This window comes from Elgaria multicarinata, chromosome 14, assembly GCF_023053635.1.
Source record: "Elgaria multicarinata webbii isolate HBS135686 ecotype San Diego chromosome 14, rElgMul1.1.pri, whole genome shotgun sequence".
NCBI classification, from domain to species: Eukaryota; Metazoa; Chordata; class Lepidosauria; order Squamata; family Anguidae; genus Elgaria; species Elgaria multicarinata.
Window position 1 is genome coordinate 28,792,590 of NC_086184.1, and position 66,501 is coordinate 28,859,090.

At 44.6% G+C, this 66,501-nt stretch overlaps 2 protein-coding genes across 3 annotated transcripts; both read left to right on the forward strand.

Moving 5' to 3' along the window:
- Positions 1 to 456: 456 nt before the first annotated feature.
- Positions 457 to 15,328, forward strand: HERPUD1 (homocysteine inducible ER protein with ubiquitin like domain 1). Of its 2 annotated transcripts, none has more exons than XM_063141021.1 (8): positions 457 to 669; positions 5,591 to 5,668; positions 5,771 to 5,845; positions 8,555 to 8,682; positions 9,754 to 9,873; positions 10,258 to 10,602; positions 12,275 to 12,380; positions 13,472 to 15,328. In XM_063141021.1, the coding sequence occupies exons 1-8, from the start codon at positions 508 to 510 to the stop codon at positions 13,628 to 13,630; spliced, it is 1,173 nt and encodes a 390-aa protein (XP_062997091.1). In that variant the 5' UTR covers positions 457 to 507; the 3' UTR covers positions 13,631 to 15,328. The 2 variants fall into 2 exon arrangements, with proteins under 2 accessions (XP_062997091.1, XP_062997092.1); XM_063141022.1 differs by having other exon boundaries at positions 13,475 to 15,328.
- A 3,253-nt stretch (positions 15,329 to 18,581) lies between these two features.
- Positions 18,582 to 56,845, forward strand: CETP (cholesteryl ester transfer protein). The gene is given in 19 exon segments (XM_063141470.1): positions 18,582 to 18,595; positions 19,279 to 19,363; positions 20,122 to 20,232; positions 20,235 to 20,412; positions 22,857 to 22,971; positions 27,092 to 27,226; positions 29,560 to 29,630; positions 32,469 to 32,556; positions 33,443 to 33,512; positions 38,477 to 38,537; positions 40,683 to 40,774; positions 43,643 to 43,822; positions 45,477 to 45,527; positions 47,786 to 47,953; positions 51,639 to 51,706; positions 51,822 to 51,864; positions 54,406 to 54,475; positions 55,294 to 55,379; positions 56,721 to 56,845. Coding segments are annotated over 19 exon segments (1,788 nt in total). The 3' UTR covers positions 56,823 to 56,845.
- Positions 56,846 to 66,501: the final 9,656 nt, after the last annotated feature.

Consider the following 66,501-nt stretch of genomic DNA (forward strand, 5'->3'; position numbering starts at 1 on the left):
ACAACTGGAGAGCACCCATTTCTCTACCTCTGGTGCCTAAGAGTTGGCCAATGGCCATGCCTGCTGGGGATGATGGGACTTGTACTCCAATAAATCTGGAGACACCAGGCTGGGCAAGGCGGCAGGACTGAGTGAGGTGGACCAATAGTTTGACTGGGGATGAAGTAGCTTCTTACGTTCTGTCGCCGCCCCGCCTTCAGATTGACAGCTCCCTTTTGGCCCCGCCCTCCCGTCATCTCGCCACGCCCAAAGAGTGGGCCCCTCCTCCTCTCTCTCCTCTCTCTCTCGCCTTCCCACCCCTACCCGCAGCTCCTGATAGGCCCACGTCTCGACCCGTCCTCCAATCCGCGGAGGCCACAGCGACGTCGCGAGGGCGGCCGCGGGCGGGGCTGAGGCGCTGGCGAGGCTATATAAGGAGGCCGTCGACGGGCGCTGAGGCGGTGTCGTAGTCAAAAACATACATTTATATCGTTCGAGGCCTCCGTGAGGGGAAAAAGAGCCGGAGTGATGGCGGACGCCCGAAAAGCCGTGGCGGCTGAGGCGGGCGGGGTCAGCCTCGTCGTTAAGAGCCCCGCGCAGCGGCACCCGGACCTGTTGCTGGCGGCCCAGCGCTCGTGGAGCGTCCGACGCCTCAAGGCCGAGCTCCGACGCCTCCACCCGGACGCGCCGGTGAGCCCCGGGCGGGACCCTTCTCCCCCCCCTCCTGCTCGGCGTACTCCCCTCCCTCACGCAAGCGCCGCGCGGGACTTCATGGACCCTCCCGCGTCAGGAGCAGTCTACCTGAGGGCGGCTAAACGGTGGAAGGCGAGAAAACGGGGTGGGTGGGGTGAACGTGGGTGGGTGGGTTATGTGGCGTTGCCCTGCCTTGGAATCGGGAGACGGGGGTTTGGAGCGGGCTGGCGGGCTGCCTCCTGAGGGCCCGTGTGGGGTGGGTGGGGGACGGTGGGTGGGAGCGACCCACCGCCGGGGAAGGTGTGTGACAAAGCCTGAAGGAGTTGGGGGGGGGCAGAACTAATATAAACAGCTGCCCCCTGAGGGCCGGTGGGGGACGGAGTGAACTGAACCCCCCTCCGGGGACGATGTGCAAAGGGGTCTTGAGAGGGGGCAGGGCCAATACCAAAACTCCCTTCAGGTTAAGCAAGGGACTTGCCTCTTAATCTCTTCCCCTCTTTTAGAAATTTAAAACTGCCCCCCCCCCCCAACCTGCTACCCTTTAGACGCGTAGGAATACAACTCCCCTCATCCCCAGCTAGCATGGCCAAGGATGTTGGGAGTCATAGTGCGACGGGTCTGGTGGGTGCTGAGCTGGGGAGGATGGATGTCTTAGGCCTTCTCCGTGCAGTTGAGAAAAGAGGCTGAAATGAAGAGCTCTGTTGGGTCAGACCTGGATTTTTCTAATCTGCTGTCCTTCTAATGATGATGATGATAATAATTTTATTTGTTACCCACCTCTCCCTCTGGATTGAAGCGGGGTACAACACAATTGCAAACACCATAAGATACATATAACTAATTAAAACATTTAAAACGAATACATTATTAAAAGCAGCAAGTTATTAAAAAGGCATCTTCTACCCGCAGCCAGCAACCAGACGCCTTTTGGAAGCCCAGAAATGGGGCATGAAGGCAGTAGTTTTCCTGCCCTGCCCCCTTCCTCCCCTGCTGCTTCTCCTCCCCAAATAATAGGCTGAGTCTGCAACGTGGAGCTCCCCTTGGCTGTTGCAAGCAGATTGCAATAGACTTTCCAGACCTTTGAGACCTGACAAGCTTAGACGTGGAGCCTCCGAATACCAGTTGCAGGAAGGCACAACATATTCATGTAAGATGGGGGTCAATGGCTACTAGTTGTAATGGCTGTATAGTGTATCTCCAGGATCCGAGGGATTATGTCTCTGAGCAACAGTGGGAAAGCGTGCTATTGTCCTCATGTTTTGCTTGGGGGCTTCCCATGGCCCTCTGGGAAACAGGATGTTGTACTACATAGGGCTTTGGTCTGATCCAGCTGGACTATTGTTACAGCGGTGCCCAACAAAGTTTTCTTACATGTGTGTTTGATTTACTCGTCATCCTCTCCTCCCCTGAGAGAAATGACCACAAAATAGTGCTATGTGATAGAGCCTTTGACAACGACCTGAGTGCATTTTCTGGTTATCCTTTCTTTATTACTTGTCCCACCACAACCACACAATTTAGAGTTAGGGAGGAGAGGTTCTTTCCAGCGCAGATTGGCAAGGCTCCCATACTGTCCTATAGCCCTTGCAGCACCACTCCTTCTGGGGGAAGGAAAAGAAAAAAGCACTCCTGCACTACTTCTCTCTGCACCATTTAGCAAACATCCTTTTTTAAAAAAAGATTGTATGACTTAAGGAACATGACTTCATTTTCACCACAGCCTTTCCTTCAATCCTTGAGCCTTCCTTTCCATTCCCGCCAATCAAGATTTTAAAAAAAGTTTTCTCCCTTCCCACCTCTTTCCTCTGCCACTCTTGACATCACTTGCTTTGTCATTGTATACTCTCAAGATCATTTTTTCTTTATGGATCCATTATATATCTTCCCCAGGACATGGGTCACATTCATGGACTTAACATACTTCCTTTTACCTGGAAGTTAGGCTTGGCTGTGGGGTGGTGCCTGTTTCAAAGTCACTTGTAGTCCCAATCTGCTCAGCCCTGTGCAAGCTTTTTTTTTTTTTTTTCCAAAAAAAACAAAAACTATTCAGGGCTGAACTAATTTGGCCTCCAGTTTCTTCTCAGGCATCTTGATGTGTTCCTCCTTCTCACTCATCCTATTTTCTGAACAGGCCTTGTTTATATTGCAGCAATTGGATTCTTAAGATTTCTCCCCAAGGGCAAGGAAGCTGCTAAAAGCACTTTGAGTTCTAATACAATTCATACATTGGGATTTCAATGCAATGCATTAAATTTTATTAAAGTCATCATTGTGTTCTCTGTTAATCTTGGCCTTTCCCTCTCTTGCTTTTTCTTTACTTAGTAGCAAGTGATGTATTACTTATGTCTACTCTGATGTTTCTAGCACCCATATCCTGTGGAAGCCACAGGGTAAAAAGCCCTTTTCACATCAGCAAACTGTGTTATGTAACCAGACAGAATCTGGGCACCCTCCCTTGCAGCTGGGCATTCTGTTCTGAGAGGTTAAGCTTCTCTGAGCAGGGTGTTCTCTGAGCCGGGTGTTCTGCTCTTATGAAGTAATAGCAGATGAAGTAATAGCATTTTGTCCTCGTTTATTTGGTTTATTGCTGTTGACAGTCAAATATTTAGATATTCTGTTTTGTTTAAACCATGCTAGAGTAAATAACATTTTGCAATTTATTGTTAGTGGTCAAAATGCCTGTTTGACGAATCCATAAATATAATGCTTGAAGCAAAAGTTCCATTGTCAACATTAGGCTTTACTTTTTGTATCATAGTTTCCCTCTTCAAAAACAAAGTTAAGGTGGTGCTAAAGATATGAAAGTCCAGAAAAAAGGACAGTTCCCCCCCCCCAGGACAATTTTTGGTTCCCCCCCAAAAGTTGAACTGCTTTGGATTATGAAATATTTTCTTCTAGAATTTAAGATAAGGTGTTCATATATTGTTACCCAATCTTTACACCCTGCTCTCCCCCAGATTTTTATAACTATGTAATAATAACTTTATATAAATACTAGAGATGAAAAAGGTCTGGAAGTAAAGAAGCCTTACTCTCTCCCCCCCCCCCCCTAATTTTCTCTGTAAGATACCCAGGATAGTTATTTCTTCCACTTCTTATTAACATTATTGATCTAAATTATCTTTTATTGATAGACATTTATGCTCAGTTTCACAAAATTCTTGAAATTTGAGTTTTGATCTATAGATTTCTGTGTTTCTGGCCTTGTTTTGGATAGGAGTCAATTAATATACTTCTAATCTAAAACCCACACAGGGGAAAAAACACTGTACCAGATGTAACAGGGTAGCATGTGGGTTATATTTTGTCATCGCTTGCTTTGCAATGCAAATGATATAGCTGGTGGAAAGGCTAGTTTCTTTTTATTTGTTTACAGTGGTCTTGAAACCAAAAAAAGGGTTTCTGTTGCTTTGTTGTTTTGCAGTCCTGCCTCTGTGTAGTTTAGCTAGTAGCAAATGTTGTGTTTGAATTCATAACATATTGTTACAGCTGTGTCTAGGCTACTTGCAAATTCATAACTCTCTATGCAAAGTATTCTGAAACTTTGCTGAAGGCTTCCTTTCTGGTCTGATACTCACAACTTTGCAATACTTAGTTCTTTAGCAACAAGGAAATATGAGTATCATTTATAAGTCCAATTTAGTGTGCTCTTTATTCTGTTGATTGGAACAATATGCCTATTGTATTTGGCACACAACAGAAATCTGTACTTAAAAAAACAAAATAACACTGATTTGCAGCACTGATTCCAGGACTACATATACTAGGCCAAATTAGTGTGCTCTGAGAATTGCTAACGTACCTCAAATTAAATTAAAAGCTTCTGTGGATTCTCCTAATACTAAACCATGCTTTAGCATTGCATATGACTACTGGCTTCAACCTAAACTACAGGGCAGTGCTCTGATAGCTAATGTAGAATTTATTGCAGCTGGCTTATGTTTGTATTCAATCAAGCAGGGTAAACCTATGAGTAGCAAGTATGTCAGAGGAGGGAATTCATGGAAGGATCAATAAATTGTCCCATGAAAATAAGGGATAGGGGTGGCTTAAATTTGGAACTTTATTCAACCCTTTAGCATGAGCAGTTATCCCAAAATATTTCTGTCAGGCCACTTTGAAATTTCCAGTGCTCTTCTTAGATTTCAAAATATGTCAGTTACAATAAAACAAAGGTGGAGAATGACTTCTTTCCAGTGCCTTACATTTCAAAGCATTGTGGCACAGTTAATTTCCCCATATATAAGTACTTCCATTTAAAGAGAAAAACATGGGTTTATTAATCAGGTTAAAATAGTCACGCAGAAATCTTGTTGCTGTCGGCTGAAATGGTTGCTAAGTTGTGTCAATGGTTAACATAGACTTCTATTCCCCGAAGAGGAATGTCTTGATTCATCTTAGGGCTTGCCCTTAGTGTTGCATAAATGCAAGTACTTTCCACTGCAGTTCAGTCACTAGGTTGGTGAAACAGCTGTAAAAGTACGGTGACATCTTAAACCACATCTTTCAGTGGGCAATGTCTTGTTTTTTGAGAAGTGGCTTAAAAGGTCATCACTCTGCTGCCTGATGTGTCAGTAGACATCTGCCATTCTGCCTAGGAATCCAGATAGTACAATTGCCATGCATAACTACCTAACCATTAAGGTCCTCAGAACAGCTGCAGTGCTTGCCTAGGCAACAGGTGTTCCAACTCTCCTGAAAAACGTTATGTGTAGATAAGCTGGTTGGAGGAAAGATAAATGCCTCATGATAGGTAGTTAATTGTGTTGTTGGTGATGGTGCATTTTATGTGAAGGTACTTCAATTCAGATGAAGTTTCACAAAATGGCACATGTTAAATTTACTATAACCTAAAACATGGATCTTCTGCATAATTCAACAGAATAGATCTTGACCACAACGTTCTTTTCCTTTGTAGCCTGAAGACTCGCAAAGGTTGATTTATTCTGGGAAGTTGTTGCATGACCATCTTTACTTACAAGAAGTGCTTTCCAAGGTATTTAATATGGGCAAACAATGCTTTTGAGAACCATTTTGTGACATCAAGTAAATGTAATCAGTGGAATCCTTTGAAATGTTAATTTGATTTATCTTTCAGGAAGAGATGGTGCATGCTCTCCACCTGGTTTGCAACTCAAAGAATTTGCCAGCTGTTCAAGACACTGATGTGAAGGTATTAAAAAACAGATAAGTTAGATTTGTACCCAATCCTTATCTTTAAGATATCAACTTCGAGATATTAGAGGAACTTGAATGTCTGCAACATTGTCTAGTTCTAGTTGTTTGGGCAAGTGTTGATAAATCTTGCATGAGAATTGTTTTGTTATGTAGACTAAAGTTTATCTAGAGTAGCTAATAGTGTTCTGGGAAATGTGGTATTTGACTTTAAGGAAGTAACCACCCCATCTCCCGTTATGTTCCCTGTGTATTGAATAATCCAAGCTATATTGCCTTTGAATATAGCAGCTTCATTTTTAGCTGTCGTAGCTAATAGCCATTGACACTCTTCATTTTAAAAAAACATTCAAACTTGTGGTCATCATTTAATCTTCTGGCAAGCAGTTTTAAAAGTTAACTGTAATATTGGGTGATAGAAGCACTGATTTTGATGTCCTGAATCTACAGAGTTGCCTCCAAAAAGAATTTCAGGACTACTTTCGGACAATTGTGGGAAATAATCGCTAAACATTTGATGTGCTATGACAGTTAGCTCAATGACTTCTAGTCTTTCTGTGTGGAAATGGTTGCATTTGTCATAATGTTGGAAGTAAGCTTGTGGTTGAAGACCAGAGGGAACATCTAGCTCTCCAGATGTTTGACTCCAATTCCCATTAGCCTAGCTGGTCAGGGTGACAGGAATTGTAGTCCAACAATATCTGGAGGGCCATAGATGCCCCATTCCTGCCCTAGCACTAGAGCTCAATTCCCCCCAGTCAGTCATGATGCAGAAGGGCTTGTTTCATTAATACACACAGACATTTCTCTAACAATCATGAGAACATTTGAACGTTAGGTGGAATAAATTGAAGACCTGACCTATGTTTCAACATGTCCTCACACCCATAGTTTCCCACCCCTATGCTTGTGGGACCATTTCCAAACTGCAGGCACAGGTCTGCCAGCCTGCTGTCAGTCTATTAGGGCTGGTCCAGAAACTGGCATGTTTACCAAGATACACAGGAGGACATTGTGCGACACTTGAGAAATTTTAGTCTAGGTAGTGGACTGTCCTTGTGACCTACTTGGGAGCAACAGAAATTAGGCCAGATTTTCCAGAAAATAAGCTTTAAAACATTGTGAAGTAAATTGTTGAAAGCTTGTCTCCCAAGGGACTGGAATGGGGGGTGGGTTTGATTTGGTAGTGATCCAAAAGCAACTGTGCATTGGCATACTTATAAAAATGTAAAGGCAGTAGCTTATAGTTCCCTTACATTGGGCTCAGTGTAATTTCATTATGTCGTTCGCAACCAGGACATCTCCCGTGGAATCCTTCAGAAATCCCAGAATAAAAAGAACCACTTTTAAAGTGGTACTAGCCGAGAAACAACAGGATCTTCTGTCACTAGATGGCACTGTCTCAATAGAACTCAATGGAGGGGAAGTATTCAATTCAACCCCTTGTTGCCCCTCTCCTCCTGTGTAATGCAGCTCATAACGATTGTGCCAAAAAACCAGGGAGCAGACAAGCCCCGGTTAAACAATGTGATTTCCCTTAATGTAGAGACTATTGTTTAAATTTAAGAATTTTTTTAGCAACCCGGAGAACTGTACATGATACACCAACAACCACTAATTTATTTCAACAGAATTCAACACTCTTTCACTAAGGTTGTTGGGCACATTTAGTGTCACTTTAACTACTTATATTCATTTCACTCTTGAGACCTATGTCTTTCAATGACATGTGCATATTCCACAATTACTGAGAATAATCACCTGAAAAATATTATTTACGATGTTGAAACTGCCAAGCCTCCCTAATATTGTATTTGCAATTGGTATACATTCATTTTTACTGATAAACTTATGAAATGTGTTTTTTTTCCCCCGTGGAAAAATAAAGAACTGAAAATGTTCTAACTCATATCACTGGGGGTGGGTGGGAGGGAATTGTGGTAAGATCATAAGAAGAGCCATGCTGGATCAGACCAAGGGTCCATGTAGACCAGCACTTTTGTTCACTCAGTAGCCAGCCAGCTATCAACTGGAAACACACAAGCAGGATACGGGTTCAACAGCACCTTCCCTACCATGTTCCCCAGCAACTGCTGTATATAGCCTTAATGCCTCTGATACTGGAAGGTCAAGCAAGAACTTGGGCTCTCAGCAGGAAACTGATTAAGTGATGCCTTGACAGAATAAATTGGGGGAGAATAGGCTTTAGCAACTCTAAGAGTTCCCAAGCTACAGTATAGGGCCAGGGCAATCCCTTTTCCATTTTATTAGAGGGTGTCACCAAGAACTGCAAATGTATTTTGTCCTAACTTGTAGTTTGACCTTGTCACCTAGAGTTTTCAGACAAAATGGAACCTTTTGAGTCATGATAGTGACTAAAATAGAGGTGGACTGGAACTCTCTGGCAACAGTTTAGACAAGCAATTGACAAATCATCTCCCTCCCAATGCTCCAGCTTGCTGTTGCATTCTTTGCCTGCCTGAAGTTGTTGTGGGGAAACAGGTTGGTCCTAAGGGTTACAGAGTGAATGCTGGTGGCATAACCTGCATTTAAGTGGTGGAACAGAAGGCCTGTTAAACCCCACTTTGGATTGCAGCTGCTTGTACGGGAAGTGTGTTTTCCCACACTTGCTATTTGTTTAAAAGATGGGACATTCCCATGCAGACACACACTAAATTTCTAGTTGTTGTTGTTGTTGTTTATTTAGATGGCAGAACCTGAGCACCAGCCAGCCGCTTTTAGCCAAGATCCACCTGTGCGTTCTTCAGTTCATGCTTGGAGTCAAAGGGAAAATGCCCACAGTCAACCTCTTGCAGCGGAGGCTGTTGATAATAGGTAATTGATAATGTTTGATGCACATGAAAATATGTCAGTTCGTAAGGGCCCCAGATCTGTGTGTGGGAGAGACCTTAAATACCTGCACGTGATTCTGTGCACTGTTGCTGTGGAACCGCAGCCCTGGGGCCAAATCTGTGGTTCCCCAGATGCCCATGCCCAATTCCCCACATCACCAAGTAATTCCCTCTCCCCCCACCCCACCTCCCAGTTAGTGTCTTCTCAGCTTTTTCACCCCCCCACCCCCCATTCTAAAAGGATGAAATACCTCTCCTAAGGCTTGAGTTACTGGCAGTAAGAAGTTTAAACTAAAGTATGCTGGTATATTTTGTATTCTGGCCTCACCCCTTTTGCCTTTGGCCTTGCCCATCACTGCAACAACCCCCCCCCCCCCAAGCTTCTCTGAAATGGAATTTGGCCTTTGGCTGAAAGAACATCTGCACTCCTGATTATGCAATTGTAATATTTAACAGGCATCTGCAAATCCTTGCAAGCAGCAAGTGCCTCAGGCCTAGCAGAGTGCATGCCCTCCTTTGCGGCCTTCATTTAGCCTTGGTTTGGAAAAAGCAAGGAACAGCAGCGCAACTGAGAGAAATCCCTGCATTTCCCTTAAATCCTTGACACTTGTCAGATGGCCGGGGGAGGGGGGGACGCAGGTATTATCTCCTTAGGATGAGCTAAAAACAGCTGGAGAGAGACTTCCTGCTTATTTTCTCCATGACCCATCACAAATAACTTTCTGCCTCTCGCCCAGGCATGCTGGGCAAGTCTGAGGCCAGGGAAGGGAATTGGTGGAGAGCATAAATAGAGGCTGGCTAGCAAGCCAAGCTAAATATTTGTGAACCCCTCATACTTCAAGCAGTTTTCTCCCAATTCAAAATTGACTGCAGCTTAGTGTCATACCAGCTTCTGGTATTTCAGTATATGAAATACTGGGTAACGGGGCTATACCACATATCCCTGCCCTGGAGAAAAATCCTGGGAACATTCCTTAAATTAATTGCAAGAGAAGGGGAAATAGCAGCAGCATACCTGTTTTGATGAAGCATCTTGTGTGTGTTTCTGAATTAGATCTCACCCAGCACAGCATCCCTTTCAAGGCATGAACCCTGGCTATTCATCGTATACGACATACCGCATGCTACAGTTCTGGTTCCATCAGATTTATGCAAGACAATACTACATGCAATAGTAAGTCATCTTTCGCCTTCTCTTTTGTTTTACAAGGAATTAGATGTCAAGGAATTAGATGTCAAGCTTTTCCTGGCAACTGCCACATTTTCATGTGCCTGAAAACCATTAACCATTCTGTAGTAAATGTTAGCAGTATCGAGCTCCTTGCATGAGCTACAGTAGTATTTAGTTACTCACTTAATCAAATTCAGTCTTGAAGGATATACGCAGCACCTGTTTTAAGGCAATAAAGCCTATTGAAATACCATTTTAACAGACTAACCTTGCCCTGCTTTTTTGATGTGGTCATCATATGATTTTCACATGCACCAAGGCTTGGCAAGTTTTCACATGCTTTCAAAATAGGTTCATTCCTATTCTTATTCTTGTTTTTGTAACCAGCATGGCTGCCAATGCTGCTTCAGGCAACCCATCCTCTACACGAAGTACGCAGGAGATGCCACTGGCCCCAGTTGCTGCTCCAGCTCCTCTTCCTGGTCCATTTCCTGCCGAAAACCAGCCTGGAAATCAAAACGCTCCTCCTCAGGTGAACCCAGGCGTCAATCAGAACCTACGAATGAATGCCCAGGGAGGTCCTTTAATGGAAGAAGATGAAGAAGCCAATCGTGATTGGCTTGACTGGCTCTACTCGGCAACCCTGTTCTACGTGTTCATTAACATTGTCTACTTCTACTCCAGCATGAGCAGGCTTCTCATGGTGCTGGTGGGCACACTTCTGATGTACTTGTAAGTGTGTTAAGAGTAGCCTTGCTTTTTGTTGTGTGTTCCTTTTTGGGGGGAATAGCAAGGAAGGTTGTCTCACTAGTGACAGCTCTATCTTACCCTTTTCACTTCATATCACAAATATAGGTTTACAGAATTCTCAAATAGATAGATAAGAGGCTAGCCATTGGCCTGGTTGGCATATAATGTTAGGCTATTGTTTAGTGTTACAGGCATAGGTCTGTCCATGCCTTATTATTGTTATTATTATTATTTATTTATATAGCACCATCAGTGTACATGGTGCTGTACAGAGTAAAACAGTAAATAGCAAGACCCTGCCGCATAGGCTTACAATCTCATGTGCTCCTCCCTTCCCTCCTGTGCAGCCGTGAGAAGAAAGTGACTTAACTTTCTTTTTTTAATATGCAAACTGGTGGTCGTGGGAAGATACTACTTATTTTAAACTGGTTTGCTAACAAGCCAGGATCATAAGAGTTTTATCCTGGCCTCTTTCAACAAATCAGAGCTTTCTGACCCCCGTTCAGACACAGTGACAATTTAAAACCAGCATAATTTAAGACAAGCAACGAAGGATTCCAGTCTTGTGGCCATCCCATAGGGCGGTGGGGTGGGGAGTGTGAAAGTCCAAGACTTGAGTGAAGTCATGCATTCAAAGATAAACTATATTTTAGTATTCGGTTTGAATTGGGCTGCTGACTGTCCTGGCATTATGAAGCAAATCTTTTGAGTTGATAAAAGGATTGTATACGTTGCTCATTTTGTTCTGCTAAAGTACTATTATTATTATTTATTTATTTATTTATTTATTTATTTATTTATATAGCACCATCAGTGTACATGGTGCTGTACTTTTGGTTGTCTGAGAGGAAACATTGATATCTGACCTGGCTTATTAAGCTATTTTCCTCCTTGTTTACCACTATGAGCTGTGGAACAGCTTATGTAGGTAGCTTTTTAACTGTATTGAATAAAGCTTTTAACACATAAACATAAAACAAAGTTCTTCAACTTTTGCACTGATTTAGTAAATTTGGCTAGGCAGCCATTCAGTTTATATTGGCAGCTTTTAAATGGACACAGAATATAGAGCATCTCTTCTGGAATGCCAGAGCAGTCCACTGTCTTGAAGTGTGATCTAATTTCGGGCACGTGATACCTTTTCATGTGAAGGTCGCATCATGGGTGCCAGGCAAGTGCACAGTGCTCCTGCCCACTTTCTATGAAATAATTGGCAGAGCTTGTGCAGCAGGTGTCAAAGCACTTGAACCTTTCCAGTTCTTGAATGCTGGATAGAGGCTCTTCTCTGTGGCAGACAAGATCTTTCGGGGTTTTTGCAGGCTCCCTCTTGACATTCTGTCTTATATGAATGAATGAAATCTTTATTGTTAAAAGTGATAAGCCATCACAGTTTGACGTCGTTAGAAAAATAAAATACAAATAAAAATATGAACTAAAGTAAATGGAATAAAAACAGTTTAAAATAAAACAAAAATAGTCAACAAAAATATAAAAATGCAAAGTCACATTAGCATAAATTAAGAGCATCCCAGTGGGGTACTAGATCAGCACATATAAAAGCTAACTTTCTGTGCACTTTAATCGTGTACTCGACTAGAATTCATTTTTAACGCCTCAAGTGTAGCTAACAAATAGTAATGACTTATTTTTTCAGGCACCAGGTTGGGTGGTTCCCTTTCAGGAGGAGGCCAGTTCAGCCTGCTGAGAACAATATTCCTCTTCAAGCAGCTGTTAACCAGGACCAAAACAATAACTTACAAGTGAGTTCCATCATAGGGTGCACTTCAACATAAGGGTCATTTTCCAAATTTTTATACTGAAGGTCTTTATATAAACTTTTCAGTGCAAACCTAACTTGTTTGCTATAAATTAGTTCACTCATTCAAAGGGACACAAACCTAACTTGGTTTATAAATTAGGTCACCCATTCAAAGGGATTTAATTCCTGGGTAATTAAGCATGCTTAATTTCATCCTTTGTCTCAATATTCTTTCTAGAAGAATTTTGTACATATCTAAAGTAGCATGGCATTTGTATAGTATACATTGTTCTGCAGGACAAAATAATTCAGGATGACCCAGAGAGCTTCGGCTATTGGGCGGTATAAAAATGTAATAAATAAATAAATAAATAAATTGTTCTGTCATGCAGAGCAGTTGTATAGTGCACGTTCTGCATTGCCTACTACTTGATACACTTGACATACTGAAATACATTACACCAATATTCTTCCCTTGAGACAATTCAAGATGTTAAGTCATTTGCTCCAGCAATCTGGTTTGGTGGCAGTGGTACTGCTATGCCATCTAATGAGGCACTGTACCAGGCAACCAGGCCAGGTAGCACCAGATGTTCGGGTCCCTAGAGAGTGGGAGCGCTTCACCCAGGAAGCTGATCACTCTGCGGCCCCTGGCTCTTGACTGAAGGATTGTGGGGTTTGTGATGGAAAATGTCCACTGCCCAGGGCCTAGATATTGCTGCTGTGGCTGTTCAGACACCAGATGAGTGGCAGTCTATCTGATTGTAGCTGACTGTTACCATAGTAGTCGTCTTGATCTTTGGGGCCAGAAGGCACTAAGGGTTTTAATGCTTACAAAGCAGCCACATTGCTCCCAGTTTCTGATAAGACCGTTGTGTGAAGGACTTTTCTTTCATACAGACTGCATAACTGCATGTATCAAACCCACGTCAAATGTGCCGAAGTAAACTTCAGTGGGTAATTTTTACAACGGTCTAATTCATCCAAGAAAAAGAAAAATTGCACATCTTTAACTGAGTGGGAGAATGCAGTAGTTCATACTGGCAGGGAAGCACATTAGCATAATTAAACCTTGCTCTTTCCTTGGGTTAGCAGGAGGAAAATGTGGCAGAACAGGATGAAATGGAGGCACCTGACCCTGCATCAGAAAACCAGCCAGCAGCACCTTCGTTTGTGAGCACAGCCTGGCTCTTCTTCAAGGCTTTCTTTGCATCTCTTCTGCCAGAGGGACCTCCAGCTGTGGCAAACTAGCTAGATCCCCAAAAGCCAAGTTACTGCAACTCTCTGCTGGGACAGGACAGGACACCAACTTGAATGTTGAAGTGGCCAAGAATAATTGGATAACAGGGAATGACACTGCATTCAGAAGCTAAAGATGGATGCTACAGTCATTAGACTAAAATGTGATGGTCCAGAGCTTCAATGAATCGTGTGGTAGACATTGAAATAGAGAGTCTGCAGCAATGTGTATTTCTGTACTTAATGTAAGTAAAACTGTTGGTGGGCCAAGGGATAGAGAAGCAGATTGCTTCTGCCAGTGTGACTTGATTCCTGTTGGAATGTACCTCATGCTCTTAATTACACTGAGTGTAGTATCTTATGCAAGCAGTGAATTGCGTATTATAAGAATTTTACAGGGATCATTTATGCCAAAAACAAAGAGAAGCTGTGTTTACCCTAAACAATTTCAAAGATGTTTGTGTGAATAGCTTCCTATAGAAGATACCATTGGACCTATTATACTTAGCAGTATAGCAAGAGCTTTTCCATGCGTTCCGAACAAGAACTATTTTCCTTCTTTGCCAGTTGAGTAAACACACGTTCCAAGTGCTCTTCTTGGGTAGATCAACTACGAACATCCTGGCCTCTTCCATGCTGTTTTCAGTGAGGGCTTTTACATTCATTGCATCTAGTCAAAAGTATTGCCAGATACTTTTGCAGTCACATTACAATCTCAAGAGCCTTCTGTGAACTGGAGTTTAGTGAAACGAAACTTGTGAGAGATCGTCTCTTGATTTCCATGCTGAGTTTCAGCTTTAGGAGAGTTCTCTGCATGCTGGTTTTGTGCCCTGAGCACTTCATTCATACTTCGTTAAATAGAAATCGTTCGGGACAACTCTCGAATACTTCGGACTAGATCCAGGGTTGTGCAGAGCAGAACTCTGTGAACTAGATGCTCTGAACGGACAGAAGGAGGGGATTGAGTTTTGTTGCTGCCCCCTATGCCTTGCAAAATTTACTCCAGAGAGTCAAGAGCCATACAGCAAGGGAGGTGCCACTAGGCTGCCTTGGAGAGGAGGAAGCAGTGAAAAGTGCTGTCTTGCTCTCTTCGTCCAGCAGGGAATTTCCATCAGGTCCCAGTTCACTGCCAATAGAAGGAGCCCTTCTGTTCGTGGAGGGGGTGGTCAGAATTCAACACATTGAGACCTAGCGGGTTACATTTAAAACTGCATGCAACTCCATAAGCAAACATAATTTGGGGAGTAGATTATGTTGTTAAATGTCATATGCACATTTTAACCTTGTGCTTAAGTACATGTTTCTTAAGAGCAGTATTTTTAGTGCCTTTGGGGTTTCATTCCTTAGTTCCTTGATCTTTTGGAGGCATTCAAACTATTTCCCATTTCTGTTGCCCCTTGGCCTGCGCCTCCTTCCAGAACTCCATGAGTTTGCAATGTGAATCTTTTCAGCTCAGGGATAATTTTCTTAGGTTGTCCACATACAGGTACATTTTCCTATATATACATTCTAATTTTCAAATTATGCTGATACTTACATTTCTATTGCAGGTTGTAAATTATAAGCTTCCAATTCATATCTACTGTATATTATAAACTTCAGCTGTACAGTGGTCTACATTATAGCTCAATTCTTTTCTCCTGTATATTATCTATTAAACAAAGTCTAATATATGATGGCATAATATTATTAAAGTTACTGCTGTCCCCAGTTGTTCATTCGTTAATCACTACATCGATAAGCTGGTTGGGAGTTATGGAAGTTGTAGTCCAACACATCTGGAGGTTGGAGAAGGCTGCCCTGAAGGAAACACAGTCCGGTCTGATAGAGAACCTGTTCAGATGACACAGTAAGCCATGCTGGATAAGCATTTTGAGCTAAATATTACAGCTTAGCGTGTCATGTGACTCATTCCTAACCATGGCTTAGCGGGTTTTCTGAATAGGCCCATTATAGAAGTTGTAGGCAAACTTAACTTTAAACTAGAATTGTTTAAAGATAGAGGACACCTTCAAATAGATGGTGCCTTCAACTAGAGGAATGTTTTCTGTATATAAAAAAGTCAAATACTGAGTCAAAACTTCAACAATTCAAGGGGCAGGCGCTTAGGCAACAATTGTTTGTATTAGAACTGGGCTTTTACAGGTGTGTTGGCCTTACCTGTGTGATGTTAGAGTGGTTAAATGTCTCATCATTAGTTCTTATTGCTAAAACTTGGCGTATTTGCACGGTCAGCCCTACAGCCAGCTGATTTTGAATGCCTTGAAGCGGCAGTAAGTTACTCATAGATGATTGTACTCCTGGTGCCTGTGGAATTTTATCTCTCAAGTGTCAAAATAAGTACGCCAGCCTTGGGCACTACGTATATCAACTTGGGGGCAGGGGATATTGCTAAATGCACCAAAAAATCTTGGCCTAGACAGTATGCCTAACAAAAGAATTTGGCCAGCAACTGTGTATAGCTCAATTCAGTGCACAGCCATTAAATTACTAGCCACAAGGTGGCAGGTTTAGGAAAAACACAAGTAGCATTGTTGAGCTTAGGGATGTATGAATATTTCATTTCAGTTTGCAAATCATCCAGATTTGCTGCATTTGCAACTCTCAATACCAGAAGAGCACAATTTTCTGGAAAATGTTTGACCATTCCTGCGTTTGTTGCATTTTAAAAATGTGTGCTTTGAAATGCATTTTTAAAAAAATGCATTTCCATCTATGTCTCACTTTGTATCCTGCCCTTCCCCCAAGGAGTTTAGAGTGGTGAGTGGATATTTCTGTCAAAATAGAGATATGAGCTAGATCAAGATCTCAGTGAGCTGCAGGCACTGGAAGCCATCTGGGTCTCCCTATTCCATCTCCAGAAATATAGCCACTAGACTAGCCTTCCCCAACCTGGTGTCATCCAGGTGTGTTAGACTACATGTCCTGTTACCCTGAGATGGGACAAAGGGAGTTGTAGTCCAAAACATCTAGAGGGTGCTAGTTTGGAGATAGGCGCACTATGCCTTACTATAGCTTTCTCCAAAATAATGCCCTCTAGAAGTGTTGGACTATAACTCCCTGCTGGCTGGGAGATGCTGGGAGTTGTAGTCCAACATATCTGCAGGGCTCTAGGTTTGGTAAGGCTGCCTTACTAGCTCGCCCCATGGGGAGAAAGTCAGGGAACTGTTACACACATGAGCACATTCTATGTGTAATGAGCCTTTAAGAGCCTCTTTTAACCCCAGGGCTGAAATCCATTTTGAAGAAACTCTTGGTGGCTATAATCTTCTGGTGGGCAGGGGTGGGGTCAAAAATCCCAGCACATTGGCTTAAAGCTGTTTCTGGCAGTAACTCAGCTTTAGGAGAGGCATTTCAATCTTTTTGAACAAAAACGAGGAAACCTAAACAATTGGTGGTCAGAAGCTTGGCGGCTTGGTCATTTGGGTAACCTTGGAGGACCAGCTTTGGCCTGTTTTAAACTAAAGCCAGTGGTGGTGGTGGTGGTGGTGGTGATTTAGTGTAGAGAAGTTGTATGGGAAGGAGGGAGCACATAGGTATTTGAAATATCTCATATGAGAAGCCACTCTGTGTGTGTGGAGGGGGGTAGAGATGGGAACACGGATGCCGGTTCCGTGAGAGAAAGGACTGAGTGCCCCCATCTCCTGCTGCTTCACTCAAGGAATGTCTGTTGCTTGGAAATTCATACCCTTTTTGCACTCAATGGAATTCTGTTGCCTCATCCTGCTGTCTTGGCTTGCATTTGAAAACCAAGTCATGGGTTTTCCTGAAATGCTAGGGACTTTTTGCACGTGCGCGTCTCTGTGTATGCGTTTGTATATGTGTGTGTGTGTGTGTGTGTGTATATATATATATATATATATACTTCGTGGTCTCTGTGCATCACACATAAGGGCTCTGCACCTGCGCAGGGCCAGCTTCGGAAACTTCTCTAGCTGAAAGTCTTTTAGGCGGGAACCTCTCCCCCACCGTCCACTGAGCATGCTCAGGGGTTCCCGCCTAATCCCGTCAGCTCTCGTCAACCGCCTGTGGGTCAACAGCGTTTGGAGACTTCTCTGTGGTACTGTGATTACCTTAGCTGAAAAATCTATTATTTTTCCTTCTTCTCTTGTTCTCCAGTTTTCTAACTTTTTCTATCCTAGTTATATATATATATATATATTTTAAAAATTGTTTGTTTGTTAGTTAAGTGTTGGTGCCTACGGCACAACAAGGCCTGTTCAAGAAGTGCTCGAATTGCGGGCAGAAGATTTCCCAGACAGACGGCCACTCGTTGTGTTTGCTTTGTTTGGGGGAGACGCATGTCGTTGAGTCCTGTTGCTTTTGCCTAAAATTCTCGAGGCAAGCAAGGAAGAACCGCTCAGACCGCCTTCGGGCGATACTCTGGGAAAAGGCGTTGGAGGCAGTGGAGAAACTGAGACCATCTCGACGCCCCAAATCCAACCTGTCTTTGTTGGCCCTCAATTTGTACAAGTAGAGATTTGCACACCTTGTTACCAAGGTCAGGTTACCGAGGAGTGAAGAGCACAAGTGGGGCTGTAATGTGAAATAAGGGCTGAAAGAGAAGAGGGGACTAGTTCATGACAGGCTTTAAAACTCAAAAGAAGATGCTTATACTCAATCCTAAATATAGGGAGCAGTGAAGAGATTTCAGATCGAAGCGATGAGCCAAGAAAACGACTTTAGTGGCAGAATGTTGACTAGAAATCTAAGAACTAATACAAGATAAAGGAAGACCAGTCAGAAGAAGCTTGAAATAATCAAGATGAGAAACGACCAAATTATGAACAAGAGTCTTCGCAGAAGAAACGGATAAGGACAGTCACATCCTGACGATGTTAACGGAGGAAACCACTGCATGTGGATTGTGGGGTTGCGTCCTGGGAATGTCTTGCTTCTGTTTAGTGAATGTCTTGCTTCTGTACCCCCACAGCTAGTGCTACTATATAAGAGCAAAGTTGTGATGGTTGGGCTCAGGTGAGCAGGGCAAGTTTATCTGTGGAGGTGTGGAATTTTCCTGCATGTAGACGTCCCACCACTACGGTCAAACCAGCCCACCCTAGTTCCATTCTACTGGACCCTTGTTACCAAAATGTGTGCAAATTTGTGTAATGTTTCACAAATTGCAGCTGTACGTTGCTCAGTTCGCGCAAATTTCGGCTGTAATTTGCACAAATTGAAAAACTGCTAACTGGCTTACTGCAGACTGAGTCAGGCCAGTTACTGGAGGTGTTGAGCTCTCTCCCCATCCCACAAATGCACATACAACAGATTGCTCCAACAGCCCTCTTCCCTACAGTCACGTGCCCACAGGTGCTGGGGGGCATGTTTTCGCTTAGATGGGGCAGGCACAAGGTGTCTAGCTCCAACAACTGCATAAGTGTGCTTGAAAGTGTCGCCATTTCAAATTAAGGGCTATTCCAATTGGTGCAAAGCTGAATCTGTTCAATACTTGAACAAAGTGGTGTGAGAGCCAAGATGTGTACCTAGAAACTAGATTGTGCGACATTTGTCGAGAATGATATCCAGCCAGTATTCTCGGAGGGGTGGGGTGGGGTTGATGCTGGAATGTTCCTTTGGGGTCAAACAACTGCCCAGTCATTCAGGGTGGCAAAGTGTCTTGGAGCCTGGCTCTGGTTTCTGTGTTCCCCCCCTTGTAGCCAACACAAGAAACGAGCTGTGGAGAATGTGTTGTGCAGGACCTGGGAAGACTATCTCAGGAAACAGATTCACAGTAACAATGAGGTATTGGCGCTCACCAGCAGTGATCTAGGTTAATGGTCCCACAGAGAATAGCTTTTGTGAGGGAAACATGCCTGGAACTTGACCGGAAAAACAAATCCAGTGAATAAAAAACGCAAAGTCCCAGCTAAGGAGAACACGCGTCCCCCATGTCCCACCAGTCTCATAGAGCGGGCAAGTTCTATCCATTACAAAATGCCAAAGGCCTGGTCCAGCTAAAGTCAAAGGGCTTTAAAGTTCCATCACTTTCAAAAGGAGAGATTTAACTCCGTGTTTAAGGCTGCACTTGCATTTCCACTGACCTGGAAGGAAACCCCATTGAATCCAATGGTACTGACTAATGAGTAGACATGCAAAAGATTGCAGTGTCTCCCACTGAAATAAGTTGACTTATGTCAGGGAGCAGAGTGCAAGATGGCAGTCTTACTCGCCAACTGTTTATTCTGGAATAAGATGAACAACAAATCAAAAGTTGAAAAATCAACATGGGATTTACAGGATTGAAAAACGATTTGCCCTAGAAGTTATTTTATTTAGCAAACGAACGAGGGCTGTATGCAGTTTTACAGCTTTGAAAACTCTGCTCTAATTTCCAGACTTGCTTCCTGCTTCAGGAAAGCCGACAGCTGGCAGTAACCCACTACGGTAAGGGGGTTATCTGAGGCCGTTCACTTTTTCAACTCAGGATGTCTGCTTGCAAGAACAAAACAAAATGAGAGTGCTGCGAAGTGTACCTTTAAAAAGCTGCACGCTTTGGGTAGTATCCAGTGTTAGTCAAGGAAGCAGGTCACGTCCTGCCCAAGAAGAACAGAGCCACGGGGGTGTACAGATGGCCCGTGCCCTTTTCAGTGAGGACAGGAAGAGGCTGGGAGTCACTCCTTGGATTCGCAGCTCCAGTGAATCCAGCTCTGGGAATTCGTAGGGGATGATGGACAGGATGATGGTGATTTTAGCGGCTCTGCTCAGCAGATCTTTTGCTTGCAACTTTGAGCCATCCTCCTTCAACGACACAGGGATCGTGGTCAGAATCACCAAGTCAGCTGCGCTCGTGTGTAAGTCTTCGCTGCTCTCTCTTGCTTCCCTTTATTCTTGCTTAAAGAGCAGGGAAGGGCATCTGGCTGAAAGGGGAAATGCTTCACATTCATCCTCTCCCACTGCTGTGTTTCTCGTTTTCCTGCTGAGCCCAGGGCCAGATCTACACCAAGCAGCACAGAACACGTTGGCATCGGTTTGAAAACGGTCTGTGGAGCGTGTGTCCTGGGCCCTAACAGTTGTCAGTAGTGCTATAAACCATTATAAAGCAGTAGTGTAGATCCTGTGTGCCGTGAGTTTGTGGCAGTGCAGAGAAAGTGGAGGGATGTGTGGTATAGGGTTCTGAATGTCGCTTCCGAAGGATCTCGGCAAGTTTCTACCCCTAATGGCTGGGAAGATAATATATTTAGAAGCTTGCTTTTCTCTCTCCACCCTGCCATCTCCTGCTTTTTGTACCATCTAGTCTGATAAAGAACTCGGAAGGACTCGGAAGCTTGCACAGTTTGGTGGAATGGCGCAATTGTGGATTTATGGAAGCATGTGGTTACTGTTATTACCGCTGGATAACATCTCTAGTGGTTGGGAGAAGGGCAGTGGTAGTTTGCATAGCTGGTCTCTCCCCATAGTCAGCAAAACCCAGAATGAACTGCAAGGTAGCAAAAAGGAGGCCAAAATGTTTGCAAAATAAGTCAGTTTAAGCACATTTACTCAATTTGAATAATGTATACAGGCCGCAGAATCCAGCTTTTCTTGGTGCAAAATTTTGATGGCATAAGTGCAGAACTGCATTTTTAATGGGGCAGGGGGCGGGGGAAGCAGAATGCATGTCCTTATGTGATAAAGGAGCTATTTCCTGACCTGTGGTTTTTCTGTTTTTTCTCTAACAACTTAAGAGTTAATAATTAATTAACTATCAATAACCCTGCGCAACCCAATCCTTTACTTAAGAGTAGATCCAATTGTGTTCAGTGGGACATCTTCCTAAGCAAGTGTGCATCAGATTTCAGATTAGGGTGACCATATGAAAAGGAGGACGGGGCTTTAACTGTAGTGATGAAGAGGGAATTTCACCAGGAGCTGCAGGCATACAAATGACACTGGCTGAAATTCCCCTTTCTATACAACTGTTAAAGAAACAGTAGCTCTGTCTTCCTTTTCCTTTTTCAAGTTGACATTGCAATCCTGTATCAGTCTGCTCAGAAGAAAGACCCATTGAGTTCAATTAGACTTACTTCCAATAGGACCTTGGGGCTGAACCTTTCCACCATCTTTCAGGACTGCTCTGCAAGATGCAAAGAGTTGAGTATTGTAACTCTCATATCCTTGGGTTGCTTTTAATACCCAGATTTGACAGATCGGGAAACTGAGGCGGAAGGGTGATGACTTGCCCAAGGCTGAATGTACAGCAGAGAATGCGCTCCAGCCCTTACATCCGAACTGGATCCGAGGCGGTTTGGGTGAAGGCTGAGGCGGCCCGAAGCTGAAGCCAATTGGCTCCGAAGCTTCGGGCTGCCTCGGCGCTTCGGAGCCGCCACACACCTTATCTGCTGCCTCCATTGTTGCTGCCATCTTTCTTCTGGCGGCTTCCAGTGCCACTGACGCCGGAAATGGAGTACACGGCCTACTCCCTTTCATTTCCGCTGGTGGCACTGGAAGCCGCCAGAAGAAAGATGGTGGCAGTGACGGAGGCAGCAGGTAAGCCCCCCTTCCCCTTCCCCACTTACCTGCGTCCACTGCCTCCACTGGCTTGCACCCAGCGGCTTCCACTCTGACGACACTGAAGCCCAGAAGTAGGCCGCGCCATCTATGGCGGCAGACGGCAGAGGCACCAGGTAAGTGGGGAGAGTTTTCTGGGTGCCGGCAGTGCAGTCGGCCCCCAGAAAGCTCAGAGGGCCCAAATTTCGCCTCAGCTTCCGTGCCAAGGCAGGTCGGGAACCCCCAAGGCAGCCCCTAGGTGGATCAGGACTGCTTTGGGGGCTATGGATTGGGCTCCAAGGCAGATTGGGGGGGGTCCCTGCACAGGCCTAGTATAGACATGTTGTAATTAAACACATAGAACTAAATAACGTTCTGTGCCAAGGGTTTCCAACTTCTGCAAATTGTATAAATCAAGCCAATGAATTCCTACATTGAGCAGGGGGTTGGACTCGATGGCCTTATAGGCCCCTTCCAAACCTACTATTCTATGATTCATGTCTGTGTAATTTATTCTGCTGGCCAGCAGGAGAGAAAATAAACTATGCAGGGCATTGAATCTGTGGTATCTTTCTTCTGGCTTCAGAGTTTTCAACTACACATGGAGCCTATTGCTATCTTCACAGTCTTTAGGGCTAGAAACTTAATTTTCCACAAATGAAAACAGAAAAGATTTCCAGGGTGTTGTATACTGTAGCCTGAGAGTTCTTGCTTTAGCACGCCTGTTGCACAATCATGGAGGCACGTGTCTTTGTTCTCTTGCTGGCAGTGAACGAGCAAACGGCTCACGTAATTCAAGCAGCCTTTCGACATGCAGACTACACAGATATTAAAGGGGAGAAGTCCATGAGGTTTCTTGGCAAAATTGCCTATGAATTAACAAAGTAAGTGTGCCTTCTAATCTCCCTTGTTTACATCCTGCCTTTCTGTCCTAAAATAGGGGCTCTTGAGGCGGCTAAAGATAATTATTTAAGTAATAATCAATAAAACAGCAAAACTTTTAAAGCAAAACCCTCATCAGTAGCTGGAAGTCATCTTTCCCAATATAACACCCTCCAGATATTTTGGACTAACAACATAAGAATGGCCCTGTTGGATCAGACCAAATGTCCATCAAGTCCAGCATTCTGTTCACACAGAGGCCAGTCAGCTGTCGACCAGGGAACCCACAAGCAGGACTACAACTCCCACCACCCCCAGCCAGTACAGCCGGTGGTCAGGGATAATGGGACTTGCAGTCCAAAATATCTGGAGGACCTACTCCTCTAAAAACGCGAGTATGCAGGTTCACCCAGGTAAGCTTCATATGGGTAGAGGTGACCCTTTAGATCAGGGTTGCAGATCTCAGACCTGGGGGGCAAATCCAGTCTGGCTGGGGTCCCTAATCCACCCTCCCTGCCTTTAATGATTTGGGAGCTGGATACCTAAAGCAGGGGTGTTGAACCACTTTCAACCTGAGAGCCAACCTCCAGAAAAGTTCTCCGGGGCCGCAGGTGGAAGGCAAAAGTGGAGGGCCCCAGCCACCAGCACACTTTAGGTTAAGGCTCTCACTTCCCATCAGAGATTGAAGAAGAGCTTTAAGCTTTAGGAAGGACATTTCGTCTTTTAAAATGGGGGGGGGGGGGAAGACTGCACAAAATCTGGGAAACCAAATGGTTAGGGGACAGGTGTTAGGGAAAGGGGGCATAGCCAACTGGGACCCCCCAAAGGGCTGGGTTGGGACTCCAAGCAGGTGGGATTGAGTTCCCAGGCCTAAGGCCCTATTCCAGCTGTGTTTCTCCAGGATCTCGCCAGCAAGAGATCTCTCCTGACCCTTCTAACTGGAGATGTCAGGAATTGAACCTGGCACCGTCTGCTACAAAGCATGTTTTACCACTCACTTATGATCTCTCCCCTTCTGGCGCCTGCATTCGTGTTGCCTGGCTGGCAGATACCAGCTTGAGAAGATGTCGTTCCCATGTAGGGCTAAGGCAAAGGCCATGAAGAGATCTGTATTACTTATTAGGGGTGTGCACGGACCCCCCGCTCTGCTTCACTTGCAGATCCGCCATTTTCCGGATCGGGCCGCTCCGCCCCGCCCCCGCTCCGCCCACTTCCGCTCCGCTCCGCCCGGAGCTCCGGATCCAGATCCGGAGCTCCGTTTCCCCCCCCATAGGCTTGCATTGAAAGCTAAAAAATCATACAACTTTTTTTCTGTTCAAGTTAGAAACCTCATGTTTGGCACCATGACACCTCATGGGGATATACACATGCACGCCGAGTTTCAAAGCAATCCCATCATCCCCTGATTTTTGGCGAATTTTTGAAAATCGGGCACCCCACACACAACATCCCTGCGAGGTGGACAGGGGAGGAGGGAGGGAAGGCAGGCAGGCATGCAGCTGGCATTTCTGGGGGCATAAGGAAGTGAGCCAAGGATAAGCCAGTAATGCATATAAAATGGAATAAATCAATAAATAAACAAAGGAGGGGTGGAATTAAAAGCAGCAGTGTTGCTCAATAAACAGCAAGAAGAATTTTTTTAAAAAGGCTATATCTGTCTTTTACCAGCAATAGGGGGACATGCCCGGGGGAGGGGGAAGTAGCTGCCAGTTCAAGACACTGACAGCCACCAACAGCTCTGAGAAGAAGTAAAACGCTCACTTCGACTCATAACAGGCATTGCTCCACCACTGAAAAGTGACCATTCACTTCAACTCATGATAGGCATTGCTCCACCGTTTTACTCTCTTTGGAAGGCTCTAATGGCCTTCCAGTGCAGGAGAGAGTGGGGGCACGTCCACGATGAGATGCCCTAGGGGAGCTCATCCCCTTGCACCACATCTATTCAGTTGTTCACCAAGGTTAGGGTGGGGAGCAGTGCTGTGTTTCTATCTCTTATTCTTGGCTTAGTATATGATTTCAGGTTGTGTTTGTGCATTTGGTGGGGCTACTGTGTTAAAAAACACGGGGAAAAGCCCGTTCAGATGAAGAAAGAGAAGTTTCCCAGAATCCCAAGTTACCTGTTTTGCCTATGCCCTCCTCCAATTTTTGGGATCATCATGACCGGGAGCTGACTCTGCCCCTCAGCCCTTTGAAAAAGGTATTTTTCCCGCCGATTTTTTAAAAACTTCTAGCCCGCGACCCGTACGATGCAGAAAGTTGAGAGTGGTCTCAAAATGACCCCCATCCACGACTCTCTGTGCACAAGAATTTTCAGAATGATAGCTTAAAACCCCCCCCAGTTATCCCCGATTCTTTCCCTCAATGCAATCCTATGGGCGAAAAGCCTAAAACGCCGTTTGAGCCGCGCGGTTGACCCGATTTTCACAAAAATATAGCACGCGACCCGTACGATGCAGAAAGTTGAGAGTGGTCTCAAAATGACCCCCATCCACGACTCTCTGTGCACAAGAATTTTCAGAATGATAGCTTAAACCCCCCCCCAGTTATCCCCGATTCTTTCCCTCAATGCAATCCTATGGGCGAAAAGCCGAAAACGCCGTTTGAGCCGCGCGGTTGACCCGATTTTCACAAAAACATAGCACGCGACCCAGACAACGCAGAGAGGTGAGAGTGGTCTCAAAATGACCCCCATCCACGACTCTCTGTGCACAAGAATTTTCAGAATGATAGCTTCAAAAACAACGTAGTTATGCGCGATTATTTGCCGCAATGCAATCCTATGGCGAAATGTTTTCAAGATGGCGACCGGAGCGCTCCGCCTGAACTAGGAGCTCCGAAAAATGGGCGCTTCTCTTCGCCTTGCTTCTAGGGGGTCCGCGGTCCGCTCCTACTCCGCCTCTGGGTAAGGCGGAGCAGGCCAATCCGCTACTGCTTCTATGCTCCTAATCGGAGCGGAGCACATCCCTATTACTTATTTCTTTATATAGCGCCATCCATACATGTGTCACTGTACAGAATAAAACAATAAATCCCTGCCACAAAGGCTTACAGTCTAATAAAATCACAAAATAAAACCGGAAGGAAGGGAACGCAGCAAAAGGGCAGGAAACATTACAAAAATAAATAATCAACATTACCAACAATGGCCCTGTTCAGACAACACGCTAAACCGTGATGGTTAAGTGTTTTGAGCTAAACGTTATGGCTTAGTGTGTCATGTGAACCATTCCTAACCACGGTTTAAACATGTTCAGTAACCATTTGCTGCAAAAGGGTTAGCAGCTAACCATGGCTTAGCGTGTTGTCTGAACAGGCCCAATAAATAAAATCTAAAGTAAGGTCCCTGAAATTTGAGAGGGCGGGGGGGGGGGGAAGAAAAGCTTTAAATAGCTTGAAGCAGCTATCTGGAAGAGAATTCCAGGAATAGGGAACAGCAATAAAGAATGGATGGAGCCAGGCCAGGAAAACAGAAACCCTTGGGAGAGTAAGAAACATAGCATTCGAGGAGTGAAGAGCACAAGTGGGGCTGTAATGTGAAAAAAGGGCTGAAAGAGAAGGGGGGACTAGTCCATGACAGGCTTTAAAACTCAAAAGAAGATGCTTATACTGAATCCTAAATATAGGGAGCAGTGAAGAGATTTCAGATCAAAGCGATGAGCCAAGAAAACGACTTTAGTGGCAGAATGTTGACTAGAAATCTAAGAACTAATACAAGATAAAGGAAGACCAGTCAGAAGAAGCTTGAAATAAGCAAGATGAGAAACGACCAAATTATGAACAAGAGTCTTAGCAGAAGAAACGGATAAGGACAGTCACATCCTGACGATGTTAACGGAGGAAACCACTGCATGTGGATTGTGGGGTTGCGTCCTGGGAATGTCTTGCTTCTGTTTAGTGAATGTCTTGCTTCTGTTTAGTGAAAGTCTTGCTTCTGTACCCCCACAGCTAGTGCTACTATATAAGAGCAAAGTTGTGATGGTTGGGCTCAGGTGAGCAGGGCAAGTTTATCTGTGGAGGTGTGGAATTTTCCTGCATGTAGACGTCCCACCACTGCGGTCAAACCAGCCCACCCTAGTTCCATTCTACTGAACCACCTTATTCCTCCTTTCCTTTCCAAAGCATCCATATTAATGACCTGTCCATAGAAAACACTGAGGTCAACTTCAAAGAGGATGATGCCATTGACATTGCAATCTGGAACGTCTCAGCCTCGTTCAATGGAACCCTAAGCTATGGATACGTGGGTGCATGGCTGTGAGTATTCCCAGAGACACCATTAGCCTGGTTTGCATGACACACGGGACTTTCTGAGGGTTGTTTACCCCCCAATGAGTTTTGTCATGTGCCAGGCAGGCACCATATGCAGTCCCTGACTGGGGTGAGTGGGTTGCCGTGTCATCCAAACCTGGCCACCATAGGTTAATTGAGCATTAAACAATCCTCACATTACCCTACTACAAATCAGAGGTTATGCGAGGGTTATTTAACCCTTAAATAATCCACAGTAGCTGAGTTCAGATGACATGGTAGCACCCTGGCCATCCTGATCTGGCGTTGCATTTCCAAAATGGCACCCAGCATGCTCCACGACTCATCAGGGGTTAAACAACCCAATGTGAGCCCAGCATGTCATGTGAGCCAGGTCCTAGCATGTCAGTTACTTAGCAGCGGTGTAGTGCCAGAGCGCTGGGGGAGGTGATGTCATTGCATGTCACTTCCTCTGGCAAGTGAGCAAGGTAGTAACAAGGTTTCCAAGTGTTTAAATGGGAACTATTTGTTGCAAGATTTGTTGCAATTATTTGCTGAACATCTTTTGTTACAACATAAATGCATTTTACAAGTCAGATGTTAGAACCACTGAGTTCAATGGAGCTTACTCCCAGGTACGGATGTCCATCATTTCCAAATCTGGTCCTTTTTGGGCCCAATGAATCCCCACTGCCCATATGGTTCAGCTTGCATTTGCAAGCCAAACTGAGGGTTTTCCCCGAAATCCAGGAACTTTTTCAGGTGTTTTTCTTTTTTCCTTAAATAGAGATTTGTGCAAATTGCTGTTGCAATTTGCGTGATTTGCACAAATTGCAGAAATTTTTGCAAATGTCTAAGAAACACAAAACAAACCCACCCACCCACCGAAAATTCATGCGCTGATCTGCGTTGAGTCAGCCCGGCTTGCAGGTAATTGAGCCGAAGCTAATGGAAGCTTGGTGAACTTCAATCCTCTGAAGGATTCTTCCGACGTTGCCATTCCCAGGTAACTATGCCTAAGATTTCAATCATGCCCGGTAAACCTACGCGTGTTATTTTATTAGCGCTTTGTATTGTTTTGCATGCCTCTGTTTTATGGCGGAGTGTTTAACCAGAGTCTTAGGCCTAAGCTAGACCTAAGGTTTATCCTGGGATTGTCCCGGGGTCATCCCTGTTCATGTAAATGACACACAGGATATCCCGGGAGCAGGCAGGGACAACCCCGGGATGATCCCGGGATAAACCTTAGGTTTAGCTAAGGCCATAGCTCCTTTGAACTAGCACTGAAAGTGTGTTTAGCTCCCTTGAGTATAAATACTAGAATAGGATACATGCATCCAGTTCTGGGCTCCACAATTCAAGAAGGACGCAGACAAGCTGGAGCATGTTCAAAAGAGGGCAACCAGGATGATCAGGGGTCTGGAAACAAAGTCCTATGAAGACTGACTGAAAGAACTGGACATGTTTAGCCTGGAGAAGAGAAGATTGAGGGGAGACATGATAGCACTCTTCAAATACTTGAAAGGTTGTCACACAGCGGAGGGCCAGGATCTCTTCTCTATCCTCCCAGAGTGCAGGACACGAAATAATGGGCTCAAGTTAAAGGAAGCCAGATTCCAGCTGGACATCAGGAAAAACTTCCTGACTGTTAGAGTAGTACGACAATGGAACCAGTTACTTAGGGAGGTACCTTGAAGGCCTCTCCCACACTAGAGGCCTTCAAGAGGCAGCTGGAGAACCATCTGTCAGGGATGCTTTAGGGTGGATTCCTGCATTGAGCAGGGGGTTGGACTCGATGGCCTTGTAGGCCACTTCCAATTCTGCTATTCTATGATTCTATGATTCTATATATCTGCGCTGGAAGTTTGGCTATAGGCGTTGTCATGAAGAGCTAGTGCATTTCCAAATTTACCACTATGCTATTGGGTCCTTAGGAGAAAATGGTAGGAAGATGATTCAGCAGTCTCTTTTTCAGTGTAAACCTTTTATTTATTTTTACCCAAGTTCTTTTAACTGGAAATGAAAGGTAGAGAACCCTCGAGCATCTTTCCCCAACCTGGTGCCCACCAGATGTATTGGCCTGCAGCTTTCGTTGTTCCCAGCTACGATGGCCAATGGCTGACCTAGGGCCTTAGGCATGCAACTGACAAGGACCGCAGAACGTTACGCTGAGCTAGAGCATCCAGAGCGTGTGCTCTACCATTCAGACCTTAGCCTTCCTTGTTATCGCTAGCTATTCTCCATCTTCCTGAACCATCTCAGTGGCATCTTAACTGAGAGCACATCTGTTGCGGATGATTGAGGATTTCCACTCCTACTCCTCTTAAATGTTATTACAGGGTGGAATATATCCATGAAATTGACTTTGAAATCGAAGCCTCCATCGATCTCCAGATAAACATGAAAATGAGTAAGTAGTTGCAGAACACCACAACACTGTATCATTGGCTTTATTTAATTTAATAGGTTTATGTACTCGTGACCATATTTTAAAATATCTCTAAGCAGGAATGGTGAACCTCAGGCCTAAAAAGGCCAGCAGGAGGTCCCCATCTGGACCACCAGCTTCACCAATTGGTGATAACACGGATTCAGTACTTGCTTTAATGTAGGGTGACCATGTGAAAAGGAGGACCGGGCTCCTGTATCTTTAACAGTTGCATAGAAAAGGGAATTTCAGCAGGTGTCATTTGTATGCATGTCGCACCTGGTGAAATTTCCTCTTCATCTCAACAGTTAAAGCTGCAGGAGCTATACTGCAGCTATACTGTGACCAGATTTAAAAGAGGGCAGGGCACCTGCAGCTTTAACTGTTGTGATGAAGAGGGAATTTCACCAGGTTCTCCATATATACAAATGACACCTGCTGAAATTCCCTTTAGAATACAACTGTTAAAGATACAGGAGCCCTGTCCTCCTTTTCATTTGGTCACCCTAATTAATACTGTTTAAAAGCCTCCATTGATCCTAATTGAGGTTTTTTTTTTCATGCCTAATTGGAGTACAGGGGCATTTAGGTGGAGAGCATCCAGCTGCTGGAGAGGGAAGGGTTAACTCTCTGCTCCCCAATACTGCATCCCCCCTCAAAGGAATTTACCCCTTCCTGATGGCTATCAAGCTTTTAAAAAGCCTCCATTGGTACCAATGGAGGCTTTTAAAAAGTCTGATTGCCACGGAGAAGGAGCAGTGTATCATTGTGTGTGTGTGTGTGCGTGTGTGTGCATGGGTGTGGGCAATCACCTTGTGGATTCACATGCCAGCAGTAGAGTGCCCCCTCCACACTTTGGGATATGGCCCCACCCACTGCAGGCATGTGACCCCTGACATACTTGCCCAGAACCAATCCGCCCCCTATTTTGGGAAACTTTTCCTCTCCCTGCAAAACAGGCTTTGTTTTTTCTGCCTCTTTCACGAGGCGGGGGGTGGGGTTGAGAGGGGAGAATTTTCTCCTTGGGGAGGTGGACATGGTTCCCACATACCTTTTGGGAGGTGACTGAAGGATCTTTCTATTTTATTTTATTTACTTGAAGAATGCCCCTAGCAGGAGGCTCTGTGTTTACAAAGCATCTTCTCTAGCTCAGCAGCACTTCTTGAACTCCCATGAGAACACGTGACTTTGCCCTTTCCTATAGGCATTCAGGAAGAATTCCCGGGCTGCAGAAGCTTTGCAAAGAGTCCCAGTCTGTTGCAAAGCAAGAACAAATGAGACTTTTGGACTTTTAGAAAGAAAAACATTTTACCTTGCTTGCTCTATGTTGCTGCAAGGAGGAAGAGAATGTTTCTAAAGCTTTAAATCCTGTTTTTGCTTGATTTCTAAAGCTTCTGCAACCTGGGAGCCCTTTCTAAATGCCTAGAGGACAGGATGTGGTCGTGTGGTCTCCTGGGCATTCAGAAAGAACTTCCAGGCTGGAGAAGAATCCTGGGCTCCAAAAACAAAAATAGAAAGAAGATCCATAGCAATCAACCTACACCTTAAAAACTAAGGTGAAATCCTGTCCTCTTCCCCATGAAGACTTCCTGACTGTTAGAGTAGTATGACAATGGAACCAGTTACCTAGGGAGGTTGTGGGCTCTCCCACACTAGAGGCCTTCAAGAGGCAGCTGGACAGCCCTCTGTCAGGGATGCTTTAGGGTGGATTCCTGCATTGAGCAGGGGGCTGGACTCGATGGCCTTATAGGCAGCTTCCAACTCTACTATTCTATGATTCTATGAGAACGTTATTCGAAATTCTCACCTCCCCAGCTTCTTTCACCAGAGTTTTCATTTTGCCCCCACCACCTATGAAATGCTGAAAATGGAAGAAGTGAATTTTTTGGCTCAGCAATATTAATCATATATGCCAGTGAATGGCCCCTTGGGACAGAGGGAGATTAAAGAAAGCTCGCTTCTCCCTTTGTATATAGAAAACTCTGGTTTCTTATGTCCAAAATCGATGGAGCCGTACTGGACATGGCATTTGCAAAATGCTTCTCAAACTTTGCTGCCATATTCTGCTGAACAGCTGGCCAGCAGAAGAAGCATGTTGGGTGGCAGCCATGCTGGGAGGGGTGAGACTTTGAGATCAGTTTTTGTTTAGCCCCCTTTCTTCCTCGAAGGAACCCTTTCTCCTTGTCTGCCGAAGGGTTCTAGAATCAAGGGCAGCTCCAGATTTGAGGGATGCAATGTGTCTTTAGGTGGGCACAGAGGAGACCGGTGGCTCCAATTTTTGGTGTGGCCATGAATCCATGATGGGTTTTACACAAAACCAACCAGAATTCTAAAGGAGCTATCCAAGGTGCTGAACCCTATCCCTCAAATGGGTGCACCACCTTGGATAGCTCCAGTAGAGCTCTGGGTGGTTCTGTCTGAAACCCAGAATGGATTTACAGCTCCATCAAAACCAGAGCCACCAGCCGTCACTGGGTGGACTCCCTCCTCTGTGGGCCCTGGAGGGGTTACTTAGCAGCAGAGAGAGCCCTCCAAGCAGTGCTGGGTGGCTGGGACTAGCCATCCCTTTAATTTCCTTCAATGCTCCTGAGCAATGCTAGGTTGGGGGCATTCTGGGAAATTAAAAGGGAGGCTACATCCTCCTGCTCTGAGCACTGGGAAGGAAACAAAATTGGGGGAGCGGGAATTGGCAGCGGGCCCTGTCAGGGTGTTAGGTCCCTGGCTGCTGCCCACAGATACCAGGTGCTGGCATCGACCCGGCCTGTATCCAACTGGCCCCGGTTTCGTATAACTTGAGGCCTGTATTTCTCTGTTGAACAGCGTGTGAAAAGGAGCGCTTGGCAGTGGACACCTCAGACTGCTACCTGACTTTCCACAAGCTGACCCTGCATCTGCAAAGAGACAAAGAGTACGCTCCGGGATCTGATTTGCATGCCAGGCTCTTTCAGAAGGTCCCTTGGATCCATCTGCCTGTGTTTGGTGTAGGGGTGCAGCAAAAGGAGTGGGTTGGAGAACTGAGCCACTGGTGTGGGATCTTCTGCTCAAGTCATGCCAGCAATGCTTTCCCACAGGCACATCGTAGTGTTTGATCTGCTGACATACCTGCTACATAAAGACCTGTGCAGCAGGTTGGTTGAAAACATAACCAGTCTGGTTATAAAAGCATAACCTGACACAGACTGGCAGGAGCCAGTCTGTGTCAGGTTCAGGCCAGGTCTCCTTGGCGTGTATCATAAAACAGGCTCAGAGCTTGAAGAAGAAGTAGACCAGCCAAGACAGGAAGCAGGGGAGGAAATTCTCCAAGTCTCTCCAGGAGTCAAGGAGGGATCTTTCCAGGAGCTTATCAAACAGGAAGCCCAGGCTCAGAGATCATCTTCCTGCTCCTCCCCATCCCTGGGAACTTAGTCTTTGTCAGAGGGGGAGTGAGAACTGGAATTGACAGATCCCAGAGTCCGCTGCAGGGTCAAGTGGGTGGAGTTGTGAGGAGGTGGGAGGTGGTCTGCGAAGCCCCACCCTCCCCTTTCATCATCAAGGCTCCATTAGCAGATGCCCCCAACAAAGGAAAAAAACAAGAGGGGAAAATAATCCAGACTTTCCATGCACTAAACTAAAACATAACAAGAGGGGGGAAGGGGTGAGATGAGTGCAGGACAGGGATGACGTCATGTGACTACCGTCCGTGCTGCAAATCCACATACCAAGAATGCTGAGTGTGCGATAAATCGCTGGTGTGATGGCGCTCGTTGTCTTTTAAAATGGACTTTTGAACTCACCTCCCGTCTTTCTCTATACAGTCCAGGATGGCTAAAACAGCTTTTTACAAATTTCATCTCGTTTACCTTGAAGCTAGTTCTCAAAAACCAGGTAAGAAACATGGATGGGTCAATGATACAAAAGCAGTAAGAACTGAACAATTAATTAATTGGACTCCAGCATGTCAAAAAACAGATGAGCGAGGAGGCTTAATTTGCAAGGTATTGGGCCCGTTCAGACAACACGCTAAGCCGTGGTTAGTCCGCTAACCCTTTTGCAACAAGTGGTTAGTGAGCTACCGTGGTTAGGAATGGTTCACATGATGCACTGAGCCATAATGTTTAGCTCAAAATGCTTAACCACCGTGGCTTAGCGTGCTGTCTGAGCAGGGCCACTAATAGAATTACAGCTTTGCCTTGAAAGATGGCTAAGGGCTCGAGCCTTGCCTGAGAAACTTGGTAAACTGGAAGAGGATTTTCCCCAGACGGTTAGGTGCTTCCAGATGGAGGGCTTGTAGCCTTACCAATTAAGAAGCATTCTGCAGCTATTAGTGTAAGTAGGACTGTGCTCCGCTTCTCTACAGTTAGGAGAAGCAGGAGCGAGGCGGCCTGATTCGCCTCCGGAAAAGGCAGAGGCGAAGAGAGTCGGGGGGGGGGCTGCAGATCGAGGCGAAGAGGATTGCCTCAATCCAGAGCTCGGGATGCAGGTAAGTGGGGGGGAGGGGGACTCATCTGGCGCTGCCGCAGTCCCTGCGGCAATGGTGATGGAGCCAGGTAAGGGGGTAGGGAGGAGGGAGGCTTACCTGCGTCCATCACAGGCTTCAATTGAGGCCCCGGTTGAAGCCAGAAGTGAAGGCCAAGGCCTCTTCCGGCTTCAAGCTGGGGCCTCAATTGAAGCCCGCGATGACGGACACAGGTAAGGGGGTGGGGAGTGGAGCAGGGGGACCGGCGGAGCGGTGCAAAGCGGATCAGGCCCAAAGCGGATTGGGGGGTCCGTGCACAGCCCTAGTGTAAAGCCCATGTTGTTGTCGGTACTAATAGGCCTATTCCTTTCCCATTTTTTTTTTGCTCCTCAGTCCCCTCCCACACAGGGACTCATGAATAATGCAAACATGGCTCATGCATACTGAATCCCTGCTCTGAAATTTGCCTATGGCACAGCCCCACTCCTCGCCTCACGCGCCCTGATTGGTTGCCTCTGTCCCCTTCCGCCTCCCTCTAACCATGTGACTGTGCCTGGGCCCCGCCTTCACACCACACTGATTGCTCCAGTAGGGCTGTCCGTCAGCCCACTGGTAGAGGGGCTGCCCAGCTTGTTTGGCACGGAGGAAATTAATTGCTGTTAAAGCTTCAGGTTTGAACTTTCTAAACTTTCTGCGTGTCTGCACTGCTCAAGCTTCAGTTTAAAACAAAAACGAGCAAAATTGGTCTGGTAGATCTCTAGCAATAACCCTTATACTACCGTATTCTTATATAAGATGCTGCCTCTATCTCCTTAATGGATTATATTAACAAAGGAGGTAGAAAAGTGGTACAGTGGCATCACCAGTGTCGGACCACGGCAGTGGGGGTCTGGGGTGCAGCAGTCTGGGAGGGCCCACAAATTGCCCCCCTGACAAGTGGTGGTCACCAGTGGAGTGAGGTGGCTTCAAGGAACGCCTCCTCCCATATGTACCTGCCCAGACCCTAAGGTCATCCTCAGGGGTCCTTCTCCATGAGCCCCTGCCAAAGGAAGTGAGGCAGGTGGCTACCAGGAGCAGGGCCTTCTCTGCTGTGGCACCCCGGCTGTGGAATGAGCTCCCTAAGGAGGTTCGCTTGGCACCTACATTATATGCCTTTAGACACCAGGTGAAGACTTTATTCTCCCAGCATTTTAACAGTCTATAAATAAATTTTAACTTAGTGTTTTAAATTCGTAATTTTGCATTGCTGCTGTTTTTATCTGGTTGAGCTTTTATATTGTATTTTATATTATGGTTTTATACTGTTGTGTTATACTTTGAATGTTTTTAATTTTTGTGAACCGCCCAGAGAGCTCCAGCTATTGGGCGGTATAGAAATGTAATAAATAAATAAATAAATAAAATTTTGGTGGGGCTGTGAATCCATTCTGTGCTGAATAAGTACAGCACTTCAGATAGCTCTTTTAGAGTTCTATCTGTTCAGACTGAAATCCAGAATGGATTCACAGCCCCACCACAATCAGAGCCACCAGCCCCCATTGGTGGCTGCTTTTCCAGCCAACCTGTCGTAAATCACTGACATTAGCAAGATAAGCAGGCTGGAAACATAAATAAATAGTCCAAGGTCAAAAGCATCCATCAGAAACCAGGTCAAACAATACTGGGTTCCAGAATGCACCAAAGAGTAGTCAGAGTCCAGTCCAAGATCAGGTTATGTTCAGGAGCTGGTATACAAGGGCAGAAGTACAACAATTGCTCCTAGCACTGCTCAGGGTCTCTGGCATGTCTTATATTGGGATGGTGGTGATTAGGAATTGCTGTCAGCTGCGTTGGCCTGCAGCTGGCTTCTGCCTGTTCCTCTGAACGGCCACTCCCCAAACACTCCCAGGCTCAGCTGTTCCTCCTTCCTGCTCTATCCCAAGCTGAGGCACAACACAGCCCACTGCTAAAAGGAAGTGTCACTAAGCCAAGTCAAACTGAGCAACCACCCCATGGTAAAAAAAAAAAAAAAAGAGAGAGAGAGGCTGGCCAGGGGGAAACTCTTAAGGATGCACTGCTGTGTTGGTTGAGAGGAACAAAACTTTAAAATCAGTTCATGGTTTAAAGGTTTTACTGTTAAACTGCATATATTAGGTCTATATATGGATTTTCTACATACAGGAGATTATCCTGTGGCAAAATCTATAGTAGAACAACAAATTAAGGATATAGGTTTTCAATATTCTATGACAAATGCACATAGATTCTGCTCTCCAATACACTCTGGTCTAATTTTTGAATTTCCCAGATAAGCCAGATATCTGGATTACTTGACCATCCCCAAGTACCGACATGCTTTTGCAAGGGCTAGATTTAACTGCCTTCCTTCTGCAATCTTGGAAGGGCATCCCATATGAGGCTTGCTTGTGTCCCTGTGGTGACGAAGCAGTCGAAACGTTAGAGCATTTCCCCGCCCCCCGCCCAAATATAGCCTCCACAGGGAGGAGGAAAATAGATTTCTTGGCCCTCTTATGAGAAAATGCCCTGGAAGGACATCCAAACAGTATTTGGAATATTTTTTGGCAGGTACAAACAAGTTAACTACAGAGTCAGTGGATAAGTTTCTCTTCTCCGTACAAAGGTCTCGTAGATCGACTCCATCCTAATTGTAACTTCTATCCCATGCTGCTGTTGTTTATCTTTTGTACCAGGTGTTCTAACTATGCTTACATATTTTAAATATGTGTATGTCTTAATAACTCTTTTAACCTGTTCATATAATGAATTAATGGCTGTGATTTTATGGTTTTAAATTAATATTGCGAATTTATGGTTTTAAATTAATGATTGTGATTTTATGGTTATTGTTTCTATTGGGTCTGTGACTGCATAATAAAATGATGAATTTAACTAAGGAATATGTTACCCACATTTTCTATTATGCTTCTAATAATTCTAATTGCATTGCATCTAGTTATGTCTTCTGCTTGTTTCATTATTGCCAAGTTTTGCTATTCTCTAATATTGTTTGACTAGTCCATTGAGGAATTATTTCGGTAAGCTTGATATTAATGCAATTAAAGCTTCCAAATTCTCCAATATTTATCCTTTCATAAAATTAAAGCATAGAGAAGAAAAATACCTAATTGAAATTACAAATCCAGTCTTGTGTAAAGCTCTTACAAGCCTGGGAATGCATACCATGCAGACCAATTTTAGAGAAGGAAGATTTAATAATATACCCAGAGATCAAAGAATTTGCTGTTGTGGAGAACAAGAGGTGGAGGACTCTGTTCACTATATATTATACTGCAGATTATACAATAGCCCTAGGAATAAATATTTAGCTAGGTATTTGGCCCCTATGGTGCATTTAACAGACCAAGCGAAATTAGGCTACCTACTAATGGCAGAGAAATCGACCCTACTGAATTTGGCCTATTTTGCGGTAAGAGCTGCAAAAATTAGGAAGGAACATGTTCAGGTGGATGATTGTAAACAATAGATATACCATAGATATACAGAGTACAATGAGAAATTAGGATATGTTTACTGTGGAAGATGTGTGCTGATGGGAGTAATTGCTGTACAGAGTTCGGCTAATTTTAATGTTTTATGTAATAATGTGTGATAATATGTGTTCGGCTAAAACCCATTCAGGGTAGCCATGAATAAAATTTGTACATTTGTAATATCGTTTGAATAGTTGATATAACTTTTGTGGTGCCACTTTGTTCTGTGTGGCTTGAGGGCTGTTTCAGGGACCCCAACCCTTACCAATGAAAGCCCAGAAGACTCCATCGAGGTTTACATGTCTGTCATTGAGTGGGGTCTGTAGTTTGGAGAGCTCCTTTAGAGTTCTGTCTGGTTCTGACTGAAATCCAGAGCCGGGTTCAGTGCTCCGTTGACCTTGGAGCCACCAACTGTAATGTTACATCTAACGATAGCTTTAGTTCCTTTATCTTAAACACACATTCTATGCACCTTGTCTTTCTTGGACTCAGTCAGAGCTCTTACTCATTACCTCAGAAGGCTTTCTTCATCACAAAGCCAGGCTTATAGCACACTTCTCAAACACTCTTGAGAAGTCCCAGCTCCTTCTGAGGTAATGAGCTTTTTTACTTCCCAAAATTAACCAATCCACCTGCGGCAAGCTTTTTTGGTTTTTGGCCTCAATTCCAAGGACACATTTTTGCATGTAGAGCTACCTTATAGCCCACTTAGCTATCACTCTATGCTTGCAGTTAGCGTACACAGATTATTATGAATAGCACTCCTATGGAAAACAATGAATTCTTATCAACGATCAATACACATTACGTTCATTCTTCCTGCTGGGGCGGCTTCATTTGTTTCAAAATGTCTCCAGGAGAAACACATGCATATGCATTGATCTGTACTTCCTCCTTTACAGGTGTGTAAAGAAATCAACTTCCTTGCTCAGCTGCTGGCTGATTTTTTTCAAGACTCAGCAGGTAAATACAGACTTCTTCAGTATTGTACACATTGTATTAAAAGTTCCCCCCTCTCTCAATGCCACAGAGCCCATTTGCAGCCTCGTGTGGTACAGTCTGCTCTTCTTCATGCTTGATTCTGCTGCGCATGTAGATCTGGAATCTATGCTTTTCGTGCATGAAGTACCCAGCTTAATTTCAGATGTACCTAGTTAGAGATTGAAAATAGCAGGGCTTGTTGGGACAGATCTTTTCCTGAGACTCCGGAGGTTTAGTTTTACAGGTCATATAAGGTAAGGCGACCATATGACAGGACAGGGCTCCTGTATCTTTAACAGTAGAATTGAAAAGGGAATTTCTGCAGGTGACATTTGTATATAAGGAGAACCTGGTGAAATTTCCTCTTCATCACACCATTAAAGCTGCAGGTGCCCTGCCCTCTTTTAAATCTGGTCACTCTAGTATAGCTCCTGCAGCTTTAACTTTTGTGATGAAGAGGAAATTTCACCAGGTTCTCCATATATACAAATGACACCTGCTGAAATTCCCTTTTCTATGCAACTGTTAAAGATACAGGAGCCCTGTCCTCCTTTTCATATGGTCGCCCTATATAAGGAAGGATTTTAGGGCTACAGAGACTTGTGGGAATATCCCATAGAGCAGTGGTTCTCAACCTTTTTTGCTCCATTCCCCCCTTTCACCATTGTTCAGAATATAATTCCCCCCCTTCCCAAGATAGTCTAACTCAAAAGGTGCATTCCAAATAATATGCATATAATATTGAAAATCTTTTATTTTTTTTCTATATTAGTCCCATTTAAAGGAGCAATGCAAAGCATGGCCCCTTTTACATTCTCAGCTCCCATGCTTTGCTTTGCCCCTTTAAATGGGAGCTTGAAACTTCTAGGATTGCGAGGGAGGGAGGGAAAAGAGAGTAAAGGCCTGGCTTTTGCAGATGACATGACACTTTTCTGGGACATTTTTAATAACGTGTAGGAAGACATAATCTACAGGACTTCATACTTTGCTGAATAGTGGTCCCAATTCCCCCCCTGGAACCCTAAAATTCCCCCCTTGTTGAGAGCCCCTGCATAGAGGATCAAATGCGCTGGAGGCAGGGATGTGCAAATCAACAAAATCCAAGCTCATGATGGCTGATTGAATTCCACCTCCCAGCTCATTGAAACTCATATCCATATCAGAGTGCTTGATTATTTTTTCTTCGTTCCATGAAAATTCATCCACTGTCTTTGTGCATAATCTCCAAATATAGCACCAATTGTGCGCCTTTTTGAAACGTATGCCTTCCCCCCCATTTATCAATACATGTTTGTGTGCAATTGTCAATTTTTCCATGTATATTTTTGAAATGTTTGCATTTTTCAAATGTGCATTGCAAGTTTGGAAATGTGCAGGCATCTACTACATATGGCATTAGCATATGGAGGTGCAAACTGGATAAATTCGGGCCAAGAATAAAGTGAAACAAATTTCTCATACATCCCAAATATGGCATGCTTTGCATGCTCATGTGGAAATTCCATCACACAGCCCCAGGTTATGCTGTTCTCTGGGCATAGGGTTCACAGAAGGGAGAGGAGTTGGGGGGAAAAACTCTTCTAGGCAAAGCTGAGCCCCCTGGCTAAGCTCTCAAGAGATGTTGTCTCAGCAGAATGCTGAGGCCAACTGAAACCTCAAGTAGGCTGGTAAGGCCTGTGCTGTGGTTGGCCCCACCGCCTTGAAGTAGCTGTCTTATAGAGACTTTGTCCAGTTCTACAAGTGCTGACTACTATGTAAACTGCCCAGAGAAATTTTGTAAACCACCCAGAGTGCTTCGGCTATTGGGCGTATAGAAATTAAATAAATAAATAAATATGGTGCACAGGAGATGGGGATATTATTGAGGGCTTATCTGCCTGCTCTGAAGAAGGCAGAAGGGCCTCGTCCACAAGCTGGAAGGGCCCAGGAGAAGGTGGGTCAGCCTATATCTCCTTCTCAACTGTATCTTCCGCAGGATAACACAAAGAGCCAGGTTTGAGGGTCATGCCATGAGTTTCCCTGGCAAAAGCCATGACCAGGGTGGACAGCTGTCCTTTAAAAAGGAGCTTTCTTATTTTAGATACACCGTTGAGTTGAAAACATATTCTTTTCTTAATTTCCCTGCAGCATTTTTTCTCCAAGATGAGGATATAAGACTGGCTAGTTCTCTGGTGTCATTTCCAGGAGTAAAAGCAAATTACATAGAATCATATCATAAGGTAAGGAGATATTGACTACAAGGCAAATCTGCCCATCTAGAGCAAAAGGGGATGCTAGCTCAGCCTTTTTATAGCTAATTTATTGGAAGTGTTTGCAGTTTAGCCAATCAAAAAGAGTGCAATATTCATGTGATGATAACAACAGAGTCTTTGAGCACCGTCAAGGCTAACAAGTTTATTTACATCATCAGATACATGAAGTGTTATCCTTAGTTGGCAGGTATATCTACCATGTAGCAGGGATATGTAAAAGGTGGGGCAAAAACAAAGAAGTCATAATTCCACTAGTACGTAATGTATGCAAAATAACCACAGTGACCATTTACAACAGCAGTAATGGTGATAACATATACTATAAGCAAAGGTTGCTGAGTTGGCCATAAGAAAAAAATAATCCATAATCTGTATTAGTGCAGTACCTTTATTGGGCTAACTCAAAGGTCACAAAAACTGTGCAAGCTTTTGAGACCTACAGGTCTCTTTATCAGGCAGGATATTACAAAAAAGCAGGTGGGAGTGGGAATAGAACCCTGGGAATAGAAGGCGGGGAAGGCTGATGCTACCATCTTAGCACTGCTAAGTAATTTATTTATTATTTATTTACTAAAACATTTGTATTTATTATTATTGGGGTCCCAGGGCGGTGTACGGATAAAGTCAGAACAACATAAACATAAATAATTTACACAGCTAAAAACGTATTAAATTGTTAACAAGTTAAAACTGGTAGAATTTTTTTAAAGCAATAACATCAATTAGAAACAATTAAAATTGTGTGTAACCATGGAGGATTTAGCCCTGAAAGGCTTTGATAAAAAGCCGTGTTTGAACTTGCCACCAAAATGAAGCCAGCGTTGGCTCCAGTGATTGTTTTATTGTGGACTGATCTGGCATTCAAAAGCAGCACCAGCAGATCAGAGAATGGGCTGATAGGGCAACCTGGTTGTTTTATTTTATTTATTTATTTATTACATTTCTATACTGCCCAATAGCCGGAGCTCTCTGGGTGGTTCACAAAAATTAAAACCATTCAAAGTATAAAACAACAGTATAAAACCATAATATAAAATACAATATAAAAGCTCAACCAGATAAAAACAGCAGCAATGCAAAATTACAAATTTAAAACACCATGTTAAAATGTATTTATAGATTGTTAAAATGTTGGGAGAATAAAAAGGTCTAAAAGCATATAATGTAGGTGCCAAGCGAACCTCCTTAGGGAGCTCATTCCACAGCCGGGGTGCCACAGCAGAGAAGGCCCTGCTCCTCCTGGTAGCCACCTGCCTCACTTCCTTTGGCAGGAGCTCACGGAGAAGGACCCCTGAGGATGACCTTAGGGTTATTATTATTATTATTATTATTGTTGTTGTTGTTATTATTGTTGTTGTTGTTGTTGTTTATTACATTTATATACCGCCCCATATCCAAAGCTCTCTGGGCGGTTTACAAAAGTTAAAAACAGTAAACATTAAAAAGAAATATACAAAATTTAAAACCATAAAAAGCATAAAATACAAAAAAACAAACAAAAACAAAAAAACCCAGACAATATCCACTTAAAGACAATTATTCTGGGGTCAGTTAAAAAACTCAGCATATGCTGTTAAATGTTGTTAAATGCCTGGGAGAAGAGAAAAGTCTTGACCTGGCACCGAAAAGATAACAATGTTGGCACCAGGCGAGCCTCGTTGGGGAGATCATTCCATAATTGGGGGGGGGGCACCATTGAAAAGACCCTCTCCCTGGTTGCCATTTTCAGAGCTTCCCTCAGGGTAGGCACCTGGAGGAGGACCTTAGATGTTGAGCCTAGTTTACAGGTAGGTTCATGTCGGGAGAGGCGTTCCATTAGGTATTGTGGTCCCAAGCTGTGTAAGGCTTTATAGGTTAAAACCACACCAGGACCTTGAATTGGGCTTGGAAACATACAGGCAGCCAATGCAAGCAGGCCAGAAGTTAAGAAATTAACACCTATAGTGGGTCCAGAATCCCATTGTCTCTATTCAAGCCAAAATTAATAAAATCAAACTTAGTGATTAGTTCTAATTCAGGCTATTTCATGTTGGAATCTATGGGAGAATTCTCCTGTGCTGGAGAATGGCCGAAGGCCTTTGGTATGCACTTCTGACATCATGTCTAGTTAAAAGAATATCAGCTGGTACCAAATCTAGGAACCAGCCTCCGCCCTTTCCAGTAGACAGGATTGCAGGGGTGCAGAACCTCTTTCAACCCGAGGGCCAAATTTCCAATTTGGAGAAGCGCTCAGGGGCCACATTCCAGTGGTGAGCAGGGCGGAAAGCAAAGGGGGCGGGGCACAATTCTAGCATACTTTAGCTTACAGCTCCAACTGCAAGTAACTTAGAAGAGGCATTTCAACCATTTAGCATGCTGTGGGTGGGACCAGCAAATGATTGGCTGTTGGTAGGAGGGGCCTGGGGAAATGGAAGGGTGCCATCTGGGAAATCCTGTATGTGTGTGGATCGGGACCCCAGGTGGGCCAAATTTGGCCTACTTGGCCTAAATTTCTGCACCCCTGCAGTAATAGAACAGATGGACCAGTAGCAGCCCAATTGCTGGATTTCCCAATAGGACAAATGCATAAAGTGAACAATGTCTCCAGACCCTGGAAAGTGACGGCTCGACACCTAGCCTGAACTGGCATTGTCAGCTTTTTATGCTCCTACTTCTGTGAGAGTGTTTTTCCGAAACATGAACAAATGTGTTGGACTGTTTTCCTCCATGGAGATGACCTCAGTTCAGGAAGAATATAAAGAGTGAAGCAGCCCTCTGTCCTAAGCGCTATTTAGGGAGCGTCTGCACTAGATCTTCAGTCCCTAAAGTGCCCTGCCCCTTCTGTTCCCCTCACAGGCAATCCTCCTGTACAAGAACTATTCCAGGGACTTCCATGACTCTCCGTTCACACCATCTCTCCTGGCGGAATCCCGAATGCTCTACTTCTGGATTTCAGAACATGCCATCAGCTCTGTGGCTTTAGCAGCCTTTCTAGATAAACGTCTAGAATCAACCATCACAGGAGAAGACTTAAAGGTAATTATTGCAGACGTTATTGGAGCTGGCTGCTGTTGAGTTGAGGGCAAGAAGAGGGCAAGGTCAAATCTGGGAGTCCAACCATTGCTTTACTGTATTTTGGTTCTGTTTCATAGAATCATAGAATTGTAGAGTTGGAAGGGGCCTATAAGGACGCTGAGTCCAACCCCCTGCTCGATGCAGGAATCCACCTTAAAGCATTCAATTCAGGTTCAGCTGCGGTGATTCAAGTTATTGCCTCAGGCCAATAAAAGTTCAGTAACTGGTTTGGCACACAGAGCCAAATGGTTCTGTTCCAGTTCACATGAGAAAATTAATTTATGAGGCACATTATGTCTAAATTGGGAATGAGATCGGCTTCGCACGAATCGGAATAGCCCTTCGGAATAGCCCTTCGTTTATATGGTGAAGGTTTCAAACAAACTTTGCTGTCAGAGTTGGACACATCATGTCCTCCCTGTCTGAGTCAAGCTTGCTGGCACCTCTCGGCACGGTCCCAGCCGTGGTCCATCCCGTAGCCCCCTGAGGGAGGGGTCTGTCCACTCCATCCCCCTGAGAGGGCTGGCCCACAGCAAGGGAGAGGGGGCACGTGTATAACTCTGTGGGCCATTTCGCATGTCACGATAAGCCACCCAGAAAATGAGCAATGGCGGGTTGGCGGTTCACTCGCTAACCCATTGTGAAGGGGAGAAAGAGGGTTAGGAGGACGGGGTCGCCCCCAAACTCAACTCCCTGCAGTGTGGACACTGGGTAAACAAATTACCTGGTACACAGCCACCACTTTTTAACATTTACCTCAGTCTGAGCCAGAGGATACTCAGACTTTTCGGAACATACTTGGGGCACAGAAATAAGGGTTCAAGTTGATACCCTCTATTTCAAACCCCAAACCCCAAATTGTAAGCAGTAGCAAGGCGAAAGCAGAAGGCTCTGTGTTCAGGACTAAGGCTGAAGTGGAATAAAGCACACACAAACTTTGAAACAGATGTGAAGTTTATTAACGATAAAGAAAGGGGTGCAAGTATCATTGGAAATCAGAGAAAACCCAAAGCAATCAGAGAACGCCTTTAAAGAACAGGGAGACCTTTTGAAGCAACGCTGCGGACAAAAACAATGAAATAATATCTAGCCTATCTTATGTTTGCCAAAGTATCTCAGGTTCTAAAAGAACGAAAGAGTTGCTGTTTTTCTACTGGGAATCTGGGCTAGCGAGGGGTTCCCCGGAGATGGGGTCCCCCGGAGCGGTCCCCCGGAGATGGTGGGGGGGTGCTGGAGTTGCAGTTCAACACATCGGGAGGGCACCAGGTTGGGGGAGGCTGTTTAAAAGGTTTGAGGAGCACGTGGTTCCTGCAGTGAAGCCTCATTGCATTATCTTTGGGGGATGTCTGTGTGTGTTTTAAAGTTTTCTTTTGCTCACTCAGGGTTTACCTAAGCAAGCTGTTATCCCCCTCTTACTTCTCAATTGCCTCATTTTGGCTCTAATCTTGTTCAGTATTAGAACGAGTTGAAATGGCTCCATATCTCATTTCCTATATGTTATTTCTTGTGTATAAAACAACATACAGCTTTATCTAGCGCTTAGGCTAAATGCAACCTTGTACATCTGCACTAGGATAATATCTATCTATCTATATTCTTTTTTTTTCCTTTAAAGGAAATGTTTGAAAGTGAGGAGATGAGAACTCACCAGGACACTGTGCGTGAGGTAACTGTTGACCAAATCCAGGGCCGGGCAAAGCTGGTACTAGGCCCGGGCCAGATGGGAAATGTAGGCCCCATTTCAAACTGCTCATTAAGTATTTTTAATCAGTTCTAAATACATATGAATAAGAATGATTTATAAAAAAGGTAATGGCAAGCACTTTTATTCAAGATATATATAAGACATCACTTCTTCACATTCAGAAATGCTTTATGTGCTTTTCTTTGAGCAAATTCATCATCATTAACAACAGAAATATCAAGCAACTTTGCCTTGTCAATGTTAATGTTCAAAACTGCTTCAAATGTTCTTGCGCTATTGCGGACTGAAAGTATGACTTGATTCGTTTTAGGACACTGAAGCTCCTCTCATTAGAGGCCACTGTTGCTGGCAATGACAGAAAAATTGCTACTTTGTAACAAATCTTTACCAAAGGGTCCCCCTTGGCCTCTACTCGGAGTAGGCCCCCTCAAAATCGTAGGCCCATGCCAACTGGCCCCACTGCCCCCCCCCATGCCCAGCCCTGACCAAATCTCTCAAGCTTTGACAAACAAGTAACAAATGGAGAATTGAATATTGTTTCGCTAAGGGGGGAAAAGAATCCTTCTTTTTGCAAATCCCACTTTTCTCAAAAAGCCAAAGCAATTGCAAAACAGAAGGAAGGCTTTGTGTTTGAGAGTTTCATCAGGCAGGACCAGTTCTTTGCTGTTAGGAAGAGGACTCCCAACTCTGTTTTGGCCAGGGCTCTTGTATCCTTTCTGGTGTCGGGGTTCAGCTCAGACATGGGGTCTCCTTGGAGGAGAAGCTGGCAGACGCCCACATCTCCAGTGACCTGAACCCAGACATGACAACCACAGGACCAGCTCTCAGAACCTCTCTCATCACTTCAGGTACAGAGGAAATGGCATACCAGAGAAGACACAAAAGAGGGCAGGTCTCCTGCAGCTTTAATTATTGTGATGACCAAGGGAATTTCACCAGGTGCTGCATGCATAACAATGACACCTGCTGAAATTCCCTTTTCAATACAACTGTTAAAGATACAGGAGCCCTGTCCTCCTTTCCATAGGGTCACCCTAGCAAAATACTCAGTTCAGAATCTTTGTAACAGAGGGATTTTTTGCAGGGCATTTAAAGGATAGCTGTCTTTAAATATCCTCTTCTCTCCAATGGATGGAGATAACCAGAGAACAAACTTGCAAGGAAGTGGGGAATTCCTATGGGCTGAGAGTTCCCCGTTACTGGTATAAAATTATGTGATGTCATTCAGCATTCTCCTCTCAATATCCCGTTGTCTTCTACTCAAGATTTAAATCAATTTATCTTATTTAAGGATGTATAAAAAATTCGTATCTGTTTGTGGATCCTCTGAACATGTCCTTTTGAAATCCCAAACATCAGTGGGGGTGCTTTCCCCCCTCCCTAGAAATGTTCACAAATCCCCGAAATTGCAATTGCATTAGAAAAATGAGTATTTTTGAAAAATGCAGAAATGCAGACTTTGATATATATAATATCTGCTTTACTCAATTATGGAAGAGTGTGCACTTTTGAAAAATATCCATGGAAATACACATTTTTTCTGGTTCAAATGCGCCAAACAAAACAAAAAACAGGTCAAAAATTAAATGAGCTTTGAAGTGATTTTCTGATAAATTAGGTGAGTTTGCTGGATCTTCTATCCCTAGTTTTCTTTTCCAGGAAATATGTAGATGTTTGTACAGTTGGGAAGTTGAATTAGGCATATCAGCTGATTCTTAAATTGCTTGTTCATATCCAGTCCTTTTCAGCCAAGTCTTATGGGCATTGCAGTCAGGGCACAATTAAAATATTAAGAACTAATTGTGGAGTTGCCGGCCCCCTGTTTGCCTCGTAACATCAGTGTGGGGCTCGATAGGCATTCAGTGTAGTGGAGGAAGATGGCTCTGAAGTCATGGGGTTGTGAATCTGCTCTGGGTTTCAGTCAGAACTGACTGAAACCCAGAGCGGATTCACAGCCCCACTGACATTGGAGCCACCAGCCTCCACTGCATTGAGACCCTTAACCTTTCTCCCATCCATTCCCTCCATCCGCCATTTTGTCCTCATCTGGGGCTCAAGTATAGGAGAAGTGTGACATGCGGGTGAAGCATTTCTTTGCCCACCTCACTCCTGCCTCTTTGTTCACGCTGAGCAACTTGGAAAAATGTGCCTTCCTGTCAAGAGACTGATGATAAACCCAATGTTCACGGCCACCCTGTGTTCCTCTTTCTAACTCTCAGATTTTTCGAGGCGCCTCCTACAATGACTCCATGGCTAAGGTGTGGAGTGTGGATCCTCCCCAGATCACCCTTGAGCCCGAAGGGGCTGTGGTGAAATCGTCTGTGGCTGTGGAACTCACCATTCCTTCACAGGGAGGAGAGCCCTCTGCAGTTCTGTATTTTGAAAAGGTGAGTTAATTTATAACCTGCTCCTTTGGGGAGCGAGGAACCTGAGGCTTCCCTGTAACCTGATCGGAAACCGTCCAATACAAACAAGTTATGCTGAAGGACGTGGCACAGGGTTGGACTCTCCCACGGTAGACTGCCCTCGGCTGGGTGGGAACATTAGAAGAGCCTGCTGGACCAGTCCATGAGTGCCGTCCTGGGCACGTCTACGTAGAAGTTAGTCCCACTGGCTGAGTGCAATAAGACTTTCCCCTGGGGAGGTGTGTTTTGGATTGCAACCTAGATGTCCATCAAGCCAGCCATCCGGTTCCCAGCAGTGGTTGGTTGGATGCCTCTGGGAAGCCCGTATGTAAGAACCCCCTCCCCCTTGCTGTTTGACTCCCAGCAGCTGAGGTTCAGAGGTATACTGCCTCAGAACCTGGAAGCTCCATTTATTTATTTATTTAGTTAGTTAGTTATTTTATTACATTTATATACCGCCCCATAGCTGAAGCTCTCTGGGCAGTTAACAAAAGTTAAAAACAATGAACATTAAAAACAGATATACAAAAATTTAAACGCATAAAAACAGTATCTATTTAAAAACAACATCGATTTAAAACAACTATTCTGGGGTCAATTAAAAATTCAGCATATGTTGTTAACTGACTGAGAGAAAAGTCTTAACCTGGCGACGGAAAGATAACAATATTGGCGCCAGGCGAGCCTCGTCAGGGAGATCATTCCATAATTGGCGGGGCCACCACTGAGAAGGCCCTCTCCCTTGTTGCCATCCTCCGAGCTTCCCTTGGAGTAGGCTCTTGGAGGAGGACCTTAGATGTTGAGCGTAGCATACGGTTCATGTTGGGAGAGGCGTTAACTATTATGGGAAAGAACTGTTGACAGACATGTGCTCCATGTATTTATTTTTTTTAAAAAAACCTTTAAAGCCATTTAAGCCAAAATTAACATTTTGTGGCAGCAAAATAGAAATGTTGTATCCTATTTTTGAATGCTTTCTCTCCCTCTCTCACACACTGGTGACTACCGGGGGAAAAGCCTTCTGTGTAGCGTGGCCTCTCCCTTTCCTCGGGAGATCCACTGTACTTTGAGATGTGGGCTGAGATATTCCTCTTCAGGCAGGCATTTAATCTTTAACAACAGTGTCAGATTTATTGTGTCTTAGCAAATTGCCATTATACACAAACACAGAATAAAACACTATACAATTTAACCTGATTCTCTGATTCTTAAACGTGCAGCTGCTCTTTGACATTTTTAATGTTTTTAGTAGGGCTGTGCTCCGCTACATTTCGGATCCCCGAATCTGAAGCGGAGCGGGCCGATCCGGAACTCTGAAGCCCAGTTCCGAAGCGGATCGGGGGAGGTCCGGATCAGCGTGGAGTGGTTCAGAACGGTCTGAAGCGATTTGGACCGTTCCGAGGCTCCGGACGCAGGTAAGGGGGGGGGAGGGGGGCTTATCTGGTGCCACCACCACAGTCTGTGTGGCAACGGTGGCGGAGCCAGGTAAGGGGGCAGGGGGGAGGGGGGCTTACCTGCGTCCGTTGTAGTCCGGGTGGTGGCTTCAACTGAGGCCTGGGCCTCAGTTGAAGCTGCTGCCCGGACGCGACGGATGCAAGTAAGTGGGGGGGGGGGCTTACCTGGCTCTGCCGCCGCAGTCCATGCAGTGATGGCGGTGGAGCCAGGTAAGGGGGAGGGGGGCTTACCTGCGTCCGTCGCGGTCCAGGCAGCGGCTTCAACTGAGGCCCAACTTTTAGGTCACAATCATTCTATGATTCTATGAATCCTATGCATATTTAGACAGAAAAAAGTCCTACAACTCCCATCTGTGCTGGCTGGGGAATGCTGGGAGTTGTAGGACTTTTTTTCTATCTAAACACGCATAGGATTGCACCCTTAATCTTTCAATACGTTGGTATTTTCATTGTTGCAGTTGTTTTGGGTTATTTATGCATATAAACTGCTCCAAGAGCATCTGCCCATTGATCAGTACATAAATTTAATAAATAAACACACATATGGAAGCTCCCTGCATGTAATAAACTAGCATATCAAGGAGAAGGCTACCAAAAGGACCTCTCTCTTGCTCTCAATTTACTACATTCTCTCATGTACTAATTTACTACACCGTACTCCTTTAGACACCAGGTGAAGACCTTTTTATTTTCTCAGCATTTTAACAGTCTAGTAACCTAATTTTAACTTTCCTGTTTTAAATTTTGTATTTTAAATCTGTATTAATTTCTGCATTGCTGCTTGATTTTATCCTGGTTGTGTTTTTATATTGTATTTTATATGATGCTTTTATACTGGTTGTTTTACATTTTGAATGTCTTTTGTGATTTTAATTTTTGTAAACCGCCCAGAGAGCTTCGGCTGTTGGGCTGTATAAAAATGAGAGAGAGAGAGAGAGAGAGAGAGAGAGAGAGAGAGAGAGAGAGAGAGAGAGAGCAAGCAGCATTTACAAAAATGCACTCATCCACCTGTGGTGTCTGAAATGGAATAGCTCAGAATTCTGCCACTTCGTCATCATTCCTAACTGACCCTGCTTTGTAATTCCAGAAAGAGTTTGAAAAATTAACTCAGAAGCAGAAAGATTCTATTACTGTGCAGCCCCCTTTTGAAATATTAATGCCTTGTTGATGTTTACTACCGTGTGGACTACTAGACTCAACCCCAAAACTCAAAATACTAGAACCCAATGGGGTTCATCCCGTGACACTGATTGGTGGGAGATCCAGGACAAATAAAAGGAAGGACTTCTTCACAGGACGCATAGTTAAATTATGGAACTCACTACCACAAGATGTAGTGATGGGCACCCATTTGGATGGCTTTCAAAGGGTGTTGGATAAATTCTTGGAGGCGAAGGCTATCAATGGCTACTAGCCCTGATGGTTGTGTGCTATCTCCAGTATTCGAGGCAGTAAGCCTGTGTGCACCAGTTGCTGGGGAACATGGGCGGGAGGGTACTGTTGCACCATGTCCTGCTTGTTCATCCCTGGCCGACGGCTGGTTGGCCACTGTGCGAACAGAGTGCTGGACTAGATGGACCCTTGGTCTGATCCAGTATGGCTCTTCTTATGTTCTTATTGTTATAATTATTTGTAGACTTTTCATTTCTTACGTCCCTTAACAGAGCAATCTTATGGCTTCTCAGATGGTGTCTGGGGAGCCATAGGATGGTGAGAATTCCTCCACTCCTACAAGTACGTGGAAAGCCCTTTGGATCCCTCGTTTAGAGTTCTGACTGAAACCCAGAGCAGATCCTTCGCCCCCATTGCCCCCATCTCAGCTGCTGGTCTGAGCAGCTGCCCTCCGGAGTTTCTGACGGGACTTTTTCCCAGCTGTATGGGATCACCTGCCACATGCAAAGCATGCGCTGTGCCACTGAGCTTGGCCCTTCCACTTATCAGCTCTATTAAAACTGTGGCATGTTCTCAGGTGGCTTTATATGGTTTTGTGAGCTGCCATGGGGGCTGTTGGAAGCTATCAAGGTTTAAATAACAATGTGCACTGTGTGGGAAAGATACCTTTTGTTTTAAAGCTGCTGCCTGTCCTTTGAGTCCTCCTCAGATTTTGCATGATGTCACGGAAAACCTGCTGATTTCTCATTGCTTCCTTCTTTAAACCTGCTCACTCACTTTGCTTGGTCACGCCCCAGTATGTGGTCTGTCTTTCCTTGCAGGATGTCACCACCACCATCCAAGCTTCCTCTGTGCAAAAAAAGCTGATCCTGCATCTGTCTCATGCCACGTACGTATTGCCATCCCACTGGGCATTTGCGGTTCCCTTCAACGGGTGTGTGGAAGGTGATGGCGAGGGAGCCGTTACACTCACACATTCACTTGGCTTCGTATTTCTCCTGCAGGATACAGCCCAGAATGTTAAAGTGCTCCCCTGATATAGCTGTGGTAAGTGTCCAGCACTTAGGGCAGGGTGGGCAACCTTCTTTTGGCCAGGGGTTGCCGGCCCTCCTGGGTAGCCTGTAAAGGACCAAAGCCAGCAATGGGCCTGGCCAGAGCTAAGGGTGGATGGGCCATCTCTTCTCTCTCTCTCTCTCTCTCTCTCTCTCAGCCTCTTCTCCTGCTGCCACACTTTTTTCTCTGTCTGTGTCCCCCACCACACCACCTCTTTCTCTGGGCTTGTCTTGACGAAGGGTTTGCCCTGGGGTGGATTCAGAGTGGCGGCAGGTCATCTACATGATGCAGCCACCATTGTGAAGCCAGGGGCAAACCCCAGAAACTCCACTGAAAAAAAGCCGGGCACTTACCCTGACCTTTTTGGCTGTGGAGCCAATGGCACCCCCTGATTGGTCGCCATCGGCTGGGCTGGACAGGGAAGGGGGCGGACCTCTGGGAGCTCCAATCAGGAGAGCTGGTCAGGTGTTGCACGTCCCTCTCTTCCTCCCCCTCCGGCTGCCCTGTTGCTCCCCCCCATTTTTATTTTTTAATTATTTTTTAATCTGTAGATGTGAACCTTTGCATCTACAGATTTTAAAAAGGGGGTAAGGAACCGCATTGGTGCTCCTTCCTGTGCAGATGCCGGGAAGGAACGCCAATGCGGGAGCCCAAGGCCTCATGGCACCGATGTCAAGACAGGGTCTCTCTCTCTCTCTCTGCCACCCTCTCTTGCTTTCTTCCTCACTCTCTCTCTTTCTGCCACCCCCTTTCCTCTCTCCCCCTCTCTCTTCCTTCCTTCCTTCCTTTTTTCTTCCTCTCCCTCTTTCTTTCTGCCACCCTCTTCCCTCTCTCTCTCTCTTTCTCATTCTGCTACCCTCTTTCCTTCTCTCCCTCCCTCTGGGACTGTTCATATGACACTTCAGGGACTGTGCTGAACAAAATAGTGGTTCTCTGAGGTTAGGACTAACTACAAGCCATGCTGTCACACACAACACTTTGAGCCACGGTTAGCGCCGCTAACCCTGCTGCAGATGGTCCAACTGGGGTTAAAAAGTGACCAGGGTTTAGCAAAATGCATTGCACAAGACCCCTTAAACCCTGTTGCTTAACTAAAAGCTTTATACTGTTTTTATGTTTTTTAAATTTTTGTATACTTTTAATGTTTACTAGGGGTGTGCACGGACCCCCTGATCCGCCCCGCGGGCCGATCCGAAAATTTCGGATCAGGCCCGCTCCGCGCCGCTCTGCCCATAGTCCGCTCCTCTTCTCCGCGGAGCTCCAGCTCCGAATCGGAGCTCCGCAGTGGAGGGGAGTGTCACCAGGTAAGGCCCCCTCCCTCTTCTCCCTTACCTGCAGAGCCCGGTAAGGGACCAAGGGGGAGGGGGGCCTTACCTGCGTCCATCCACGGTCCCTCGGCTTCTTCAATTGAGCCCGTGGCTCAACCAGGAAGTCTGGTTCTAGTGCGGCCTAGACTTCCTGGTTGTGCCGCGGGCTCAATTGAAGAAGCCGAGGGACCGCAGATGGACGCAGGTAAGGGAGAGGAGGGAGGGGGGTTACCGGGCCCTGCCGCTGTCGCCGCATGGGCGACAGCGACAGCGGCAGGGCCCGGTAAACCCCACTTACCTTTCTGGCAGAGCTCCAGATCGAGGCGAAGGATCCGCCTTCACCTCGATCCTCTTCGCAACGCTCCGCCGGCCCCCCAATCCTCTTCGCCTCCGCTTTAAGGGGAGGCGAAGCACCCCGCTCCGCTTCTAATTCGCCGGTCCGATTAGAAGCGGAGCACATCCCTGTTTACTATTTTTAATTGTTGTAAACCGCTCAGAGAGCTTCGGCTGTGGGGCAGTATATAAATGTAATAAAATAAATAAATAAATAAATAAACCAGCAGGGTTTCAGGTGCTTCTGAACAGGCCCACTTTCTGCCACCCTCTTCCAAAGCAACGTACATGCTAACAATTATTCCCCCTTCTATCCAGTGGAGGCTAGAGGCTCCAATGTCAGTGGGTTGCTGACTCCACCCCGGGTTTCAACCTGAACCAGTCAGAACTCTAAAGGAGCTCTCCAAGGTGCTTTGCTTCACTGGTTCTGACAGAGTGGATTCACCTCAGAGCCAACAGCCTCCCCTGGCTCAAACCCCCCCCCCCATTCCTCAGCCACAAATTGTTTCGTACTTTCCTGACATGTGCAGTTTTTCCCCCATTCTAAAAGCTTGAAATGCCTCTCCTGAGCCTTAGTTGCTGGTAATAAGAGCTTGAAGCTAAAATATGCTGGCATATTCTGTGTTGTTGTTTTTAATCCCCCCCCATTTTTCCTTCGCCCTCCCCCCTACTGGAATGCAGCCCCCAAGTGTGTCTCCAAAATGGAAATCTGCCCTCGGTCTGAAAGAAATTAAACACACACACCTGCCTTAGACTGTAAGCACCTTGGGGCACAGAACTCACTTACGCTGTAAAATGCCACACGCATCGATCTCCGTGTAGAAACGCAGACCAGTAATAAACAAGGGGGGAAATGGCTGTAATCAGTAACGTCGCTCGCTGCGTCTTATTTCAGAGTAATGCAACTCTGGGGCACGTTTTGGAGAAAATCGTTTTGGTTTCTGGAATCCCAGAAGTGATGTCAAGTGAGTTTATTTGTCATGTTTCTGGTGGTGGTGGTGAGGGACGGTGGGGGACAGCTCTGAGGGTCAGCGGGGCAAAACAAGTAGACGTATTACGGGAGATTGTCTGAGCTCGGTTTGGGAAGGAACTCCCTGGGTTCTTAAAAGCCCATGTCAAAGGAGAGGTGGGCCTCTGAGAACACGGGACAGAAAAAAGGAGGGAAGCAGGTTCTCAGGATGCTTAAAGTACTTTATTTCAAATCCCAATGTGTTTCGGCCTGTGTTCTTCCAGAGACCTTCTTTAGGGGGTTGATAAGAGAAGTCTGCAGCAATACTCCTAGCAAGGTGATCGTCTCCTTAAATAATCGATGGCGACTGAGCATCGATGGCGACTGATTATCCAAGAATTCCCTCTTCATCACAACAGTTCAAGCTGCAGGAGACCCCCTGCTCTCTTTTGTGTCTGGTCACTCTAGCTATACTCCTGCAGCTTGAACTGTTGTGATGAAGAGGGAATTCCACCAGGTTCTGCGGGCATACAAATGACACCTGCTGAAATTCCCTTTTCAATATAACTGTTAAAGAGGCAGAAGCCCTGTCCTCCTTTCCATAGGGCCTCCCTACCTAAGGCTTTGTTACTGGCAATAAGAGATCCAAGCTAAAATATGCAGGGTTTTTTTTGCATTTTCGCCCCGTGCTATTTACCGGCACTGCAGTGCTGCTCCCGAGGCCTTTTCCAAAATTGCATTTGGCCATCGGGCCAGGAGAGAGTGGCACTTTGTGCTGTAAAATCTGAATCTTATTATGGCATCATGTAAACTTGGTTTAATTTGGCTCTGTAGGAATTGAGCGAACTCTAACCTCCCTGGTGATGAGCAAAGGACTCGACCTGTTAGAAATCAAAGATCTTGAGATAATAACCCAAAAGGCAAGTGCAACTTTATTTACTTGGGCTTATATCCCACCTTACCACAGTGGCCAAGGCTGAGTCACAATATTCTTCCATTTTTCCTAGCGGTGGAAAGTTCAGGGGAGCCTTAAAAGGTTTTCTTCAGAAGAGTGGGCCCTGGAGCTGATGATTCTCTGGAGAAGACTGAGCTGATGTTATGGTGGGGTACAGAAGCAAGCACACAGGCAGCATCTCCCCTATGAGGGAAGGTTACAACAGCTGGGATTGTTTAGCTTGGAAAAAAAGGAGGCTAAGGGGAGACCTGATAGAGGTGTACAATGTGGAGAATGTGGACAGGGAGACATTTTTCTCCCTCTCCCATAATACTAGAACCTGGGGTCATCCCATGAAGCTGATTGGTGGGAGATTCAGAACAGAGAAAAGGAAGTCCTTCTCTGCACAGCACATAGTTAATGTATGGAACTCACTACCACAAGATGTAGCAATGGCCACTAATTTGGAAGGGTTTAAAAGGGGGCTGGATGGACCCTTGGTCTGATCCAGCAGGACTTTTCTTATGTTCGTAGTACTAGTTCCACAGCTAACCACATCCAAAATGTTTCTTTTGTGTTCCTGTATCACATTCGCTTTGTGGTTTTGACCAGGGTTGGCCTAAATCATTTTGCTGAAGTCAACCAAAGTGATAGTTGAACCAACTATTTCAACCGTGGCAACGAGACACCTGAAGTCAGTAAACTAGCTTAGGGGTGCATAGCAGGCTTCATAGCACTCAGAGATCCGTCCTCCAACTGCCTTCACTGCTGTCCCCTCTGCTGCATCTGCCGCCTGAGGCAGCTACCACACTCTGCCTCATGGTAGGGCCGGCCATGCTTTTGACTAACGATGACCCTTCCACAGCCTCTGACCACTTCCCATCCAAGAATAGAATTGTAGTTGTTGTTCTTAAAATTTATATCTCCACCTTTTCATCCAAGGAGCCCAAAGTATTGTATTTGATCCTCCTCCCTTCCCTTATATCCTCACAAGAGTCCTGTCAGGTAGGTTAGCTTGAGGATCGGTGACTGGCCCAAAGACACCCAAAGTGAGGCCTGAGTGGGGACTAGAACCTGGATCTCCCCAGTCCTAGCCCAACACTCTAACCACTACACCACACTGAGCCAAATGCAGGTAAATGTGTTTCCCTATTATGTATGAACTGCCCAGAGAGCCTTGCATGTTGGTCAGTATAAATATGTAATAAAATAAGTAAAGAAATAATCTATGGCCCTGCCTGTGGCCCCAAACCCTCCCAGGCTCCATCACAACCATTTGGTCCACCTTATTCTATACCTTTCTCTCCCCCCCCACTCCACTCCATAGGGATACCTCATTATCCAGGTGGACTTTGATTTCCCGCACCATTTGCTCATCGATTATCTTAAGAAAACCCTACAGAACAATCCCCAGGAAGAAAGTAAATAACCTGTCATCTTCGACGGATTTCCTGCCAGTTTGTGTGTACTTCTTAATTGCTACAGTGACAAGAAGAACCTCTCCCTTCCTCCACCATTTCCCTCCCTGCCTGTTTAACTGTTGCCCGTCAATCTGGGGCATGCTTCAATCCCAGACTGCCCAATGGGCGGCCCGTTGGACTCTGGGACTTTCCGCTTAAACCAGAACCATACTGGGGGAGAACACAGCTGCACTGGCAGCCTGGAACAAAAGTCTCAAAAGTGGGACTACCTCCCCTCTTCTTTTATGGTGTTTATTTGTATAATTGTGCTGATTATAGTTTATATTGGAGTTTTCCTGTTATATTATGGATTTGTGTATTTGGGTGTATAAGTCGCTTTGAGACTGTTTTTATAGTGGGAAGTGATGCATAAATGTAAATAAGAATAAGAATAAGAATTTACTTCTGCTGTCTACATACTAAACACGTCTTGGAAATAAGCACCATTTTGTAGTAGTAAAGTATGTATTTTAAAGTAGGTCAAAACACTAGAACAATAAGATAATTTTATACAGTGTTTATATATGGAACACATCAAATTTATAAAGGGGGTGAATATTTCCAATGGCTACCATTTATAACAGCCATATCAATGTCATAACAACCATAATCCTATCAGTCATATCAGTCTGCAAGGACCCTGTTATATTCCTATTTCGACTATGCATCATCAGGAACACCAATAGACAATTCTTAAGGTGAAACAATCAATGGTATCAGTTATTAGAGTTTGTTAACAGAGTGTGTAACAGACCTTAATAATTGTCTATGGAAGTCCCTGGTTATGCCCTGTTATGACATTGATATAACTGTTTTAAATAGTATACAGCCATTGGAAATATTCACACACCCCATTATAATTTGACGTGTACCATCAAGTGCTCTATTTATAAAGACTGTATAAAATTATGCAAGATCTACACTACTGCTTTATAACGGCATTGAAGTGCACTCACAACTGTTGGGGCCCAGGACACAGAGCGCCATCGCACAGAGGAAAATCGCATTTGCTCACCGTCACTTCTCCGCCCCGACATTTGTGCCTTGTTACTTCCTCTTTTGAAAGAGGAAGTAAAACACGTGCCCCTGGCCCATTCAGTGGGCTGCTTTGAACGTGCTGGTTCTCCTGCACACAGCAGCAGATAGCGGCAACTTCCATCTTTAAAAATAAGTCGGGCTTACTGGGTTTTGTGGTTGTTGCTGCATGAAGAAGGCTAGAAGGAGCAGGAGGTGCTCAGAAGGCAGACACCGTCATGAAAGGGACCTGCAAAAATCCACGAGTGCCCAGTAATGAGCGTGCAATGAAACACTCGTCTGATGGAGCTCACATTCCATATACCATTTTCAAACCGCTTCCAAAATGTTCTGTCCTGCTTGGTGTAGATTTGGCCTTATTGGTCTAGTGCAGTTCCGCTAGTTCTCTTGCACTGTTTGCTTTGAGCTGTTATTGGGGAGCTCGTATTTTCTGTTTTGCTTATATCGTAAAGCAAAAATAATAAAAATAGCCATCTTGAATTATGTGCAGGCATGCCTGGCTTTCCCTGGGCTATGAATACTTTTCATTCTTTTGTATTTTGATTCTTTCTCTTTTTTCCTTCCAGTACCTACCAGGAAATGTTTTCCTTTTTAGTTATTGTACAGTTTGTCAATCAAAATGATTAAGGGGCTGGAGCATCTCCCCTACGAGGGAAGGTTACATCAACTGGGATTGTTTATTTATTTATTTATTAAATTTATTTGCTACCCCATAGCTGAAGCTCTCTGGGCAGTTTAGCCTGGAAAAAAGGAGGCTAAGGGGAGAAATGATAGAGGTGTACAAAATTATGCACAGTATGGAGAATGTGGATAGGGAGACATTTTTCTCCCTCTCTCAAAATACTAGAACCCTGTGGGGTCATCCCATGAAGCTGATTTGGTGGGAGATCCAGGACAAATAAAAGGAAGGACTTCTTCACACAGCGCAGAGTTAAATTATGGAACTCACTACCACAAGATGTAGTGATGGCCACCAATCTGGATGACTTTAAAAGAGGGTTGGATGAATTCCTGGAGGTGAAGACTATCAATGGCTGCTAGTCCTTTTTTTTTTTTTAATAATTTTTTATTTATTTTCTACCTATATAAACATACATAAAACATTACCATAATAATAATGATAACAGAAAGAAAAACAGAAAAACATCAAACAACTGCTGCATACATATTAAATAAATGTTGAGTACATATGTTGAATAACTATTACATATACCTTATCATACTACAACATCATCATTCTTAACATAAAAGTGCACCCCCCACCTCGGGATCATTCCTGAGTCCAAAATCTAATCGTTTCTTCTGCTGGCGGTTTCCCACTTCCCTTAATAAACACAAATATTAGGAACTGTTTCCAGATTCCTTCAAACTCGTTTATTTTAGTTACGCCTTTTCTCCACTTAATATTACATGTCAATTTATCATTCATGGCTATATCCCATACTTCTTTATACCATTCTTCTATAGAATATTCCCCTTGAACCTTCCAGTTCCTAGCTACCATCAATCGTGCTGCAACCAGCAAACTCGATATCAGCTCTATAGTTCCTTTTCCACACTTTATATCTTCAAATAGTGACAGCAATGCAATCTTTGGTGTTTGTTCTATTTTCATTCCCACTATTTCTTCAATTTCTGAAAACACCATCATCCATAATCTTTGTACATATTTGCATTGCCACCACATATGTAAATACGTTCCTTTTTCCCCACAACCTCTCCAACAATTTGCTGAATGCTGATCGTTTATCTTATTCAATCTAACCGGGGTTAGGTACCACCTCCATAAAATTTTAAAATAATTCTCCTTTATTCTCACTGATAAACTTCTCAACACTCTTTGTTTCCATAGTCCCTCCCAGCTCTGTCGCCCTATTTGTATCTTCAAATCTGATTCCCAAACCATTTTCTCTGTATTCTCTCTAAACTCCTTCTCTAACAATAATTTATATATTTCACTCATTAATCCTTTTAAAACTATACTACCTCCTTTCCCTTTCTCCTTATTTACTACTAATTCTTCAAACTTCGTCATCTTTCTACCCATTCTATTATCTTTAATCCACTTTTTATTCCATTGTTCTAATTGACCATATTCTAACCAAGATAATTTTTTCTCCTTTAACAAATTTCCCATATCCTCTCTTGTTTTTATATCTCTTAACCAATCCTTTAATTTTATTTTATTTTTCTCTTTTAATATTTTATATAATCTACCCTTTAGATCCTCTGGGAAATTCTTTAACATTATTATCGGTGCTAAGGGAGAGTTGCTCGGAAGCAGCTTCCCTTTAAATTTACTCCAAATTTCCCATTGAGTCCTCAGGAGTGGATTATCTATACTTCCAACCCACTTTCTCCCTCCATCTTTAAAGAAAACATTATCCAAATTCATCTCTACATTACTTATAGTTTTTTATTCCATCCAATATAAGTCTCCTGCTCCTATAATTGCTTCTACAATATGTCTTAATCTATTTGCTACATAGTATAATTTTATATTTGGGAGACCCAAACCACCCTTTTTTTGGCTTAGATACCAATTATTTTTATTCACCCTTGCTCTCTTTTCTCCGTTACAATATTTATTAATAATATTTTGCCAACTTTTTATCTCGGTTTCAATGGCTGCTAGTCCTGATGGTTGTGTGCTATCTCCAGTATTCGAGGCAATAAGCCTGTGTGCACCAGTTGCTGGGGAACATGGGCAGGAGGGTGCTGTTGCACCATGTCCTGCTTGTTCATCCCTGGCCGATGGCTGGTTGGCCACTGTGTGAACAGAGTGCTGGACTAGATGGACCCTTGGTCTGATCCAGCATAGCACTTCTTATGTTCCTATAAAATCAGTACAAATAAATAAGTACACCCACACAGAACAAGGGATGCTGCAGCAGCTCAGCCGGAGTCTGCTTTGGCCAAGCCCTGTGGCTGCTGCGGGCTACACATGATTTCCTAGCAAAGCCCTGCCTATTTCTAGCAAGGGTTTGCAACTGTCACTCTAGTTAAGTTTCACTTTCATTTTCCAGCAGCACTTGCTGGAGCTGGTAGAAATGGCATGATGCAGGGCTGATGGTGGGCTGCAGTGGCCATGCCAAGGCGTAGGGTAGACGGGGCTGCTGAAAGTGGAGGCTGGTCGAACCAGAGAGAATTGCCTCCACCCGCTTTTGACTGCAGGTAGGTGAGATGAGAGACGGACAGAGAGATTCTGGTCAATTTCGGTCTGGTGCGTCTGGCCACTAGAGGGCACCGTTGTCTGTTTTGCTTTCTCCGAACTCACTTGGCTTCTCTGCCTTCTGCTTCTCTTTCCAGCTGTGTATGGTTGCTTTTTTAATTTTAAAAAAGTATTAAAACAAAGATAGCTAACATTGTAAAAGAAGACAGGCCTAGGGGCTCAAGCCAGGAACTGAACGTGTAAAAAAGAGGGGTGGTGAGGTGCTGAGGTTCAAGCTTGCCTGGAAATCCTGCTTCAGTGTTTTAATTTGTAAAAAGAGAGGACTTGGAGCAAAGTCCTTTGTGGGAGTTGGAGTGGTTAACCCCCAATCCGCAGTTGTTTGCTGTAGTTAGTGCTGAAGGACGTGTGCTCTGCGTATGCTTAGAGGCATGATTGTGATTCTGAACCAGTGCCTGAGCATGACTGGATGAGGGCTAATAAACTGAGAATCAATCCAGACAAGACAGAGGTACTGTTAGTGGGTGGTTCATCTGTCCGGCGAGGTGATGTTTGCCCTGTCCTGGTCAGGGTTGCACTCTCCCTAAAGGATTGGGTCTGTAGTTTGGGGGTGCTCTTGGATCCAAAACTGTCACTTGAGGCACAGGTGAACTCAGTGGCAAAGAGCACCTTTTATCAGCTATATACCAACTATGCCCTTTTCTGGACAGAGATAGCCTAGCTACTAACCTCTCGTTTGGATTACTGCAATGCATTATACGTGGGGCTGCCTTTGAAAACAGTCCAGAAACTTCAGCTGGTACAAAACAGAGCAGCCCGTTTACTAACAGGGACTGGCCGGCGAGTTCACATTACGCCAGTCCTTTTACAACTTCATTGGCTGCCAGTCCAGGTCCGGGCCCGATTCAAAGTACTGGTATTGTCATTCAAAGCCCTAAACAGTTTGGGGCCAGGTTATTTGAAGGAACGCCTCCTCCCATATGCACCTGCCCGGACCTTAAGATCACCTACAGGGGTCCTTCTCCGTGAGCCCCTGCCAAAGGAATTGAGGCAGGTGGCTACTAGGAGGAGGGCTTTCTCCGCTGTGGCACCCCGGTTGTGGAATGAGCTCCCCAGAGAGGTCCGCCTGGCGCCTACACTGTACTCTTTTCGTCGCCAGCTGAAAACCTTTTTATTCTCTCAGTATTTTAACACTTCATTTTAACTTAAATTTAAATTTTACTGTTCTAACTCTGTATTTTAATCTTATATCAATTTTTGCTGCGTGGTTTTATCCTGGTTGTGCTTTTTATACTGTATTTTGTATTTGTGTTTTTAACCTGTTGGTTGTTTTATTATGGTTTTAATTTTTGTGAACCGCCCAGAGAGCTTCGGCTATTGGGCGGTATAAAAATGTAATAAATAAATAAATACAAGCCTTCCCCTCTGGATGTATGGGCCTTCAACTCCCATCATCCCCAGACACCCTGCAGCAATAGGCAGATGGGGCAGGGGACATCCCTCTGGAAGGCTGACTTACACATTATATTGTCATCGGAGAGCTACATTTTGATGAGTCCTTGGCTAAAGCATCAAGGCACACCGCTAACTCCTTAAGAATAGACTGGAGTGGGCTATACCAGTTTGGTATACCCTCAAACCCGAATGGAGAGGCTATGCCACTTTGAACTGCAGTGGGGAAGGGGGGGCTCCCATGACCAAATATTCTTTCATACAAAAAGCATCCCTGCACACAGAAAAGGCTGTTGGTTTTGTTTTTCTATGCGAAGGGATTCAGGGGAGGGGGAGATAAAAGGGAACATCCAGTCATGTGACAGCCCCCCCATGTGTAGTAGTAATACGTCTCCCCCTCCCCAAAATGCTCCTTTACCATCATGATAAGACCAAGGCCTAAACGGCCTAGTTACTGCTGAGTACACTGACCTGTATGTGAGTCTTCCCCCATCTTGACTGGGGATGATGGGAGTTGAAGTCAACACATTTGGAGGGCATTAGGTGAATGTGATACTGGAGAAGGCTTTCCAGCTAAATCTTTCTTGAATTGAAGTTTCTGCTGCGGTAGCGCTCTGCACATGCTTTGGAGCACAGCTGCAATTTATTTATTTGTTTACCTGACCGACTGTACAGACTTTCTTTCATGTAAATAATCTCAAGGCAGGTCATGGCAGTACTGTTTCCAAAATGTGGAAATCAGGGCCCAAAGAGACAGGAAACAATCAGCAATCAGGCCTCCCTGCCTTGTAATTTGAACTTAAAAACATCCACAGCTGGAGGGAGACTGGAAATGCTTTAAAACTTCTCTCTTGAGCCATTTCCCCAAGACTGAGGGAGAAGGTTAACTGTTTCTATTCTGCTTAAACAGCTACCTTGATCTAATCTTCTCCCCATGTATCTTTTAACATTAAAATGTCCAATCACACATCTCCCGCATCTCATCTATTTCATTCCAGGGGAACTTACTTTCTTGTAAGCACTGCAGCTGTAAGGAGCCCATGAATGCCGCCCACCCCTTTTGAGTTCCTTCCTTCTCCAGACAGACTGCACAGACCAATGTTGCAATCCTATGCACATTTACTTGGGCAGAGGTCCCATTGGACTCAATGGGGCTTACTTCTGAGAAAGTTGAGCAGAGGGGTTGTTCTGCCCCAATGTTTCTCGGTTTCTGTTCGCAAAGAAAGAGTATTTTATTTCAGCAGGCTCGTACAATGGGGAATGTGTTTCGTGTCACTGACAGTATTTGTTATTTTCTTGCAGTTTTTCATTTGCGGGGTGTGTATTACATTACATTTTTAATATATATTTCTTGCTCTTTGTTGGAAGCTGCCTGGAATGGCTTTAGCACAAAAGGCAGGGTCTCAGCATACTTAACAAATACAGTATGTGCGCAATGGTTTTGTGCGTTCAGTTTTGCTGTTTTTCAATGTGTTGTTCTCTTTCTAGATCAGCCTTCCTCAACCTGAGGCGCTCCAGATGTGTTGGACTACAACTCCCAGAATGCCCCAGCCAGCTGGCTGGGGCATTCTGGGAGATGCAGTCCAACACATCTGGAGCGCCCCAGGTTGAGGAAGGCTGTTCTAGATCTTTTCACTGCTGCTGGCCTTTATTTTGGTTCTGTATCATGATTCGGACCGTTTCAACTTTATATTATGTTTCATCATGCTATAGTTTTAACTTTCAATTATCTATTCGGTGGCATAGAAATGTAATAAATAAAATGTGGTGATCTGTATAGATGCATGTACCACTGCTTAATTGATTCCAAGCATCAGTGCAGAACCAAGGGATGATATGCAACTTCTGCAGTGAAATCATCTTTGTGAGAAACCACATACCTCATAATGTTGCACTTGGTATACCTGTTAATTTTCTCGATTGGCTTAAAGATGTGTTCAGGTAGTGAACTAGAAGACAACTTTACCAATAATCTGGACGATAGATAATTTTCACTGTCCATTCTGGAAAGCAGGAAAGACAAGCCAGATGTAGGCTTTAAGCCCAAATACTTGCTTGCTTTGAAATCTTACCATTTTTATTTTGTAAATTAAAACTCTGTATACTCGCTTTGAGGATCTTCAGCTGAAAAGCAGCATGTAAGTAAAAGTCCCAAATACAACATAACATATAAATAAATCATTTGAATCTGTTAACTGTCTGATTGATCCGTTAACGATCACCTAATCTTTAAATAACTGCAATAAATTTAATGACTGCAAGCCTTTTTGTTTTTGAGGCATCTAAATGAAAGTGGCACTTTCTGTTAATTAAGAGACAAACAAAAATGGCTCATTTGTAGGAGAAAAGGCAAGCTTTAGTACTTTTATTATTCATCACATTTGAACCTATGGATTGCCCTGTATTACTGTACCAAAACATGCTTCCCTTTTAAAACATGCTGAGGTTCAGTTCCACTAACAGGGTAATTATTGGGACAGTTCCAGTTTTCAGATATGTATTGGTTACGTAGATGAACTGAACAAAGCTTGCAGATTGCATAATGGTGGTCTTCCGGGTTTTGTGCAATATTTTTTCCCCTTCCAAGAGGTTGAAGTACCTCTCGTAAGGCTTATTTCTTTATTGCATTTCTATACTGCCCAATAGCTGAAGCTCTGTGGGCGGGTCACAAAAGTTAAAACCGTCAAATACAATTTAAGTATATAAAAAACGACAGTATATAAACACAATACAAAAGCACAACCAGGATAAAACTGAGCAGCAATGCAGAGAGTAAAATAGATTTAAAATACAGATTTAAAACAGCACAGTTAAAAGACTAAGATGATATACTGCTAAAATGCTGGGAGAATAAAAAGGTCTTCACCTGGCCTCGAAAAGAGTATTATGTAGGTGCCAGGCGAACCTCTCTAGGGTGCTCATTCCACAGCCGGGGTGCCACAGCAGAGAAGGCCCTGCTCCTCCTGGTAGCCACCTGCCTCACTTCCTTTGGCAAGGGCTCACGGAGAAGAACCCCTGAGAACGATCTTAGGGTTCAGGCAGGTACATATGGGAGGAGGCGTTCCTTCAGATAGCCTGGCCCCACCCAAGCCATTTAGGGCTTTGAATGTTAGTACCAGCACTTTGAATCAGGCCCGGATGTAGACTTACTGGCAGTAAAAGGTTTAAGCTAAAATAGGCTGGTATTTTTGAGATTTTGGCTGCTCCTGTTTGGCTTTTGAACCTGGTCCTTTTGCCTTTGCTCCCACCCACCACTGGGCTGCTGCCCCCAAGGGCTTCTCTGAATTTCAATTCAGCCTTCGGGTTGAGAAATGTTTTCCACCCGTCTCCCAAGGGTTACGCACTTGGCCATCTTAGTTGCAGTGATTTAAAAGACTTTGAAAGACCATCTATTTTAAATGGCTTTTAGTTGATTCATGTCATTGGTCGTTCTGCTGTTTTATGGATTATTTATTGCTGTGTCTCTCGAACTGGTTTTATATGACAGCTGGATTATATTTTAATGTCTTTGGGCCTGTTCAGACAACACGCTAAGCCTTTTTACAGCAAATGCTCAGTGAGAGAGCCACCATGGTGAGGAATGGTTCACACAACACACTAAGCCGTCATGTTTAGTTCAAAATGCTTAACAGCTGTGGCTGAGCGTGTCATCTGAAAAGGGTCACTGTTTTTCATTTTAACCTTTTATTTGTAATTTATTATTGTATTTTTATGATTGTATGTTGTTTCTCAACCTGTGTGGACTGGATCCAGAAAGGCAGCCTAGAAATAGTTGAGTATTTTTGTTTTATTTTTAATAATCAGTCTGTCGGGGGGATTTTAGGGGGAAATAATGCACCTGGGGAAAGATGCCTGTGACGTTATCCTGGTGCATAGATGGAGCGTATCCTTATGCCAAGTGCATGATTTTGATCTGATTTTGTCCAATATTCATGTGTATGCACAGATACAGGTTTAGGCTCCGCCATTTATGGTGGGCCATCTTTGTGCAA

Bases quoted from the DNA above. Each gene is read 5' to 3' on its own strand.
- HERPUD1 (XM_063141021.1), top strand. From the start codon at position 508: ATGGCGGACGCCCGAAAAGCCGTGGCGGCTGAGGCGGGCGGGGTCAGC. The intron at 670-5,590 runs GTGAGCCCCGGG...TTTCCTTTGTAG, and splicing joins GCCTCCACCCGGACGCGCCG to CCTGAAGACTCGCAAAGGTT. The intron at 10,603-12,274 runs GTAAGTGTGTTA...TTATTTTTTCAG, and splicing joins GGCACACTTCTGATGTACTT to GCACCAGGTTGGGTGGTTCC.